The 72,089-nt window shown below is 36.9% G+C and overlaps 6 protein-coding genes and 2 pseudogenes across 6 annotated transcripts; 6 read left to right on the top strand and 2 right to left on the bottom strand.

Annotated features, from left to right (window-relative positions):
* Positions 1 to 6,416: 6,416 nt before the first annotated feature.
* LOC112865493 (olfactory receptor 5J3-like) lies at positions 6,417 to 7,367 on the top strand. The gene has a single exon (XM_025928594.2). The coding sequence runs from the start codon at positions 6,429 to 6,431 to the stop codon at positions 7,365 to 7,367; it is 939 nt and encodes a 312-aa protein (XP_025784379.1). The 5' UTR covers positions 6,417 to 6,428.
* A 7,198-nt stretch (positions 7,368 to 14,565) lies between these two features.
* LOC112866171 (olfactory receptor 5J3-like) lies at positions 14,566 to 15,504 on the top strand. The gene has a single exon (XM_025929220.2). The coding sequence runs from the start codon at positions 14,566 to 14,568 to the stop codon at positions 15,502 to 15,504; it is 939 nt and encodes a 312-aa protein (XP_025785005.2).
* Positions 15,505 to 22,085: 6,581 nt separating this feature from the next.
* LOC147576477 (large ribosomal subunit protein uL23 pseudogene) lies at positions 22,086 to 23,184 on the top strand (annotated as a pseudogene).
* A 6,091-nt stretch (positions 23,185 to 29,275) lies between these two features.
* OR8I2 (olfactory receptor family 8 subfamily I member 2) lies at positions 29,276 to 30,208 on the top strand. The gene has a single exon (XM_025928185.1). The coding sequence runs from the start codon at positions 29,276 to 29,278 to the stop codon at positions 30,206 to 30,208; it is 933 nt and encodes a 310-aa protein (XP_025783970.1).
* Positions 30,209 to 45,285: 15,077 nt separating this feature from the next.
* On the top strand, positions 45,286 to 46,233 carry LOC112865142 (olfactory receptor 8H1-like). Its single transcript, XM_025928184.1, has one exon. It carries the CDS (start codon positions 45,286 to 45,288, stop codon positions 46,231 to 46,233), a length of 948 nt encoding a protein of 315 aa, XP_025783969.1.
* An 8,723-nt stretch (positions 46,234 to 54,956) lies between these two features.
* LOC112864909 (olfactory receptor 5T2-like) lies at positions 54,957 to 55,889 on the bottom strand. The gene has a single exon (XM_025927918.2). The coding sequence runs from the start codon at positions 55,887 to 55,889 to the stop codon at positions 54,957 to 54,959; it is 933 nt and encodes a 310-aa protein (XP_025783703.2).
* Positions 55,890 to 64,666: 8,777 nt separating this feature from the next.
* On the bottom strand, positions 64,667 to 64,897 carry LOC112864911 (small nuclear ribonucleoprotein G pseudogene; annotated as a pseudogene).
* A 1,207-nt stretch (positions 64,898 to 66,104) lies between these two features.
* Positions 66,105 to 67,112, top strand: LOC112865141 (olfactory receptor 5T1-like). Its single transcript, XM_086676391.1, has one exon. The coding sequence runs from the start codon at positions 66,120 to 66,122 to the stop codon at positions 67,110 to 67,112; it is 993 nt and encodes a 330-aa protein (XP_086532517.1). The 5' UTR covers positions 66,105 to 66,119.
* Positions 67,113 to 72,089: the final 4,977 nt, after the last annotated feature.

Here is a 72,089-nt window from a genome sequence, read left to right as displayed (position 1 = left end):
ATGATCTCAAAGTTCTTGTGTTCAAGCCCCTTGGGCTCTGGGCTGACAGCTCAGAGCCTGGAGCCTGCTTTGGACTCTGTGTCTCCCTCTCTCTACCCCTCCCCCGCTTGCACTCTGTCTCTCAGAAATAAACAAACATTAAAAAAATGAAAAAAACAAAATAGAATAACACAAAATAAATGAACAATACAAAGAAAATGCTAAAGGCAGGCAAATTAGAAAAGAATAAGTACAATTTTCATTATTCTTGGATGAAATTTTCATGTATGTAAAAACTTTCATGTGCCAAGTCTTACAAAATCAATATACAAAACTCAACTGTTTTCTGTGTATTACTAGCAAACTGCTCAAATAATTAATAAAATATCTCTATTAACGATAGTACAAAATGCATAAAACATTTTGGAATAAATTCAACAACAAAAAATCAACTTGATGGTAAAGACACGAAAACTGTAAAACATTGCTGAGAGGAACGGGACATTTAAATAAATAGATATTCCCTGTGAATGAAGTGAAAGACTTCACTCTTAGATACTTATGGAGGAGAACTGAGTAATCATGTCCTTTCAAAACTTTTACTCTAGTATTTATAACGGGTTTATTCGAAGTAGCCAAAAATTGCAAACAACCCAGAAGTGCATTAAGGGGTGAGTGGATAAACAAAGTGTGTATATGCATACAATGGAATGTTACCAAACAACAACAACAACAACAACAACAACAACAACAACAGCTAATGATTGCTGTCACATGTTTCTGAAAACAGTATTCTGATTGAAAAAAAATCCAGACCAAAAAAACCTGTATTAACCCAACTTTATGAAACTCCGAAAAAGCATATCTCATAAATATATATGGCTGATCAGCAGCTCTTTGGAGCTGGGTTTCAGAAACAGGGGTTTCTTGGAGAGAGAACAAGATACTTTGAGGGTTACAGAAATGTTCTATGTTTTGATTGTGGTAGTAATTGGCCTGGAGTATGCGTTTGTCAAAACTCATTAAATTATACACTTATATCAGCACTGCTTCTGGTATCAGAATTATTCCTCCGTAACTTTTCTTGAAGAAAGTTATTTTCTATAACGTTTCAATATGTTGTATTAATTAATATAACTTCTTTTAACTTTTTTAATGTTTATGTATATTTGAGAAAGAGAGAGAAACTGAGTTTGAGAGGGAGACACAGCATCTAAACAGGCTCTGGACTCTGAGCTGTCAGCACAGAGCCCGACGTGGGGCTCGAACCCACAAGCCATGAGATCATGACCTGAGCCAAAATCCGATGCTTAATGGACCGAGCTGCCCAGACGCCCCTAATAAATATACTTCTGAATTATGTTTTTCACAAAAAAACTTCTTTCATGATCAAAAACCAATAAATATATGCTAAATTCATTTTAAATACTGCTGCTAAATTTTTCTATATGCCAAATTGAACTGCAGCCCTATAAATGGGTTTGATGTCAATACTTTTAAAATGTCAGTACGTTTAAATAAATAAAAGCATTTAAGTCAATATTTTTTAAAATGTCAGTTTTTATTGTTAATCCATTAGCTCTTAGTTTGGCTATTCATTTAAGGATCTGATAATCGGTATGAGGCCATTTCTAAGAAATAGGTGCATTTATGTATGTATGTATTTATTTATTTATTTAAATGTTTACCTGTTTATTTTGAGAGACAGAGAGCATGGGCAGAGGAAGGACAGAGAAAGACACAGAATCTGAAGCAGGCTCCAGGCTCTGAGCTGTCAACACAGAGTCTGATGCAGGACTGGAACCCACGAACCACAAGATGATGACCTGAGTCATAGTAAGACCCTTAATTGAGTGAGCCACTCAGGCACCCCAAGAAATAGGTGCTTTTAAAGATAGCATTACCCTGGGTGCCTGCCTGACTCCGCAGTACAACATTTGAGTCTTGATCTTGGGGTCCTGAGTTAGGACCCATATTGGGTGTAGAGATTACTAAAAAAAAAAAAAAAAATAGTATTGCATATAATCTCAAGAGGTTTGTAGATCTACAGAAGATAGAGGACCTGATAGCGACTTTCTAAATGCAGGGTTTTTCCCCCAACTGAGTGCCTGTGTCAAGGAACAAAAGACAAACTAGAAGTTGCAGCATACACTACGTGTGTTTATTTGGGGATTTAGGGATTGCAGTGCAAGAGAGACAGATTGAACCCAAATCACAAGCATGCTGAGGGGAAACAGAGGGAGTTAGAGTTTTTAAAGAGGAGAGAGAGAATTTGCATAAGTAATTTTGAAGGACATGTGATCGGTGCTGCTGTAGCTACAGTTAGCTAACCTATATTTGATTGGTGGGTAGGGCTAATGTCAGGCAGAAAGGCCATTTGTGCCCATTTTAACACAGAACGCATGCGTTGGCTTCTAGCCCCACCTCCTCAATGTCCTCCCAGCTCCATTTTAAACAACCCTCTGAAAAATACTTATTCAGTTTTATTCTCTCCCTTGTCACCTGCAAATACAGAAATCTATCAAGTTTTTATTTTTTCCCACATACTTTTTGTCCTTAATCTACCATTTGCTAGGAGAAAAGATGATATTAGTCTGAGAAGCTTTCTTCATACTTCTAGATGGATCAGTTGGCTCAGCCTCCTGCTCTTGATTTCAGCTCAGGTCATGATCTCACCAGTCATCCTAGGATTGAGCCCTGCATTGGGCTGTGTGCTTGAGATTCTCACTCTTTCTTCCCCTCCCCCATTTGTGTGCACATTCTGTCTCTCTCTCTCTCTCTCTCTCTCAAAATAAATAAATAAACTTACCTGAAAAAGTCTCCTTATAGGTCTGATATATATTTGTTATATTATTCTTCATATATGGACTGGCAGTAAATTATATGCTTGGAAAAAACCAGAATGCACCAGGTACTTAGAATGTTCTAGGCCTTCTGAAATAATGAGTCCTCTTCTGGCCTAATTCAAATTTAGAATATCACTAATCCCCACTTGTACCAACAGCTCCATTAGCTGTCAATGAAGGAATTTAGGAAATGTACATTTAGGAAAGAAAAGTTAAATTGCTTTTAGAATCAACAACAAAGGACAATTCTTATTTACAGGATTATAAGTAAACAATTTGCGGTTCAATAAATCAAGTTTACAATTCCACACTGTGCGGAAATAGTGTGAAATATTACCACCAGAAATCTTCATTATTCATTTAAAGATGGAGGCCAAATGCCAAAAGTTTCTATCGGTAGACACATGATAGAATGGAGAAGCAACCATTCAAGCTTAGGTGGTTGGGTTCATTTCATGGAATCCTGTGAAGTAGTAATTTCAATTTCCTTTGATGTTATCCATAAATTCCAAGAAAACAAAGAAATACATTTTTTTCTTAAACCACATGTTATTCTACTACCTTAAAACCCATCGATGTTGTGTTTTAGTTTCACTTTTGTGTGTGGGGGGGGGATGTGTGTGTGCGCGTGCACGTATATGCTCACGGTAGGCCCAACTAATGTATTCTTCTGAAAAGCTTCTCTTGGTAAAGTACCGAGCAGGCATTACTATCTATTCTATGGCATTGTTTTTCAGAGTTTATATATTCTTTTTTTTTTTTTAATACCTGTCCCATATTTCCTTTTATTCACTGTAATATTCAGGTAATTAAATGTCTTCAGGGAGCCATTAAGTTCTTGAGAGTTTCCTTAATCCCTTAAGAGGAACTTTTAATCATGTATTTCTTAAATCCTTTTGATCAGACGATTAACTCCAGAGACTCTATTCCCATTTGAACTGAAGTAAACATATAACTGAATTTGCATCTAAGCCTGTCTTCGGACAGGATGGTTTTCTTTCTGACCATCTCGCGCTTGCTCTCACATCATGGAGCCTCTGCGTATGGTTCTCATATATTAGAGGATAAGTTTGAATCTCAATCCTGCTACCTCTAACTACTACCATTTACCAAATTTTTGTATTACTGTAAGTATAAGACAAATGAAACATTTTGTGTGATTGATGGGTTGCTTTGGGGGAAATATAGAGAAATAATCCATTAGAATGAGTGATTATAAGATTCCTAAATAAGTTAAAGTGTTGAATAGTTTTTCTTTAAAAGTGTTTTATTTATTTTTGAGAGAGAGAGAGTGAGAGACAGAGCCTAAGCAGGGGAGAGGCAGAGAGAGGAGGAGACACAGAATCCGAAGCAGGCTCCAGGCTCAGAGCTGTTAGCACAGAGCCCCATGTGGGGCTTGAACTCAGGAACAGTGAGATCATGACCTGAGCCAAAATCAAACACTTAACTGCCTGAGCCATCCAGGTGCTCCTTTTTTTTCTTACACTAGTACGTTAAACTCACTTATTTGATTATCTCATATACATACATTTTGCAAATCAGTTAAAATTACAAACAACAAGATGAAGGCACAAAAGAGGTTCCAATTTGAATCTTATAAACACAGTGTGGGAGAAATTTATAATTTGGCCATTTGTTCACACCCCTTATCTCACACTTCATTCTCTTTTTCCACGTTAGCATAAAAATCACTAGGCAACATCTACTGAAACAATGAAAAACAATGTTTTCAATGTGTATTTATTTTTGAGAGAGTGAGCACCAATGGGGGAGCGGCAGAGGGAGAGGAACATAGGATCCAAAGCCTGGTGAAGGGCTCGAATGCAAAACCTGGAGATAACGACCTCCGCTGAAGTCAGTAGCTCAACCAACTGAGCCACCCAGGTGCCTCCCCAAATCAGCATTTTACAGTGTGAAATACTCTTCTCTAAAGGATGAATTGCAATCTGTCATAGCCGCGTATAAACATAGGGATTACTCACCTATCATTGCAGATATTCTACATCTTACACAGTTGCCTCGTTTCCTACTATTTTAGTAATTTTGCAATGTTTTTTTTTTCTGAGTTTGACATCCTGTACCCAAGAAATAGTCTCTCAGTGAAAGGATGATGAAGCCATCAAGAGTGTCTCCCTTTATCCTATAGAAGTAAAACTGTATTATTGTGAACTGTTTAAAATATTTAGTTTTATATTCTATATAGATGTGGAAAGATAGCTGTATTTTTTCAAACAAAATGTAGTAATAATCAACAACTGTCCATTAAGTGGAAAAGACTTTGCATACCTCAGGAAACATGCTGCCACATCCAAAAAATACTGTAAAAAAGTATCTGTATGTTTTATAGTTTTGCTTTACTTTATAGGCTTACTTAGCTCTTTCTCAAAAAGGTATAAAAATTCTGTTTCTTGAATCTTTTGAGTAAGGTATTTCTTTTTTTTTATTTTTATAAAGTTTATTTATTTTTGAGAGAGATGGAGACAGGTGAGAGGGGAGAGGGGCAGAGAGAGACGGAAAGAGAGAATACCAAGCAGGCTCCACGCTGTCAGGATAGAGCCTGATGTGGGGCTCGGACTCACGAAACCATGAGATCATGATCTGAGCCAAAACCAAGAGTCAGATGCTCAACTGACTGAACCACCCATATGCCCTGTAAGATATTTCTATTTGATATCAAAAGCTAAGTATAAGTTGATGATAAGTTACTGTTCATCAGGTTTTGCATTCCAGCTCAGAGTATCCATCTCTCGTTTCCAGTGGACATTTTTCTAAGAAGCCAATGACTTTGGCTATTTTACAAGGATGACCACAAGTTTTTTGGATGTTAGGGCTTTATCATTCATCACATCCAGCATACAAAAAATGTGGAGCATGAACTACATGTGAAGGCTTAAATGGATTTCTTAGTTCAAATGGTATAGTACAGTTAATTCTTATATCTTGTTGTATTTGGCATTATCTACCATTAAACCCAAAGCGAGAAGTTTATTTTTTTTTAATTTTTTAAAGCTCTATTTATTTATTTTGAGAGAGACAGTGCAAGTCAAGGAGGGGCAGAGAGAGAGAGGGAGACAAAGAATCCCAAGCAGGCTCTACACTGTCAGCATGGAGCCTGACCTGGGGCTCAGACTCATGAAACCATGAGATCATGACCCGAGGTGAAACTGAGAATTGGTTGCTTTATCAACTGAGCCACTCAGGAGCCCCCCAAAGTGAGAAGGTTAAAAGAACTTCAATGAGACCACAGATTAAAGTTCTAACCTTATTTAGTATGCTTTATTAACTGGACTTTGCTTTGCATATTTTAGAATAAAATTCGCTTTAGTTTTTTTTTTTTTTTTCTTCACATAGAAACATAAACACTTGAATGCGTCCTGAAACTAAGACCCTAATGTTTTCTTTTCTCGCTCATGGAATTTCCTTAAAAAATAGACTAATAAACAGTCTTTGAAGGGATTAGAGACCTTCTAGTTAAAACAACCAGAAAAGAAAAATCAACAGCTCAAGTTGCCAGATAGGGATTCCAAATAGGCTTGATGGTGTGGCATGATTATTCTCAATTTATTCCAGTCTTATCATTAACAGGTGCCAAGAAACACACGCATGGCTGATGATAATTTGACATTGGTTACAGAGTTTATCCTTTTGGGACTGACAGACCGTCCTGAACTGAAAGCGGTCCTCTTTGCACCGTTCCTTCTGATCTACACCATATCGTTGGTGGGGAATCTAGGAATGCTCTTTCTAATCCAAATAACTCCCAAACTCCACACACCCATGTATCATTTCCTTAGCTGCCTGTCATTTGTTGATGCCTGTTATTCGTCCGTCTTTGCACCAAAAATGCTGCTCAACTTCTTTGTTGAACGGGAGACAATCTCATTCTCTGCATGCATCGTGCAATATTTTTTCTTTGTGTCACTCCTTACCACTGAGGGCTTCTTGCTGGCGGCAATGGCTTATGACCGCTACGTGGCCATCGTGAACCCTTTACTTTATACAGTGGCGATGACTAAAATAGTTTGCGTTGTCCTGGTCATTGGGTCATGTGTAGGAGGCTTAATCAACTCGTTGACACACACAATTGGCTTGGTGAAATTGTCTTTCTGTGGGCCAAACATCATCAGTCACTTCTTCTGTGACCTTCCCCCACTGTTGAAGCTGTCGTGTTCTGACACGTCCCTGAATGAACTGTTGCTTTTAATCTTTTCTGGAATTATTGCCATCGTCACTTTCTTGACTGTGATGATCTCCTACATCTTCATTGTTGCCACCATCCTGAGGATCCGCTCAGCAGCAGGAAGACAAAAAGCCTTCTCTACCTGTGCTTCACATCTAACGGCTGTGACTTTACTCTATGGCTCTGTAAGCTTTAGTTACATTCAACCAAGTTCCCAATATTCCTTAGAACAAGAGAAGGTGGTGTCTGTGCTTTATACCTTGGTGATTCCTATGTTAAACCCAATGATTTACAGCCTGAGGAATAAGGATATAAAGGATGCTGTGAAAAAGGCTATAGAAATGAAATACTTCCCTTGTTAATTTCACAACCTCTGCATCCCAAAATAGCATACAAAGAGGCACTCTGGATAAGAATGTTTATACAAATTTGTTAAAGTTTTGAGCCCACAGGAATCCTAGACTTTATTTAATGGGAACCTATGATTTATAGCAGAAGAAAAATGTCTAGAAGAATGTAACATGTTATAAGAGATATGTCTGGCTATTCTGTAAACAAACCTAAAAACCATAGTAAGATCTAGGCTTTTTATTAGCGGACAATTGAAGACACTTTCATTCCTGCATATGGGTAGAAGTGAGTACATACAAATAGATATACAGACACATAAACACACACACACAAATAGATAAATACAAACATAAGATTAATAAGTCATAAAATATATCTTAACTCCATCTTTCTATTAAGCACAGAAATAAGAAATAACTTTCAAAGCAAAAAGTATTGGTACTTGAATTATCCACAAACCTGGCATGTGCATTTTATTTTCTCTCTTTTTTTTTTAATGTTTATTTATTTTTGAGTGACAGAGAGAGAAAGAGAGACAGAGCATGAGCAAGGAAAGGGCAGAGAGAGAGGGAGACACAGAATCTGAAGCAAGCTCCAGGCTCGGAGCTGTCTCACAGAGCCTGATGGGGGATTTGAACTCATGGACTGTGAGATCATGACCTGAGCCCGAAGTTGGATGCTTAACCGACTGAGCCACCCAGGAGCCCCCTGGCATGTGCATTTTCTAAAATTAGCTTGGATTATGTATAGATTTATATATAGATCCAAATTATGTTTGGATTTTCAAAACAAATGTAGATACTCAAAAATAGTAAGAAAGAAAACTTGGGGAGACCTGTGGCTCAGTCAGTTAAGCACCTGACTCGATTTTGGCTCAGGTCATGATCTCACAGGTTTGTGAGATCGACCCCCGAGTCAGGCTCCTTGCTGACAGTGCAGTGCCTGCTTGGGATTCTCTTTCTGCCCCTTCCCACTTGATCTCTCTTTTTTTTCTCTCTCTCTCCAAATAAATAAACATTAAAAAAAAGAGAGAGAGAATTTGAGTTCTAGATTGCCTGTGCAATTTCACTTGTAGTCGTTACTATGAACTATTTCCCTATCCCCAGCCTTGGTTTCCATTACTACATATGAATCTGAACAGGAAAAAAATGCCACTGTTTTACTACTGCTCATTGTGGAAGGGTCACTAATACTCACAGAAAACTTACTCTGAAAGATTTTACTTCCTGTTTGGAAAGAAGGTTTCCAAGATAACTAGGGAGTCATTAAAAAATCAGACTCATTTCCCTTTTTCCGTTAAGGATTTTCCAAAATCTTCTTTAGATATTAAACAAGAAATTCCCTGAAGGTATTGTATGCAGGGGAACACCTGTGCTGTGTATTCCAGGTAGAGAAAATACGTGAAGCCAATTGTTTTCCCTTTGATTCAAATTATTTGTATAAGTGCATAATGATGAAATCAGGCCCATAGATACTGATTGTTGCATAGTGACCTCTTCCCCTAAAATGCTATAAAGTCTTCTATCTGGAAACAAAACAGTATTCTAGAAAATATCTTCATTTACAAATAAACTTATATTTAATTTTTTGAGATTCTTTTAAATACTTAAATAACAAGAGGCATCTAGGCTAATCAGCAAATTAAGACAGTTGAATCCTCTGTAGGTATGAATTCATGGTTTTACATGGAAAGCTAGATTAAGCTTTTATTTTTTTCCTCTCAATGACAGCAAAACTCATGAGTGAATGGCTCCAATGTTTGTGAAGTTATCAGATTGAAATGTGTAAAAAAGAAAGATAGCAAATTGACATCCTCATTGTATTAGACATCCATGCAAAGAAATTCAGGGGAAAGGTTGCTTTTCAGAATGAAATAATAGCACCACCACCAACAAAATAAGAACATCATATAACATTGGTAGAGCCCTTTATGATTTTCCAAAATCATTGAATATATTACTTGAAATTGAGGCCCGTAATGCTACATATATGTGACATTTATACGTAAGAGGCATTCATATAAATGAAGGACAAGTTTTAGTTTTCAGAAAAAATAAAAACAATTAATAATGCTAGGTAAATCTGATTTTATATCATGCTTCACAATTTTTTCAAAAGCATTCAATATCTTATACACTAGAGTATCAAACACAAGGAATGATATACAGGCGAGATATTTAAAACTCAGAAAGACAAAACTAATCTGTTAAATACTCTCCTCATAAAATAAGGGGCTGGCCAGAATGCAGATAACAGTATACTATGTGGGTATGTGTGGGAGAGGAGTCATTCTATAGAAAAAAATCTAGGATATTTGTTTATGTTTAATATTGACCTTCAACAAAAGGTTACTGTATTATATACAGTAACTATATTATACTATAAAGTCACTGGATACTTAAATAAGGGGGGGGGAAAGTCCATTTTCTAAGTTGTGAAGCAAATGAAGGGTGTGTGACAGATTTGTTGAACGAAGATTGGAAAACGAGTAATATATTCTAGATAATGGGTAATATACCTTATATAATGAGTAATATACTGTCTATATATACCTGAGTGATCTCTATATATGTGTGTATCAATAGATGCAACTCAGGGGGCGCCTGGGTGGCGCAGTCGGTTGAGCGTCCGACTTCAGCCGGGTCACGATCTCGCGGTCCGGGAGTTCGAGCCCCGCGTCGGGCTCTGGGCTGATGGCTCAGAGCCTGGAGCCTGTTTCCGATTCTGTGTCTCCCTCTCTCTCTGCCCCTCCCCCGTTCATGCTCTGTCTCTCTCTGTCCCAAAAATAAATAAACGTTGAAAAAAAAAATTAAAAAAAAAAAATAAATGCAACTCAGTTAAACAGATTCCAAATGTCCTTAAATGGTTGATATAGTTAGTCAATAAGAAATAAATGAGGACGTCGTGAGTGAAATATCTGATGCTATGCCATCAATTTTCCTGTAAAATATCAGGACAAATTTGGGAATGGGCACTTTCAGTTCCAGTCCCTTTACCCCACCTATAAAACTGGTTATTGCTCAACATCAACACTTGGAGAAATCAGAACTTAGCAGATGTCTATCAAACATAACTTTCCTCTCAGTTCACAGAGATTCTCTACTAAATATGTATTATTATTATTATTATTATTATTATTATTATTTAATTTCATGTGTGTAGGTTTGGAGTGTGCAGCTTGGAAATTGGCCTAACTCATCAAGGAAATAAGTTACTGACACCGTTTGGATCAGTCATGGGTACAGTTGCACCATGGTCAGGTTTCTTATTTGTTAAGAGACCCATAAGCCAGTGTGATGAATTTATGGTTTCCAAAATCTGAAATTTGTCTTGTGCTGTGAACACAATAATTGATCCCAGCTTTGATGACAATTTTCATTTGTCTTTGGTCAAATGTGGCCTGTGAACAAATTGCAACTCCCAGAATTAAGGATACCTAAGGCTCATATTGTCATCCCGATGAAACCCTAATCTGATATAGAATACCCTATAAAAATGGTCCAATGGCTATCATCTTTCTCCTATAAACTAGCTTATTCAATTTTACCAATTAAATATAACCTTTTTTTTTTTTCAGTTTGAGCAAGACCTTTCTTTGTAGAGCCAATATCAACAAGTCTTCAATACATCTTATGAAGTCTTAAAATTCATAAATTCTCACTCTTTATTCTTAGCTGGCTCAGATGTTCAGTTTTTGCTAGAATACTGTCCTGAGTCTAATTTTTCTCGCACTGGAAATTTCCTATATTTTCCACTATTCTTCATGCAATATGGTTTCCAATTCCATCATTTTTATGTTCATTCCTTAGTCTGTCAATATTGAAAGTCTGCCTAGAATAAATACTAAAAGCAGCACAAAGTTTTACTTTGGGCAATCACTGTATTAAGGTACTGTTCAACCATTTCCTAAAGTGTAAATTTAGACAATTCCTTTAAATATGCTGGGCCACGTATAATGTAATTCATATGGATCAGAATATTCAATTAAATAAAATTACATAATGGTTAGAGATAATAGTTGTGAAGTGCCTGGAACATATTGGGATTTAATACATAAAAAGCATTCCAACGAGGCTCCTACTTAATATTTAGTTGCCAAAGAAAAAGAAATACGCTTGTTAGTAAAATTAATTATAATATTCCCTGTGTGTCAGTCTGTTTTAACTATGTAGTCTGTTGGTCTCATTTTAAAATTCCTGCAAATTTTCACCACCTTGTTCTTATATAGCTGTGTTTATTGGTTTGGATGCATTTGACCTGTATCAGTGACTTATTCATTCTTATTTGCCCCCTTTCCCTTTTTTATCATATGTAAATGCCTACCATTTCACTGTGATTTACTACCTTTTATATTTTTCATTCTATCCTCCAAATAGCAGCCTGCCTAGAATTTCTAGAAATTACATTTATGTTCAACCAGTACAGTGACAAAAATGTTAAACTTGAGATAAATTCCCTCCTAACTAAAGTGTAATCTGGTGTATGAACACACACACACACACACACACACACACACACACACACACACATGCACACACCCCTGAATTCTATCTAGTGATTGCTGATTGCTTATGCTTCTCTTGAGTTACCTTACATTGAAATATAGGATATTTTCCATAACTGCTACCAAATATAATGTATGTATATAGAAGCATATGGTCATCAACAAATGGAACTTAGCACTCTTTAAAAAACGATATACATAAAATATTCATAACTATATTATGCAAATTATAATAACAAACACCGATGGAGTTCATTTTTAATAATGAGGCTCATATAGGTAAGACACACATTTATGTGATGACTTTCTCTAAAACTGAGAAAGGGCAAATACATGAATTGCTACAATTTGGAAAGATAGTGCTGGGACCTTGGCTTCCCCTGGTCTCTCTTTGCTCTTTTAATGAAACGTAGTATCACAGAATCATTGGGGATTCCATTCTCCAAAGACCCTGAGCCAAATATAAATCCAAGTCAGGAAACTAAAAGAAAGGGCTAAGCTTCCTCTCAACACCAGGTAGGTGTTACATTTCTGTGTTTTAACAAAGGAATTATAAATGCCTCTCTGGTTTTCAAAAACAGCAACTCTTGATACATGCTATGAATGCAAGACAAAGAAAAATCACATGCTTCAAATCCCTTCCAATTATTGAGATAAGGGAGATAAAATGAGACCATCGCCACATCAAATGGCTCTCTTAAGTAATTAGTGGGTTAATTCCCTATTTCCTCAGGTAGCTGTGTAGCTATGTGAATTACATATAGCTATGTAAATTACAAAAGGGAATTTAAAGACATTCTTTAAAATTTAAGTTTGATTATTACAAGCTGTTGAATTGTGTTAGATCTGAGGAAGAGAGTGGTGACTTTTGGCCCTTTAACCAGAGCTAATTTTTAGATTCAATGCTTTATAGCATTAGAAAAGTGGTGTGAAAGGCAGTCCAGATGAAAATTACTGCTAATTAAATGAAAATCAAAGAAACAAACATGAAATCAGCGAGATAAGAAGAAACTCATCATCATATTAACAAATTGGTTCGATTAAAAGCAAAGTCAATGGAAGGAAAGCTATTTAAACAAAATGAAACAAACAACAAAAAAGCAAAGATCCAAAAAATTACTTTCTTCAAAAGCCGTTTGTCCAGTGTGTCAATAGTCCAGTTTCTGTTCTAGCTATTTGTTTCACTTTGACTCTACAGCAAACATTTAGGGAGTGTGCCAGTTTTAACATATTTTCTTATTTAATTATTTCAACTACCTCCTGAGGAAGGTTCACAGAAACCAGTAGTAAAGCTAGAAACTAAGGCTGAGAAGTGAAATCACAGGTTTTGTGGCAAAAAAGAACTAGTCGTTTTTTTTTCACGTCTGGCATTTCAGTAAAGTAGACATGATCAAAGCAATCTTGTCCCAAGGTTTGCAACATTTGAATTGTTACTAAATAACTTTACGTCACACTGGGAAAAGGGTAGAGATCCAAACCTATGTCTTTCTCACTTTTTATTCAACACCAGGGAAATATTCTCAAAGCCTGGATTGTGGAATACCATATCCATTACTGTTCAGTGAAAATAAATTCAGCTGTCAAATTAACGTGAAGCATGCTTTATATTTACTTCTCCCCAAACTCCCCAGATATAATAGTGGACTATATATTCCTATAAATTCTGCAGTAAAGAAAACTTCCCTTTAAAAAGATTTAATTAAATATGTCCCTAATATATCTGCTATTATAATCTTATTTTTCATGTATTCTGGTGTATATGATGAAGCCCAAGATAAAATTAATTTAATAATCTTTTTCTCAATAAAAACCTATGACCTAATGAACCAAAAACATGTTCATGGTCCTTGAAATTAGACTTGTAATCTGTTGACTGCAGGGATCAAAACATATTGAAAAGTTTCTTGATTCAATCTTATGAAAAAAATCTGATATGGACTAATCCAAGCCATTGGGTAATAAATGCTCTAGGAAATCAGAAAATAGAATGGTAAGTTATTTGTTGGAACAGCAAAGAATGACTTCCTGCAACAAGGGAGTTTTAACAAAAAGTAATGTTATGATAGAAGATGTTTGATTTTTTTTAATTCTCTATGCTAGACATCCCTAATTTCTCATTTTCCATTTTTATGGACCGTCTATAAATTTAATCATATATATATATATATATAATAGTATATGCATATTATTGTGAAACATGTGTCATGTATTGCTTGTCTAAGTTAAAAAGACATCATAGACAATAATTTTGTTAGATGTCTCAGAAATTGATCTGTTAATATTGAGGGGTTTTTTGTTTTGTTTTGTTTTGTTTGTTTGTTTTTTTTAAGGGATGTTTTTCTTACAATACGGGGTCCTTGCCTTATGTTCTAGAATCTGGAATATATTGTTATCCAGGGTCCATGTCTTAAACTTTCTGTTAAACCAACATTCCCATGAGGCTTTGCAAGGGGGCTTAATTTCTCCAGGGTTCTTATGATGCATAATGCCAGTTTACATCAAAGTCCCTGATGGGACTTCGATTCAACCCAAGTCTCTTATCAGGCTGACTTTTCACAGTTGTGAGAACTGAATTTCCTGTGGACTGTGATTGTTAACTAAGACCATTCAGTTTTCTAAAGATGCTAGTAGATTGAATGCATATATTCGGGTTGTTATCATTGCCCTCTTGTTCCCTCCAGGGCCCCCACTGGGGAGACACACAGATGGCCAACAGAAATGTCAGTGTGGTAACTGAATTCATCCTCCTTGGGCTGACCGATAACCCTGAACTGAATACTGTCCTTTTTGTGCTGTTTCTCTCCATTTATTTTGTCACCGTGGTGGGCAATGTTTGGATTATAGCAATAATCTGGGCTAGTTCACAGCTCCATTCCCCCAAATACTTTTTCCTTTGCCAGCTGGCTTTCTTGGATTTCTGCTATTCGTCAGTCTTTATTCCTAAAATGTTGGTGAATTACCTAGCAGGACAGAAAGTCATCTCCTATCACGGTTGCCTCCTTCAGTATTCCTTTGTCAGCATGATCCTGACCACTGAATGTTTCCTGCTGGCGGCCATGGCCTATGACCGCTATGTCGCCATTTGCCTCCCGCTTCACTACAAAGGCCTCATGACCCCCACGTTCTGCACCCACTTGGTGGCTGCTTGCTACCTGCTAGGTTCTGCCAGCTCACTCACCCACCTGAGAGGCTTGCTCAGCCTGTCTTTCTGTGGGCCCAACATCATCAACCATTACTTCTGTGACATCCCACTGCTCTTTCAACTGTCCTGTTCGGACACCCAACACAACAAGATTTTACTTACCGTCCTCTCTGGAATGACATCGGTGACCACCTTCCTGATGGTGGTTGGTTCCTATGTGGGAATCCTGCTCACTGTCCTGAAGTCACCCTCCACAAGGAGCAGATATAAAGCGTTCTCCACGTGTGTATCTCACCTAACAGTAGTGACTCTCTTCTACGGAACAGTGATATTTACTTATCTGGGAAGCAGTTCCAGCTACGCACCAGATAGAGCCAAAATCCTGTCCATGTTTTACACCCTTTTGCTGCCAATCCTAAATTTCCTGATATACAGTGTGAGAAACACAGAGGCCAACGAAGCAATGAAAAGAATTATTGTGAGAAAAATATTTGCTCTCTGACTATGAATTTTTAAGAAGTGACATTTAAGGAATGTTTATTGATTCTATAGGCAGGTGCATTGTTTAATACCTGTGAGACTTGTTGGAGGAAACAAAATGGTGTTTTCAAAGTAAATATTCATTATTGGCTTTTGGAAACACACAGACATATATTATATATGTATTATGTATTATGCACATATGAACATATACATATGCAATACATTCTGTCTGGTAAGGAAGACATTTCCTCTGTCCTCTTAGGTTTACTGTTTGAGGACCTGTGAACTAAACTGACAGGCAACAGACTATCAGGTGAATAGATAAAGTTTCCTCGTATGTATATAAGATGCACACACAAAAAAGTGCCTTGCTCAGTAATTAGAGGTGGGGTTTATATACTTAATTTAGCAGAGGAAACACTTCTATGGGAAGAATAAAATGGCTTTTGAGGGAAAAAATGAGAGATAAATTTTGTGATATTGTTTATCAAGGGGCAAGTGGTCTCCTCTGTCTTCTTTCTTGTCAGAACCCCCCCCCCCCCGGGAGAGAGCAGTTATAGGCAGCCTCACTCTCAAAATTCCTGCCTTAAATCAGATAAGGGAAGTTCTGCAAGAGCCTCTTTGTGCATCTATTGAATCCTAAATGTCTCCAGTTTAAAATAAGTTTATGTCACTATTTAATTTGGATCCCTTACATTCACAAATTATTTTTTAAAATTTTAATGTATTTTTTAAATTTATTATTGAGAGAGAAAGAGAGAGCATGAGCAGGGAGGGGCAGAGAGAGACAGAGACACAGAATCCAAAGCAGGGTCCAGGCTCCCAGCTGTCAGAGCAGAGCCAGACGCGGGGCTCTAACTCACCAGCTATAAGATCATGACCTGAGCCAAAGTTGGGCACTTAACCGACTGAGCCACCCAGACGCCCCTCCCAAATTATTATTTTGAATCTCTACTAACTCACTAAAATCCATTGCAAAGAATGCCGGAGACTTCCTTATTCTTTACGACTCTAGAGGAGCTGCCCTGTTTTACAGATGAGACGACAAAGGACCAATGGAGTTGAAAGCTCACCCAAGCTCAGACAAGATGAACATTTGAGACATAGAATCCAAGCACACAGGCATACATGGTGCCAGGGTGGCTTAGTCCATTGAAAGTCCCACTCTTGATTTCACCACAGCTCCTGGGAGTCAACCCTGTGTCGGGCCTCCATGCTGAGTGTGGAGCCTGCTTAGGATTCTCTCTCTCCCTCAGACCCTCTCCTCCTCTCTTCTCTCTCTCTCTTTCTCCCTAATTAAAAAAAAAAAAAATCAAGCATACATATATCCATATACTTGTACACAGGCCTTCTCCCATTTTACATAAACAAATAGAAGTTCCTATACGCATTTTGTACGCCATTTTTGCCTAGAACCATTACAATTTAAATATTTACCTTAAAAAATAATTCCACAGCTGGGGCTCCTGGCCCAGTCGGTTAGGTGTCCGACTTCAGCTCAGGTCATGATCTCACAGTCTGTGAGTTTGAGCCCTGCATCAGGCTCTGTGCTGACACCTCAGAGCCTGGAGCCTGCTTCAGATTCTGGGTCTCCCTCTCTCTGCCCCTCCCCCGCTTATGCCTCTGTCTCTCTCTCTCTCAAAAGTAAATAAACGTTAAAATGACAAAAAAAATAATAATTCCACAGACTTCTTTTTTATGGCAATTCCATTTCTCCCAGTTGTTTAAAAGAAGTACCAAAATGGCAATGCAAAGGGATTCTGTCATATCAGAGTACATTGGATTCACTTAAAATCAGCCCTTAGGAAACTTCCACAAAAGAGTACAGCCACTTGAAAATGCTGATAGTTTTTTAAACAAAATGACTGTTGGTATTATATGTGTTCCTCATTGCATATAGTGTTTATTGTTCTGCTTACTCAGACATGGATCAGAAACTGTCCGGTATCATTGTTAAAACCACAATTGCTAAGAAAGCAAGCATAACTTTGGTTAACGGCACTTTCGCAGTATGTAGCTAACAATGGTTTTGAGTTTATGAGAATGTTTATCAAATGGAATGATATTTAGCTCATGCCAGTAAATTTTTCCTGCTAAAACCTATTAACTTATGGAGTTTTTTTTTTCTTATTTCTGAATAGTCAAATTTAGGTAAATATGTAATATAATGTGTTAAAGCAAATTTTATTTTACTGCTTCTATATGGCCCATATTTCTTTCCAGAATAATCCCACTGTCATATATTTTAACATAATAGCTATTCATTTTCCAAAATATAACTAATCACTGTTGTTGTTATAAATAAACTTCCAATAAGGATGCCTGAGTGGCTCAGTTGGATAAGTGTCAGACTCTTGACTTTGGCTCAGGTCATGATCTCGCGGTTCCTGAGCTGGGACCCTGCACTGGGCTCTGCACTGTCAGTGCCTGGGATTCTCCCTCTCTCACTCTCTCTCTGCCCCTCCCCTGTTCACTCTCTCTCTCAAAAATAAATAAATAAACCTTAAAAAATCAAACTTCCAATTGTAAAACTATTACCAAGGAAGGAAGATTTTAGGCAATGGCAAGCAGTTTTCTGGATATCCCATAATCACAGACTAAAATTTCATTCAATGTTGGCCCTACTAAATATCCATCTCCCGGTGTCATATGCTTAAAGTTTATATGTTTTACAAAGAAATTGAGATCATAATGAAAAAGTTTGTGTATAAATCTTTATTTTCGTAATTGGATTCGTCTCAATAAATTACTTTGGAAAATTCATTGAAAAAAATTTATTTTGATACTATCCTAAATGACTTTCCAAGAGACTTGTATGCAACCTAATTCCTTCATCAATACAATTATATTTATTTAAAATTTGAGTTATTATAGCTTTATAGAAATAAACAATAAATGCTCTGCATAATAAAATCTCATAAATAGGAAGTCAAAACCAATAATCTGAAAATTAATGAAGATACAATGAGTGATCGTGCTTTTCTTTCCTCAAATTATCGATTGATTTCATGAGAAGCAATATGAGGACATTAAGTTTCCTCTGTTCTTTTTACTAAAAAAAGGGACTTGAAAATATGGTCATTGAACCAAAGTCAATAAACAGGAACATATTAAATCAAATGGAAGGGATAGGATAAAGGATATTGGTATTCTGAAATATTATACAGTTGCAGAGAGAGGGACTGTTTAAGAATACCATTGAAACCACAAAGAACCCAGATGTATTTAAATATTTCTTACAAAAGTTATAAATTGGTAGAGTGAATTTTCCTAATAGTTTAAGGCTGATATATAAAAGAACAACAAAAATTAACTTCTCATATCCAGTGAGACCTTAGTTATCTACAAAGATAGTTCCTCGAACAATCAGTAAACTACCTTAAGCAAAGTTCACCCTGAAGTTTGCCTCATCTACTTCTGCACTTTGCGATGATCTTGTTTCTGGCAATATATTTATGCTTTTTAAAATTAAGCCAGTAATTTAGTATACTTTTATGCATGTGATTGAATATAGTTTATTTCTGTAGATGTATAACCAGTCTGAAGATATGTGTTTGATTTTGTTGTTATTAAAAGCCTCTGTTAATAGCCAAATTATGGAAAAAGCCTAGATGTCCATCAACTGATGAATGGATAAAGAAATTGTGGTTTATATACACAATGGAGTTCTACGTGGCAATGAGAAAGAATGAAATATGGCCCTTTGTAGCAACGTGGATGGAACTGGAGAGTGTTATGCTAAGTGAAATAAGTCATACAGAGAAAGACAGATACCATATGTTTTCACTCTTAGGTGGATCCTGAGAAACTTAACAGAAACCCATGGGGGAGGGGAAGGAAAAAAAAAAAGGAGGTTAGAGTGGGAGACAGCCAAAGCATAAGAGACTCTTAAAAACTGTGAACAAACTGAGGGTTGATGGCGGGAGGGTGGGTGATGGGTATTGAGGAGGGCACCTTTTGGGATGAGCACTGGGTGTTGTATGGAAACCAATTTGACAATAAACTTCATATATTGAAAAAAATAAAATAAAATTTAAAAAATAAAAAAAGCCTCTGTTAGTGCAATGCTGATAATAATATGTAACTATATCTATATCTAATCTATATCTATCTATCTATCTATCTATCTATATATATAAATATGTCTACAAATCTGTTTCCCTGCCTATATAGAGATAGATACACTGTATGGTAAAATTAAGGTATTAAAGTGTTAAGTTCTACTTTAATACACAGTGGTCAAACAATCCTAAATTAATATATGTAGGTGTGACTATCACATATTTCAATGTTCCAATTTGTTTAAGTGCTTTTGTAGGGGAAAGCATATCATCCTGATGAATTAAAAATTAAAAGAGGACACCCTTTATAATTGCCTCATTATTCATTATTGGAGAAATGTCATAAAAAGAAGAGATTAGGTATGTTTTACAGGGTTTGAAGGAATACAATTATAAGAATTTAAAAAAAAAAACATTTGAACTAAATGCATTTGAAAATCAAAGAAATGTATCTTTAATGCTACCCTGACTTCTTAGAAGCTGTGTGGAAATACATTTCAACTCAACATAATGAGGCTTTGCAATATATGATATCCTGAGATCAGACGAGATGCAAGAGAGTAAAGATTGCTTAGAAGATTCAAGCCAAAGAGGACAACAATTTGGTGAGAATTTGTAGGGAGCATTTTAAGGTCCAGATTAATGGTATGTGTATTGGCCTCCAAGTGTCATTTTGAACAATGAGGAATTCTGCTGATGGATATTAAATAGTTTATAACTTATGAATTTCAAAGAGCTGAAAATGGTCTTTTCTTTGGTGCCATGTTCTTTCACAATCATAGAAATTTCTAATTGAATCGGCCATTGTAATCTGTTCTGGTGAAAAAGCCAAGTACTGAAGAGAAGAAAATGCAACTATATACTATAAATGCATTTGGGCTCATTACTTATTGTGTAATTAGTGACTGTCTGAATTTCAGTTCTGTTCTCTCATATTGGATTAAGTATTGTTGACTCTGGTTCCCAAATACCCTTAAAACAAGTTTTCTCTTCTTCATTAATCATCAGCACTGCTGTCTCAGTTCAGGCCCTATGTTCTCGAATCCTAACTATTGAAATAGCCTTCTGACTTCTTCCATTGCCACTTTACCTTCAGTGTGTTTCTATTCTTATCTCAGAAACACACGTTGGTCATAATTCTTTCCTTAATGTCACATATGTTCTCTTATCTTAGTAGGAAGTCCAAATTCCCTGAACTGTTTATACTTCTCTTTAATCATTCTCAAGGGCCAAGAGCAAGAATTCTCATCTTTCCCAAGATTTTTCTTCTTGATAATATCCTTGAGAAAATTAGATTATTTCCTCCATTGTTCTATCATTGTGCACTGTATTGTAACAGTGGATTGTGAACTTTTGTTTTCACTTCTGATTCCTCTTCTGAACTGTTTAATCCTGTGAGGAAAAGACTGCATCTTATTCAAGGACTTTTGGGATAGTTTCAGGATTTCTGGCATAGTGATTATCACATAGTAGGTACACAATACTGACTCGTTTAATAAATCAGGGTGTTAATTATTTCAGAGTGTTTTTCTTTTTTACCTGTGTGGTAATGGCATGTTTGATATTGAGGAGTAAATAAAGATAAGTTTTAAATTAGAAGTTTTTCCATCTAGTATACTTTTTTAAAAAAAATTAGCTATTTATAGGAGTCAGATTCTCAACATGTAAAGTGGTGAGCATATAAATAGTAAGCAAAAATATAAGGAAGTTTTCTTGATGCATAGTAATTAAATAAATACCTAATAAAATAACTTCTGATTTATCAAGCTATTGAGCTTTATTATATATGGAGCTTGAGGAGATGTAAACGATTAATGGAGGCAAGGTTATTATGACACTGATGATCAGGGACAAAGCTCATGGAAATTAAAATTTTCCAGACCACTCTAGAACGCCTCCCAGTGATAGGTCACAGAAAGTAGTAATGCTTCAGGTTATTTAACTGAAGGAAACAAATTAATGTGCATTCTGAATTATTATTTTTTTTTTAAAAAGAGATATCGTGATGAATGTAAATGTCCAATGGTGAAAGAAACTGCTTAATAGACATGGGTGTATAGATATAATAGTTTATTGCAAATTTCATTTATATTAAAGACATGAAACAAATGTCAATTGAATACCTAGTCTATCTTCAATATTATAACATATGTATTATAACATAACATCTTGCACTATATATATATATATATGATATTTAGTTTTATTTTCAAAAACCATGAGGAAGGTACTACCATTGTACTATTGTCCCTTTGCAGATGATGGATGCTGAGGATTAAAGACATTACAAAATTTTCACATGGTCATAAAGGCAGTAAATGGTATTTCAAGACACAAACTCAGAATTATGACTCCCAAATCTAAACGTTTTCAACTATAGCACCGTCTTCTTTTGAAAAGTTATAATTACAAAGACTTGGACGTTTAAAAGCATTGAAAATATGTGTGACATATTCTCAAGGGAAAAACATGCGTACACACACAAAAATAGAATCTGTGGTCCAGATTCAGGTTTCCAAATACCATCGTCCCGTAAAAGATGGCAAGGATCCTTGGAGAAGTAGTTTCTAGAGCCGAGTCTGGGAAAATAGAAGATGAGCCTGGAATATACTGTGCTGCCAGATTTAAGAGGTGAAAAAATAAACACAAAACAAAACAAAACAAAACAAAAAGACAAGAGCATGACCAAAGACCAAAGAGCGAAGTGCGCAGAAACTAATTCAGTAATGGTTCCATTAGCAGAGCTACTTGAGCAATAAAAGAAATGATGGTGGTGTTGGATAACCCAAAGGAAAATAATTCCGAGTACATATTCATACAACTATCTAACCAAATAAATACATAAAGAAGAAAGAACAACTCTTCCTTACAGAATCATTTCAGTTAAAATATCCGGGCACCTGGGTGGCTCAGTGTGTTGAGAGCCAACTTCATCTGAGGTCATGATCTCATGGTTTGGGGGTTCGAGCCCTGAGTTGGGCTCTGTGCTGACAGCTTAGAGCCTGGTACCTGCTTTGGATTCTGTGTCTCCCTCTCTCTCTCTCTCTCTGCCCTCCCCTGCTTGCATTCTGCCTCTCTCTCAGAAATAAATAAACATTAAGAAAAATTATATATATATATATATATATATATATATATATATATATATATATATGTTTGAAGGCCCTTTCATGCAGATGGCTGAAGCTGAAGAAGGAAGCTCATCCCCCTCAAGAAGCCACAGCCAAAGCAAAGGCTTTGAAGGCCAAGAAAGCGGTACTGAAAAGTGTCCACAGTCACACAAAAAAGAAGATCTGCAGGTCAGGTACCTTTCCAGGATCCAAGGCACTGAAGACAGCCCAGTTATTCTCTAAAAATCACCCCCAGGAGAAACAAGCTTGACCACTAGGCCATCATTAAGTTCCCCCTGACTATAGATGGAGTCAGCCGTGAAGAAAATAGAAGACAACACACCTGTGCTCATTGTGGATGCCAAGGCCAACAAGCACCAGGTCCAACAGGCTTTGAAGAAGTTTTACCACATTGACATGGCCAAGGTCAACATCCTGATTAGGCTGGATGGAAAGAAGAAAGCGTGTGTTCCACTGGCTCCCAAGTATGACACTTTGGATGTTGACAACAAAATTGGTTTTATCTAAATTGAGTCCAGTAGGCTAAATCTAAATCTAAATTTTTTCACCAAAATAAATAAAATAAAGTAAAATAATAAAATAACAGAACATAAAAAAATAAAAATAAAAAACTGAAATAAAATTAAATAGTTGAAAGAAGGGGAACATGGAAATTAGCCACAAAAACACCACAGTAATAATAGGTAGAGGCAACATATTGATGGGTGCCGAAAAGAATAAATGGAATATTTGCATACCCTAAATTATCTTCCCCAAGTATACATAAACTACAAAGAAAAATCCTAAATTTATAGTGAAAAAGGCAGGCAGACACTATGTTAAGTAAATGATCGAGTTTAAATCACTGGTAATATCACTCAGCGACATCACGTATCCTTGGAGAAGATGAAAAGGCATGCATATCATCTCTCTGGCACTTTTCCCCATAATCAATTACCTCAATTTCATCATGAGAAAAATATCATGTAAACTTACATGCAGGGATATTGTACAAAATACTTGATGAGTAATCTTGACAAATATCACAGTCGTGAAAGAAAAGGAAAGAAAATGGGACAGTCACAGATCTCAGGAGATGAGACAGAGGTAACAGTAATGGATGGCAGCATGATGGTCTAGATTGCACCATAGTGACCCAGAGCCCTTATGCCAGTTATGTACTGGCAACCAGTATACTTACACCTCTAGGCTCACCAAAGATCAGACTACCAAAGAGATGAGCCAAATTTTGAATCTCAAAAGAGGCAGTTAACTCTAAGTAATGGAAAAGCAACAGCAGTATCATTCTTATCTTTGCAATCATACACAAAGCGTACATCCCAGAGTCCACTTGGGATTCTCTTTCCTCCTCTCTCTGCCCCTCCTCTTCTCATGGTCTATCTCTCTCTCTCTCTCAAAAAATAAGTGAATAAACTTTTCATTTACACCTCAGAGACCTTGTGCATTCAGTTCCAGACCACTGCAATAAAGTGGGTCAAATGAATTTTTTGGTTTCCCAGTGCCTATGAAAGTTATGTTTGCATTATGCTGTAGTCTATTAAGAATAAAACGTGCTTTACTGCTAAAAATGTTAACCATCATCTGAGCTTTCAGTGAGTCGTAATTTTTTTGGAGGGTCTTGTCTCAGTATTGATGGCTGCTGACTGACCAGATGGTTGCTGAAGGTTGGATGGCTGAGGCAATTTCTTAAAATGAGACGACATGAAGTTTGTTACATCAATTGATTCTTCCTTTAACAAACAATTTCTGCGTAGCGTGTGATTCTTTTTAATATCATTTTACCTACGGTAGGACTTCCTTAAAATTGGAGTCATTTCTCCCAAAGCCTCCCGCCGCTTTATCCACTAAGCATATGTGATAGTTTAGGTCTTTTTTCGTTTCAACAATCTTGATGGCTTTTTCACTAGGAGTAGATCCCATCTCAAGAAAACATTTTCGGGGCGCCTGGGTGGCGCAGTCGGTTAAGCGTCCAACTTCAGCCAGGTCACGATCTCGCGGTCCGCGAGTTCGAGCCCCGCGTCGGGCTCTGGGCTGATGGCTCAGAGCCTGGAGCCTGTTTCCGATTCTGTGTCTCCCTCTCTCTCTGCCCCTACCCCGTTCATGCTCTGTCTCTCTCTGTCCCAAAAATAAATAAACGTTGAAAAAAAAAAAAATTAAAAAAAAAAAAAAAAAGAAAACATTTTCTTTGCTCATTTTATAAGAAGCAAGTACTCATGCATTAAAGCTTTATTATGAGATTACGGCCATTCAAACATAATAATGAGGAAAAGTTTGAAATATTGCAAAAATTACCAAAATGTGACAAAGAGACACAAAGTGAATAAAAGATATTTGAAAAACGACACCTACAGTCTTGCTCACAATGAGTCTCCACAAACTTTCAATCTGCAGGCAACCCCCCCACCAAAAAAAACCCCAAAACAAAAAAAAAAAAACAAATGCAATATGGTGACGCGTGGTAAAGTGCAAGAAAACAAGTCCTGTCCGTATCTGTCATTTAATAGCTTCTTAATAGATGGGTGTCGAAAAAATAGGAGAATGGATAGAAATTTGAGATTTCAGGTATACGATCCGAGACTTTCAACGTTTTATTTTTTTCAAGATACATAACAGGGCAAATAAAAAATGTTGTTCTGTTCCTTTTGTATAAATATCTGAGTCTACTGATCATCTGTAAGTGATAGCACATATATAGTAGATTTTTTTCCTTCTTAAAAATCTCTAGTGTGAAACGTAGGATTAGAGAGGCATTTATCCCCTTTCCAATGCAGAATCTATCTTGTTTAATCATTGTAATACTAACTCCCTTTATTTTTTAGTGTATTTTTTTAACCTTATTCATTTATTTTTTGAGAGAGAGAGATAGACCATGAGAAGAGGAGGGGCAGAGAGAGGAGGAAAGAGAATCCCAAGTGGAGTCTGCAACCCACTCACCATGAGCTCATGACCTGAGCCGAAATCAAGAATCAGATGCTCAACGGACAGCCACCCAGGTGCCCTCTAACCCCCTTTTAGAGATAAGCCAAAAAGAGATGACAATTCCAGTAGAAAAATAATTTAGACGAGTCTGTGAGGTCCTTCAAACCTGATGTTTGTCAATCATCATCGGACCTGACGCATTTTGAAAAATTTACCTTTGTGGGTCTGATCCTACTAACCCAGAAATGTTTTAGGGGTGTGGCCTAGGAAATGGCTTTAAAACAGTAAACAAACAACAAATGGAATAATGATGTGAATTGAGTTCCTATCAGCCATTCCTGAAACTGGGAGTAGAGTTTGAGTTTTTACTTCAGGTTTCTTGTCTATTTTCCTAGATGGCATTTTCCTTCTTAGTGATTCCATGTGTGCATCATTGAGCACAGTCAGCAAAAAATCAGAGTACCTGCATTAAAAATAAATACATAGTGGCGCCTGGGTGGTTCAGTCCGTTAGGCGCTGACTTCAGCTCTGGTCACGATCTTGCAGTCCATGAGTTCCAGCCCTGAGAGGGGCTCTGTGCTGACAGCTCAGAGACTAGAGCCTGCTTTGGGTTCTGTGTCTCCCTCTCTCTCTCCCCTCCCCTGCTTGTGCTCTGTCTCTGTCTCTGAAAAAATGAATACACCTTAAAAAACATACATAGATGATTTGTTGACATCACGGTAATGTAATTTCAATGTATAATAACACCATTTAATCAGTAGATAGGTTTTCACTTTTCCTTGCTGGGAGGGTTGTCTGAGAAGCCCAGGCGGAGGCAACAGTGATCTGATATTCTCTAACATCATGTATCTCATATATTTTCATGGTGGTCAGTGTTTTAGAAAATCTTCATATATTTACATATTTATTATATATACATTATATTATAGTTGTATTACATATACATATATATTGCACTGTTATAATATCATATATGTGACATGATATATAACATATGATTATATATTATATTTTACCACATCATATGAAATATATATTATATATCATATAATCATATAACATCATATATCATGATACCATACTATATATTCCATATGAATATATTATTATATATAAAATATTTTTTCAATATATTTTTTAACAATTTTTTAATGTTTATTTATTTATTTTTTGAGAAAGAGAGACAGAGTGTGAGTGGGGAGGGACAGAGAGAGAGAGGGAGACAGAATCCAAAGCAGGCTCCAGGTTCTGAGCTATCAGCATAGAGCCCAAGGTGGGGCTCGAACTCACGAACCATGAGATCATAACCTGAGCTGAAGTCAGCTGCTTAACCAACTGAGCCACCCAGGTACCCCTCAATATATTTTATATGAGTAGATAAAATATATGATTAGAACATATTTTATAATAGATTTTATATAGAAAATATATGAATAGAATATATTTTTCCTATATTCTGTATGTATATATTATTATATATGATTTATATTCTATAACATGTATTGTGTATATATTATATATTATGTACATATTATATATATGCTAATAATATAAAAAATGACTTTCAAAACTATATCAATTATATTTTTCAGTATATCCATTGCCATTTAAAGTGAAATACACAAAAGGAAGGGGTATGTATTTCTGAACATTTCCATTGGAAATGTATCCCAGGCAAATTAAGAATAAGCCTTTGGGTACAATTAAAATGCAAATCTCAAGAGATCAAAGATGCTAATTGATCAATTCCTTTATGATATGAGTTTGAGATTTGGGAAGAGATGTTGCTATAAGAAGAGTGTTAACACACTACATTTCCAAAGACAATTCTTTGTCCTGGGACTGCATTAGAAATACATGAAGAACAACACGAATACTGAATGTGAATCTAGCTTTGAGCTAAAGCAGTAGATATTAATTCTCAACAAGGCACATGAAAATAAATAGTTATTGTAGTTAACTTGGGTGTCATTTCCATTCTATCAATGAAAGATAATAGACACATTACCCAGAACTCTCCTCAACACCAGCAATTTTTTTCATCAACTTCATAATATTAATAGAGTTCCATTATATAGGAAATAGAGCTCTGTGCTAAACCACAGCAACAGATGAAAGCTGTCGCATTAACAATTCATGAGATCCAGAACTGCAAATAAGGGAAATATATGTCAAAAACTAATGGTGAATTTGGTGAATATTGAATGATGTCTTCTCTTCCTGTCATCTGATAATAAACCTCAAAATCACAGGAAGACGACCGAAAGAGGCTTCGTTTGGATGACTAAATCTCAGGTTAAGTCTAATCTTATCTTCTTTCTGAAAATGTGTGCACGTGTTTTTCACACTGAAAACCTTTCTCTTCCTCTTTTTACATGACTGCATCTTTCAGTAAACCTTAAGAAAAGTGCCTCCAGGGGTGCCTGGGTGACTCTGGCAGTTGAGCTTCTGACTTGATTTCATCTCAGGTCATGATCTCAGTTTGTGGGGTTGAGCCCTGCGTCGGGCTCAGCAATGGCAGTGCAGAGCATGTTTGAGATTCTTTCTCCCTCTGCCCCTCCATCCTGCTTTCTCGATTTCTCTCTCTCAAAATAAATAAATAAACAAGAAGAAAACTAAAGTGCCTCTAATGAAAGGCAAGAAGAAATGCCTTCATTGATTAAATGCTTGTTAAATGGATTGGTGATGAATAGGCACCCTCGAGAGGGTGGGAGACACTAAATGATCAAGTCTCCTTAATACAACATCAAGTCCCTTTGGATCACTCGGGTGGAGTGTTAAACATCTGAAACAAACTTGCATTAACCATCATATTTATGTCACCTGAATTAGGCAAATAACTTCTCTAATTTCTAGTAAGATCACCTTGTGTTTTAATACTTGGCTGTAAATCACATTTATTTTACTATTTTTAGCCTTTCTATTTTTGACTTGGAAACTACTGTTTTTGGCAATGAATTGTCTGTTGCCTGATGTCACAGATAACCATGTGCTTTATTTAGGAGCAAACATGTTTGCTGAGCGCATGCACAAAACAATTTGGCTATGTTATAGATTAACTCTCATGTTTGGTCTTTCTTTACTCACCAATAGAAAGGGTATGTGACAAAAAAGGTATAAAGAATTTTATCATTAACGTATAAAGTAAGCAGGATTTTTCATATATATATATATACATGAATATATATGTGTGTGTGTGTATATATATCTATATATCTGTGTGTATATATATGTGTGTTTTCTTTAAAAAATTTAGCAAAGCTTTATTGACTACAAGAAACGATTAGATGTGCTCATATAAGATCTTGTTAAGCTCCTAAAATGACCCTTTAAAGTATCTGTTAGGTGTTGACAAATTAAAACTGCCACACAAAGGTATCACTGAATTCACAAATTATAGAACTTTCTTTCCTAAATAGCCTTTATATTCTCTAAGAGCATCATATAATTGATTCCAGTAGGTAAGTTGCAAAAGGTATGATTTGGGGCCCAACGGTAGACTGGAGTAGATGGTAGTATATTCCAGGAAGAATCTCTTCCAAAATCATTCTGCCATCTTTGACCCTCTCATTATTGGAGTCTAGGTCAACTCTGGGTACTAAGTCTTTAAGCTTGAATTCTTTTCTGACTTTTGTTTCTGCTTTTCAGCAGGTAAGGTAAAAAGCCTGAGTTGATAAAAATGACTGGGAACAATTTCACTGAGATCACTCTCTTCATCCTCTCTGGATTTGCAAATCACCCGGAACTACAAGTCAGTCTTTTCTTAATGTTCCTCTTTATTTATCTGTTCACTGTTCTGGGGAACCTTGGGCTGATCATGTTAATCAGAATTGACTCTCATCTTCGCACACCTATGTACTTTTTTCTTAGCAACTTAGCATTTATTGACATATTTTATTCTTCCACTGTAACACCCAAGGCGCTGGTAAATTTCCAATCCAAACAGAAAACCATCTCTTTTGTTGCCTGCTTTGTTCAGATGTACTTTTTTGTGGGTTTGGTGTGTAGTGAGTGTTTTCTTTTGGGATCAATGGCCTATGACCGCTACGTAGCAATCTGCAATCCCTTATTGTACTCAGTGGTTATGTCCCGGAAAGTGTGCAACGGGCTGGGAGTCATGCCATATGCAATAGGCTTCACGAATTCTCTGATATCCGTCTGTGTGATAAGCAGCTTGGCATTCTGTGATTCCAGCATCAATCATTTCTTCTGTGATACCACAGCTCTTTTGGCCCTGTCTTGTGCGGATGCGTTCAGCACAGAAATGGTGATCTTTGTCTTAGCTGGGACCACCCTTCTTAGCTCTCTGCTCATCATCACAGTCACTTACGTTGCCATCATCTCGGCCATTCTCAAGATCCAGTCTGCAGCAGGCAGACAGAAGGCCTTTTCCACCTGTGCTTCCCACCTCATGGGCGTCACTATCTTCTATGGGTCCCTGATTTTCACGTATTTGCAGCCTGATAACACATCATCCCTGACCCAGGCACAGGTGGCGTCCGTATTCTATACCATCGTCATTCCGATGCTGAATCCACTGATCTATAGTCTGAGGAACAGAGATGTGAAAAATGCTCTCCTGAGAGTCATGCATAGAAAACTTTTTTCATGACAAATTTGTGCATGTTACAATTAAAACTCACCTGGGTGGTTTCAGGCATTCAATTACCGCAACAATCAGGAAAATTGGAAAATGAACCCAAAAGGCTTACGCAAACTAAATCATAACTTAGAGTCTTGAAATTTGGGAGGTGAAATATTATTTTATTTGTTTATGCAGAGTACTAAATCAGCGCACGAGGAGTTCGTTTCAGCATATAGATTATATATACTGTCTACACAGTGAGTTGCAAATACAATGTCAACGGACACTGGGTAATATAGGCAATCTCTTGATCATGTGAATTCATTTTGCCACATCGTTAAACGTGAGCTTTGATGGCATAGAAAAGTGATGTCTATGTGGCGGAGTATGGTCTTAAACTCAAACACAGCAGAGTTTTATTTCGAAAAAACCATAATGTGCCTCCCAAACTTCAAACATTTGGTAAACATTTAAATGCCTGTGTGTGTCGATAAATAAAGCAGCAGCTGTAGCACAATTCCTGAGTCATTTGGAAGTATATTACAACGATGCTTGTTTTTCCAAATCAGGCAGACATGCTTGGTGAAGTCTATGGTATTAAAAGGAGAAACTGGGCTTTTATTTTGTTTTTCCTTGAAAAGGGACTCCGTTTAATGGACTCCCTCAGGCACTGTTACAAACGACCACTGGAAAGAACGTGTCCTTCAGTACTGCCTTTGTTGTGCATAAGTCACTGAGCAGTAGTCAAAGTTGCTGGCAACCACTTTTTTTTTTTTTTTTTTAAATTTTTTTTTTTTTCAACGTTTATTTATTTTTGGGACAGAGAGAGACAGAGCATGAACGGGGGAGGGGCAGAGAGAGAGGGAGACACAGAATCGGAAACAGGCTCCAGGCTCTGAGCCATCAGCCCAGAGCCCGACGCGGGGCTCGAACTCACGGACCGCGAGATCGTGACCTGGCTGAAGTCGGACGCTTAACCGACTGCGCCACCCAGGCGCCCCGCTGGCAACCACTTTTAAAAAATACGTTGAAGGATGCCTGGGTTGCTCAATCCGTTGAGCGTCCAACGTCAGCTCAGATCATGATCTCAAGGTTCGTGAGTTCGAGCCCTGCATTGGGCTCACTCCTGTCAGTGTGGAGACCACCTCAGATCCTCTGTCTCCCTGCCCCCCCCACCCCGCTCTCTCTCTCTTCCCCTCATCCACTCATGCTCTCTCTCTCTCTCTCTCTCAAAAATAAATAAACACTAAAAAATTAAAATATACATTGAGGGATGTCTCAGTGGCTTAGTCGGTTAAGCATCTGACTTCAGTTCAAAGTCGTGATCTCAGGGTTCCTGGGTCCCAGGCCCACATTGGGCTTTGCCCTGAGAGTGCAGAACCTACTTGAGATTCTCTCTGCCCCTCCCCCACCGTGCTTTTTCTCTCTCTCTCTCTGAAAACAAATAATAAACTTAAAAGAAATAAAAACATAAAAAAATAAAATATATGCCCAAAGGGACTGAAGATAAATTTGATGAAGCTGTTTTACAAGAACATGTGTGTGATTAATAACATTTATTTCTGGCCAACAAGAATGTAAGCTCTTTCAGAGCAGAGTTTACTTATTCATATCTGTGCTCTCCACATTTAGGAAACGTATCATATGCACAACATGTGAGTAAATACTTTCTTTGCTTTCTGTGTCCTGTACAGTGATGGATGCATAGAGGGGGTAGATTCTGCTTTTCTCCTGTTTGTGTCTTTCTTTGGTAGAAGTCAGATGGTCACGTGCATATTGATATTCAACATTAGTAGAAAATTCCATTTCAAGAATTCTTTCAAAAATCATGGCTTATTTATAAATTAAAACTGGCATAATGACTAGCAGATATACTTCTTTTCAAAGGGCTTTTTTTCCTTCAACAGTTAGGATGTGTAAATAAATACACTCTGAATTATACTTGGTATAAATAATTTTAAATAATTGGCGTACGTTGGAGGGGGTTCTCATAGGTCATACATCACAAACAAAGTAAATGAAGAATCCCAGTTTTCAGTCTTGGGAGAGGCTGAAGGGATCTGTATGTGCCCATATATGTATTTGCTTTGCAATTTTTAATTTTCTTCTCTGATCTATATTACTGGGCTCTGACTCTTGCAACCTTCATTTTATAAAGCAACATCTTACGTTATAAACTATGGTAAGTGACACCTTATGAGACATACTATGCTTTATTTTTTATTTTTTTAATATGAATTTTGTTGTCAAATTGGTTTCCATACAACACCCGGTGCTCATCCCAACAGGTGCCCCCCTTACTATGCTTTAATTTATGGGCCTTTTGAGGCTACTGTTTCTCTAGCTCATCATTCATTCTCTTTCATTAAGCCTATGTGAGTTTTTTCTTCCTTCTGAGCACAGCGTCTGACTCAGATTGATTGCTCTGAAGGTTTTTCACCAGCAGCTTTGAAAACTATTCAACTGATTATATTTCCTTTTTCCTCCCCTCTTTCCACCAAGGATTTTCATTCATGCATTCTAAGTACACTGTTCAATTTTTTTTATAATTGTGTGGCTTTCGCACGTGACTTATATTTACCCTGGATCTAATTGTATGTATTATTTTTATTTTCTTGCATTGCAAGTATATTCTGCTGTAAGTAATTTCAAGATTTAACATTTATTTAGCATTAATAAAACTATGTATTTACTTCCTCTCTTATATTAATATTTTTTGCTGTACTTGGTCTAGGAGCAAAAACATAACACACTTTTCTTTTTTTTTTTTTTTCTTTTTTTTTTTTTTATTTATATATGAAATTTATTGTCAAATTGGTTTCCATACAACACCCAGTGCTCATCCCAAAAGGTGCCCTCCTCAATACCCATCACCCACCCTCTCCTCCCTCCCACCCCCCATCAACCCTTAGTTTGTTCTCAGTTCTCAACAGTCTCTTATGCTTTGGCTCTCTCCCACTCTAACCTCTTTTTTTTTTTTTTTTTCCTTCCCCTCCCCCATGGGTTCCTGTTAAGTCTCTCAGGATCCACATAAGAGCGAAACCATATGGTATCTGTCTTTCTCTGTATGGCTTATTTCACTTAGCATCACACTCTCCAGTTCCATCCACGTTGCTACAAAAGGCCATATTTCATTTTTTCTCATTGCCACGTAGTATTCCATAGTGTATATAAACCACAATTTCTTTATCCATTCATCAGTTGATGGACATTTAGGCTCTTTCCATAATTTGGCTATTGTTGAGAGTGCTGCTATGAACATTGGGGTACAAGTGCCCCTATGCATCAGTACTCCTGTGTCCCTTGGATAAATTCCTAGCAGTGCTATTGCTGGGTCATAGGGTAGGTCTATTTTTAATTTTCTGAGGAACCTCCACACTGCTTTCCAGAGCGGCTGCACCAATTTGCATTCCCACCAACAGTGCAAGAGGGTTCCTGTTTCTCCACATCCTCTCCAGCATCTATAGTCTCTTGATTTGTTCATTTTGGCCACTCTGACTGGCGTGAGGTGATACCTGAGTGTGGTTTTGATTTGTATTTCCCTGATAAGGAGCGACGCTGAACATCTTTTCATGTGCCTGTTGGCCATCCGGATGTCTTCTTTAGAGAAGTGTCTATTCATGTTTTCGGCCCATTTCTTCACTGGGTTATTTGCTTTTCGGGTGTGGAGTTTGGTGAGCTCTTTATAGATTTTGGATACTAGCCCTTTGTCCGATATGTCATTTGCAAATATCTTTTCCCATTCCGTTGGTTGCCTTTTAGTTTTGTTGGTTGTTTCCTTTGCTGTGCAGAAGCTTTTTATCTTCATAAGGTCCCAGTAATTCACTTTTGCTTTTAATTCCCTTGCCTTTGGGGATGTGTCGAGGAAGAGATTGCTACGGCTGAGGTCAGAGAGGTCTTTTCCTGCTTTCTCCTCTAAGGTTTTGATGGTTTCCTGTCTCACATTCAGGTCCTTTATCCATTTTGAGTTTATTTTTGTGAATGGTGTGAGAAAGTGGTCTAGTTTCAACCTTCTGCATGTTGCTGTCCAGTTCTCCCAGCACCATTTGTTAAAGAGACTGTCTTTTTTCCATTGGATGTTCTTTCCTGCTTTGTCAAAGATGAGTTGGCCATACGTTTGTGGGTCTAGTTCTGGGGTTTCTATTCTATTCCATTGGTCTATGTGTCTGTTTTTGTGCCAATACCATGCTGTCTTGATGATGACAGCTTTGTAGTAGAGGCTAAAGTCTGGGATTGTGATGCCTCCTGCTTTGGTCTTCTTCTTCAAAATTACTTTGGCTATTCGGGGCCTTTTGTGGTTCCATATGAATTTTAGGATTGCTTGTTCTAGTTTCGAGAAGAATGCTGGTGCAATTTTGATTGGGATTGCATTGAATGTGTAGATAGCTTTGGGTAGTATTGACATTTTGACAATATTTATTCTTCCAATCCATGAGCAGGGAATGTCTTTCCATTTCTTTAAATCTTCTTCAATTACCTTCATAAGCTTTCTATAGTTTTCAGCATACAGATCCTTTACATCTTTGGTTAGATTTATTCCTAGGTATTTGATGCTTCTTGGTGCAATTGTGAATGGGATCAGTTTCTTTATTTGTCTTTCTGTTGCTTCATTGTTAGTGTATAAGAATGCAACTGATTTCTGTACATTGATTTTGTATCCTGCAACTTTGCTGAATTCTTGTATCAGTTCTAGCAGACTTTTGGTGGAGTCTATCGGATTTTCCATGTATAATATCATGTCATCTGCAAAAAGCGAAAGCTTGACTTCATCTTTGCCAATTTTGATGCCTTTGATTTCCTTTTGTTGTCTGATTGCTGATGCTAGAACTTCCAGCACTATGTGAAACAACAGCGGTGAGAGTGGGCATCCCTGTCGTGTTCCTGATCTCAGGGAAAAAGCTCTCAGTTTTTCCCCGTTGAGGATGATGTTAGCTGTGGGCTTTTCATAAATGGCTTTTATGATCTTTAAGTATGTTCCTTCTATCCCGACTTTCTCAAGGGTTTTTATTAAGAAAGGGTGCTGGATTTTGTCAAAGGCCTTTTCTGCATCGATTGACAGGATCATATGGTTTTTCTCTTTTTTTTTTGTTAATGTGATGTATCACATTGATTGATTTGCGAATGTTGAACCAGCCCTGCATCCCAGGAATGAATCCCACTTGATCATGGTGAATAATTCTTTTTATATGCCGTTGAATTCGATTTGCTAGTATCTTATTGAGAATTTTTGCATCCATATTCATCAGGGATATTGGCCTGTAGTTCTCTTTTTTTACTGGGTCTCTGTCTGGTTTAGGAATCAAAGTAATACTGGCTTCATAGAATGAGTCTGGAAGTTTTCCTTCCCTTTCTATTTCTTGGAATAGCTTGAGAAGGATAGGTATTATCTCTGCTTTAAACGTCTGGTAGAACTCCCCTGGGAAGCCATCTGGTCCTGGACTCTTATTTGTTGGGAGATTTTTGATAACCGATTCAATTTCTTCGCTGGTGATGGGTCTGTTCAAGCTTTCTATTTCCTCCTGATTGAGTTTTGGAAGAGTGTGGGTGTTCAGGAATTTGTCCATTTCTTCCAGGTTGTCCAATTTGTTGTCATATAATTTTTCATAGTATTCCCTGATAATTGTTTGTATCTCTGAGGGATTGGTTGTAATCATTCCATTTTCATTCATGATTTTATCTATTTGGGTCATCTCCCTTTTCTTTTTGAGAAGCCTGGCTAGAGGTTTGTCAATTTTGTTTATTTTTTCAAAAAACCAACTCTTGGTTTCGTTGATCTGCTCTACAGTTTTTTTAGATTCTATATTGTTTATTTCTGCTCTGATCTTTATTATTTCTCTTCTTCTGCTGGGTTTAGGCTGCCTTTGCTGTTCTGCTTCTATTTCCTTTAGGTGTGCTGTTAGATTTTGTATTTGGGATTTTTCTTGTTTCTTGAGATAGGCCTGGATTGCAATGTATTTTCCTCTCAGGACTGCCTTCGCTGCGTCCCAAAGCGTTTGGATTGTTGTATTTTCATTTTCGTTTGTTTCCATATATTTTTTAATTTCTTCTCTAATTGCCTGGTTGACCCACTCATTCGTTAGTAGGGTGTTCTTTAACCTCCATGCTTTTGGAGGTTTTCCAGACTTTTTTCTGTGGTTGATTTCAAGCTTCATAGCATTGTGGTCTGAAAGTATGCATGGTATGATTTCAATTCTTGTAAACTTATGAAGGGCTGTTTTGTGACCCAGTATATGATCTATCTTGGAGAATGTTCCATGTGCACTCGAGAAGAAAGTATATTCTGTTGCTTTGGGATGCAGAGTTCTAAATATATCTGTCAAGTCCATCTGATCCAATGTCTCATTCAGGGCCCTTGTTTCTTTATTGACCGTGTGTCTAGATGATCTATCCATTTCTGTAAGTGGGGTGTTAAAGTCCCCTGCAATTACCACATTCTTATCAATAAGGTTGCTTATGTTTATGAGTAATTGTTTTATATATTTGGGCGCTCCGGTATTCGGCGCATAGACATTTATAATTGTTAGCTCTTCCTGATGGATAGACCCTGTCACTATTATATAATGTCCTTCTTCATCTCTTGTTACAGCCTTTAATTTAAAGTCTAGTTTGTCTGATATAAGTATGGCTACTCCAGCTTTCTTTTGGCTTCCAGTCGCATGATAAATAGTTCTCCATCCCCTCACTCTCAATCTAAAGGTGTCCTCGGGTCTAAAATGAGTCTCTTGTAGACAGCAAATAGATGGGTCTTGTTTTTTTATCCATTCTGATACCCTATGTCTTTTGGTTGGCGCATTTAATCCATTTACATTCAGTGTTATTATAGAAAGGTATGGGTTTAGAGTCATTGTGATGTCTGTATGTTTTATGCTTGTAGTGATGTCTCTGGTACTTTGTCTCACAGGGTCCCCCTTAGGATCTCTTGTAGGGCTGGTTTAGTGGTGACAAATTCCTTCAGTTTTTGTTTGTTTGGGAAGACCTTTATCTCTCCTTCTATTCTAAATGACAGACTTGCTGGATAAAGGATTCTCGGCTGCATATTTTTTCTGTCTAGCACACTGAAAATCTCGTGCCAATTCTTTCTGGCCTGCCAAGTTTCAAAAGAGAGATCAGTCACGAGTCTTATAGGTCTCCCTTTATATGTGAGGGCACGTTTAGCCCTTGCTGCTTTCAGAATTTTCTCTTTATCCTTGTATTTTGCCAGTTTCACTATGATATGTCGTGCAGAAGATCGATTCAAGTTACGTCTGAAGGGAGTTCTCTGTGCCTCTTGGATTTCAATGCCTTTTTCCTTCCCCACTTCAGGGAAGTTCTCAGCTATTATTTCTTCAAGTACCCCTTCAGCACCTTTCCCTCTCTCTTCCTCCTCTGGGATACCAATGATGCGTATATTATTTCTTTTTAGTGTATCACTTAATTCTCTAATTTTCCCCTCATACTCCTGGATTTTTTTATCTCTCTTTTTCTCAGCTTCCTCTTTTTCCATAACTTTATCTTCTAGTTCACCTATTCTCTCCTCTGCCTCTTCAATCCGAGCCGTGGTGGTTTCCATTTTGTTATGCATTTCGTTTAAAGCGTTTTTCAGCTCCTCGTGACTGTTCCTTAGTCCCTTGATCTCTGTAGCAAGAGATTCTCTGCTGTCAGCTATACTGTTTTCAAGCCCAGCGATTAATTTGATGACTATTATTCTAAATTCACTTTCTGTTATATTATTTAAATCCTTTTTGATCAGCTCATTAGCTGTTGTTATTTCCTGGAGATTCTTCTGAGGGGAATTCTTCCGCTTGGTCATTTTGGATAGTCCCTGGCGTGGTGAGGACCTGCAGGGCACTTCCCCTGTGCTGTGGTGTATAACTGGAGTTGGTGGGCGGAGCCGCAGTCAGACCTGATGTCTGCCCCCAGCCCACCGCTGGGGCCACAGTCAGACTGGTGCGTGCCTTCTCTTCCCCTCTCCTAGGGGCGGGATTCACTGTGGGGTGGGGTGGCCTGTCTGGGCTACTTGCACACTGCCAGGCTTGTGATGCTGGGGATCTGGCGTCTTAGCTGGGGTGGGTAGGCAAGGTGCACAGGGGCAGGAGGGGCAGGCTTAGCTTGCTTCTCCTTAGGTGATCCACTTCAGGAGGGGCCCTGTGGCAGCAGGAGGGAGTCAGATCTGCTGCCGGAGGTTTGGCTCCGCAGAAGCGCAGAGTTGGGTGTTTGCATGCAGAGCGAGCAAGTTCCTGGCAGGAACTGGTTCTCTTTGGGATTTTGGCTGGGCGATGGGCGGGGGAGATGGCGCTGGCGAGCGCCTTTGTTCCCCACTAAACTGAGCTCTGTCGTCCGGGGGCTCAGCAGCTCTCCTTCCCTTTGTCCTCCAGCCTTCCCGCTTTCTGAGCAGAGCTGTTAACTTATGACCTCCCAGACGCTAAGTCGCGCTTGCTGTCGGAACACAGTCCGTCAGGCCCCTCCGCTTTTTGCAAGCCAGACTCGGGGGCTCTGCTTGGCCGGCGAGCCACCCCTCCGCCCCGGCTCCCTCCCGCCAGTCCGTGGAGTGTGCACCGCCTCGCCGCCCTTCCTACCCTCTTCCGTGGGCCTCTCGTCTGCGCTTGGCTCCAGCGATTCCGTTCTGCTAATCCTCTGGTGGTTTTCTGGGTTATTTAGGCAGGTGTCGGTGGAATCTAAGTGATCAGCAGGATGCGCGGTGAGCCCAGCGTCCTCCTACGCCGCCATCTTCCCTCTCAAGCCATAACACACTTTTCTTGCCCAGCATAAGAAGTAGTAGTATATTTTATTTGCCCACACTTATGCCCAAATGTCCATCTTTGTTTTTCAATATGTTTTTCAGATTTGTTGCTGGTATACTTTCCCTTATACTAGTCTATCTTCTAGCTGCTCTTTCTGTACCTTCTCTTTGGACCCTGTAATACAAATCTTTCCATAATAGGTCATGCATGCCTTTGTCGTTTCTTCAGTCCTTTTTTTCTGCCAGGCTCTCCCAAAACTTTTGCCCTTGACCACTCCAGATAATTCACTCCCTCATATCTGGGACCATGTCCCAGAACTTATCAGGGCATATTTAATTTGCCAGATATCTTCTTTTAAAAAATATGCTAAAAAACTATTCAATTTAAAATATATGATGCACTGGGCTTCAATATGAAAACGCAGAGTGTTTTTGTTTTTCCGATCTGTTAAACTTACGGTGCCCTTATAATATTCCTGTTGACCATTTGTGTTCCTTGAGCTTGCCTTCTGTGTCACAACCTTTAACATACCTTTATATCAAGATAAAAAATCATCAGATTATTCTTCTTAACTTGTTTTATTTTAATAAGTATTGCAGGAACTCCTGAAGAAACAATTTACTCAATAAAAATAAAACATATAGAATGAAATTGACTTTTTGATATCAGGTAGTGTTAGACTCACACTTGTGCTCATACACAAAGATCAGAGGCTTATTCCAAAATAAATTTCAGAGGCACCTGCATGGTTCAGTTGGTTAAGCTTGATTTCGGCGCAGGCCATGATCTCAGGATTGTGAGATTGAGCCCTGTGTTAGGCTCTGCACTGAATGTGGAGCTTGCTTAAGATTCTCTCCCTTCCTCTCCCTACTCCCCTCTCCCTTGCTCAAGCTCTCTCTCTCTCTCTAAAATAATTTTAAAAAAAAATTAGAAATACATTTCAGAATATTGTTTGATAATGGGAGAAATAAGTGTAGAATAATTTAGGACTTTGCACTGGATAACTGTCTTTCAAAGTATGGGGCAGAGAATGGGTAGATCAAACTATCTAAAAATAACTAAAAGGCAACAAGTAAAAAAGAAAAAATCATTTCAGGAAAGGAAACTAAAAATATAGGTGTTATGAGAAAATATAAGTTATTTTGCATTTATTCAGTGTAATACATTCCTCTAAAAGGACGAAAATTGTAAAAGTGAGTCAAAACACAAACTCTCTGGTGTTTATAGCAGCTTTATCGACAATTGTCAAATTATGGAAAGAGCCCAAATGTTCATCAACTGAGGAATGGATAAAGAAGATGTGGTGTATACATATGTATATACACACGTATACACACACACACACACACACACACACTAGATTATTCAGCCATAAGAAAGAATGAAATATTTGTATTATTATTTTTTAATGTTTTTATTTTTGAGAGAGATAGTGTGAGTGGGGATGAGAGACAGGGAGACACAGAATCTGAAGCAGGCTCCAGGCTCTGAGCTGTCAGCACAGAGCCCGATGCAGGGTTTAGACTCACAAACTGTGAGATCATGACCTGAGTCAAAGTTGGTCGCTTAACCCACACAGCCAATTAGGCGCCCCAAGAAAGAATGAAATCTTAACATTTGCAACAACGTGGATGGAGCTAGAGGGTATTAGACTAAGTGAAATAAGTTAGTCAGAGAAAGACAAATAGTATATGATTCCAATCATGTAGAATTTAAGAAATGAAACAAATGAACACAGGGATAAAAAATAAAGAGAAGGAGAGAGAGAGAGAGAGAGGCAAACCAAGAAACAGACTCTTAACTATAGATAACAAACTGATGGTTACTGGAGGGGAGTTGGGTGGGGGGTTGAGGAAATAGTTGTTGGGCATTAAGGGGGGCACTTGTTGTAATGAGAATTGGGAGTTGTATGTAAGTGATGAATCACTAAATTCTACACAAGAAACCAATAGCACACTGTGTGTCAACTACCTGGAATTTAAATAAAAATTTGGAGGAAAAAAAACACACAATACAAACTCCAGTATATCTTTACACAATTTTTGCCAAAATTAAGTGAGGTAAAACATTAGGAATGTAACCAAACCAAAGGAGAGTTTCTCCAACTCATGCACAGCAAGCCAATAAAAATGGACACCGAGGCTTTGCCTGGAGAAAGAGGCTATTTATTGGTGTAGCACCACCCAGAAGAACAGGGAGCTAATGCTCTAAAGTCTTGAGCTCGCTGATACCTTGAAAGTGAGGATGTTTAAGGGTAAAATTTGTGGCAGTGGTCCCTGGGAAGGTGGATGCATTGACTGGAGGCCCATGCGGTCATGCTAGCATGCTCTGAGACTTGGGATATGAAAATATATCTTTACTCCTTATGTTGGAGAGCTCATTAGGCATGTCTCATGATTATATCCCTAGGGTGATTCTGGTTAAGTACTTGTCCTACATATAGGCTCCTTTGAATGATAAGCAAGCGTCTTTACCCGTTGAGCTCAGTGTCCCTTGACTGGCCCCATACCTGGAGCTGATAGAACCTCTGGTGTTCATCCTTCCATCTGAACTGACAAGATGGACGCTGGCTTCAGGAAGAAGGAAATCATTGTATAGAACATTATTTCTACTATTCCATTGGCCTGCCCCTCACTTCCTCCAGATATTTTTGTGTGTCTCCACATCTTTCAGTGTGACCCTATCACTAAAGGTTTCTCTGAGAATAAAGGTTATTTGAAGATAGTAAGTCCAACTGTCTCCACGCTCTCTTCACTTTGCTCTCCCTCACCGCCTTTGTCACCATTGACATCCAGGTACTTCACTGTTATTTCTCTGGTCACCTCTGCTCCCACAGTAGAATGATACTTACTACACAGTATTTGCTATTCCTCCAACTGCATGGTCCATCAACTGATGTTTCCAATGGTCTGAAACACTTTGTCAGTACCTACATGACTAACTCTTCCTTCCTTCAAATCTTTGCTCAAATGCCAATGTTTCATTGAAGTCTACCTTGACCACTCTATGTCTGATTGCTTCCTCTTGCCCCTACTCCATCACTTAAGCTGGTTTACATTTTATTTTTTTACGGCACTTCTCACCTCCTAACATGTTGTATCACTGATTTTCATATTTTTGTTTGTTTACCCCTGCTGAGAATTTACAATCTATAAATACTATAGTTGGTAAGCCAGACTTCCATATCAACATATAAGCCTTTCTTTCTTGGCATATATGAGCTGCTTATACTAATTGATTGCAATTAATCCATAAATATCAATAAATTTACACAATTTCACTTAAAAGAGGTCACATTTTCTGCATGCATGCAACACAATTTAAAATTAATATTTGAGGGTTACCTGGGTGGCTCAGTCAGTTGAGCATCCAAACCTCGGCTCAGGTCATGATCTCACAGCTAGTGAGGTTGAGCCCTGCGTCAGGCTCTGTGCTGACCGCTCGGAGCCTGGAGCCTGCTTCAGATTCTGTGCCTCCCTCTCTCTCTGCCCCAACCCACTCACATTCTGTCTCTGTCTCTCTCAAAAATATATAAACATTAAAAAAATAAAATTAAATTAATATTAAAAAAAGAAAAAAATGTGTCATTTAGCTTGCAAATTAAAAACACAGACTTTTTAAAATATTGAATTATTATTAGTCAAGTAAGAAATAAAAAAAAATATAACTTTACCTTATCTAATAATAGGCCACAACTGGAATAATTAATATCACTATATATAAGTTAAAAGTGAAGTAACACTCAGACTAATAATGCAAATATTAATTTCCTGTATTATTAAACAGATAGCAAAATGTGAATAAAACAAGAAGTCATTACTTGGTGCAGAAGTAAAAACGAACAAAAAATTAATTGAACCTGAAGGGAAGTGGAATTTGCCACTCCCAAAATATGTCTCTTTGGCGTAAGCGTTTTTCTTGTGTTGGTGATTTTTAAGAAATAGTAGACACAACAGAAGCTCTGAAAACCAAGTAGAACTCACTGTTTTGTAAAAGACATTTACATTTATAAGGAAAATCTCCATTGATGTAAATGTCTCCCTCTTTGTACCAGGAAGAAGAGAACTAAATCTCTAGAAACTACCAAGAATGGAGAAGGCATGAATTTAAATCTGAATAACGAGCATGCCCTTTTTTTCTGTGATTTTCCTAGTAACTTCCTGCAACTGGCTTCCATCTTTTGTATTTAACAGGAGATAGTGTTTAAGGTGGTGACTTGGGCCACTTGGGGAGTTAGTTTTCTTGGTCATCTTGTCACCTGAAACTAGGTTCACCTCTTGGTGGGTGTGGAGCCAAAAGATACAACCATGTCAAGGAGTAGAAAGGAAGGATTTTACTTGCAACAAGTAAAATAGAACACTGGGGATATTTCCCTAAACAGTGTCTCCTCAGACAACAAAATTGGGGAAGTTTTAAGCTAAGGGTGCATGCATATTCATGAAGGGGCTGACACAATGGGGGATTCAGCATAGAATTGGGGCAAAAGTCACCTTAAGGTGATAGAGTCTGTCATAGTTGACCAAAGTTGAGTGGGTGGGCAAGAGTCAGTTTCATCAATGCCCTGGCTCCAACTGGTCCAGTGTTTGAGGGCTCAAAGAGACTTAAATCCTCCAAAAATAACTCAAAAATATGTTTGGGGTAAGATGTGCTGGTCAGGCATAGAACACAAGATGGCCAGGACCTAAAATGATTTTTCTTATGTTAAGAAAGCTCTCTCTTTTTCTGGGGCCCCCTAACTCTTTCTGGTTACAATCTCCCATGTATACAATAAATATACAAGTTATTACACTTCTGTTTGTTTTTCTTTTGTTAATATGTCTTTTATTATGAGAGGAGGGGGTGTCTCAGCCAAGAATCTAGAAAGGTAGAGGAGAAATTATTTTTCCTTGCCCATAAGCCTTATAAAATAGGAGAAATAAAATGGTAAAACTTTGATATAAATTGATGTATTTGAACACAAGAAAAAAATAGAAATAACTTCTTCACAATCCCAGTCAAAAATTTAGAGCATCCCAAAAGAAAATCACACCATCAGACTCTTCATTGTGTGACTTCTAAGGAAAAAGACAACTGTTTTCTCAAACCTATCATAGCTACATTTAGTCCTTGAACTTTTGTCCTTGGAGACATGCCAAGCAATCTTCCTTAGAAATTGGTCCACAGGGATGACCAAATGTTGCATTATCTTCAGTCCCCAGTACATGAGGTGTCCTAGAATTATCAGGATGACAGGTAAGACATATTCTGCTCTGCTTATGTTCAGAATAGATTCCTGATATTCTTTTTAGAAATAATTTTCCTGTTTGAGCAGGACCTGAACAAAATTTCCAGGTTGATTATTTTTTATTTCAGAGTGAATGCACTAAAATTTAAAGAGAACTTAAAGAAAACAAATATTATATTACAGAAATGTTCAGCTCAAATGTTTTTCATATTTGATTTGTGAGCAGAACTTGAGGTTGACAACCTTCTAGGTGGATCGTGTTGGAAGAAAGGTTTTTTCCCCTCCAACTTTCGTTCACAGTAAGTATTATTCTCTCAAAATTAGAGGTCTTAATTTAGTTGGGATCAAATATAATGGGGACATTATCAGAACAGTATGCATACACATGTCATTTAGACTTTCCCCAAATAATGTCAGGATTTGTGGAATCAGAAATATAGAGTTAGTGGAATCAGGGTCTATGAGTAATGAATATATTTTCAAACTTTTATTTTAAATGTTCAGATTAGGAAAACACACCTTTTGGAAACAAACTAATATGGGGTCTACAATTTTAATACACTTAAATAAAGTCCTCTAAGTTTGAAATTTGTCATTTGTATTAAATAATATTGAAAAAAAAGGACACTGAATGATGCGTTAAAATTGTTTTTATATCATCATTTATGATTTATCTAACTTTTTTTCAGGTTTTCTGAAATTAATTATAAACAAGAATATAGTAGTATGAGCATGCTCTCTGGGGTCAATCTAACTTGTAGAATCACAGAGCAGCATTTAATAGCTCTGACTCTGAATAAGTTTCTTGAACTTTTTCTCATATAAAAATGTGGCTAAGAGTAGTAGCACCTGGGGTACAATATGTCACATGGACTAAATACATTAAGAAGCATTTAGAACAGACTGGGCTCATTTTAATTATTCAACATGTTAGCTTTCATTGTCTTGTATTCAAAGGTGAATTTATTTCCATTTTTATATTTGGCAATCAAATTAAGATTTTTTTCAGTCATATTTTATAAATCACTCATTACCATCAATTTCTAGAAACACCCCACTAATGTAAATACGCCATGTCATTCACATAAACACACTTTTTGAAGTCATTCCTGTTAAGGGTCAACTTTGATTTTTTTCACAGTTCAAAGCAGTTGAAAGCTATGGGTAGAAAGAATAACACACATGTGCCTGACTTCATCCTTATGGGGCTGACAGATTCTGAAGAGATCCAGCTGGTCCTTTTCATGCTGTTTCTCCTGATATACCTGGTTACTGTGCTGGGAAATGCGGGGATGATACTGATCATCCGCCTGGATCTCCAGCTTCACACCCCCATGTATTTTTTCCTCCGTCACCTGTCATTTCTTGACCTCAGTTACTCAACTGTCATCACACCTAAAACCTTACAGAACTTACTGACTTCCACCAAGTATATTTCATACACGAGCTGCTTCACCCAGATGTCCTTTTTTGTCTTCTTGGGTGCCACTGAATGTTTCCTTCTCTCCTCAATGGCCTATGATCGCTATGTCGCTATCTGCAATCCTCTGCACTACCCAGTGGTTATGTCCGCAAGGTTCTGCTTTCACCTCATCTTTGGGTCCTATGTGATTGGCTTTGTGGACTCCTTTGTCAATGGGCTTTGCATGAGCAGGTTGCATTTCTGCGACTCCAATGTAATCCATCATTTTTTCTGTGACACAACCCCAGTTTTAGCCTTGTCTTGCACTGACACACATGACATTGAAATCATGATATTTATTGTCGCTGGCTCGACTCTAATGGTGTCTCTTATCACAATATCTGTGTCCTATGTGTCCATTCTGTCTACTATCCTGAAAATTACTTCCACTTCAGGAAAGAAAAAAGCCTTCTCTACTTGTGCCTCTCATCTCCTGGGAGTCGCCATCTTTTATGGCACTATGATTTTTACTTATTTAAAGCCAAGTAAGTCTTATTCCTTGGGAAAGGATCAAGTGGCTTCTGTTTTTTATACTATTGTGATCCCCATGCTGAATCCACTCATTTATAGTCTCAGGAACAAAGAAGTGAAAAATGCTCTCCTTAGAGTCATGCGGAAGGGCGAGGGCTCTGGGCAATTGAAATAGGTGATGCTCAACTTTTCAGTTCATTGCTCTTCTTCTTCCATATAGTGTATTTCTTTTGTCTCTCTCCAAAAACTCCTTTAATTTGTTTGTATTTCCATTGAACCATTCTTTACTTGACCAAATATGATCTCGGACATTTCCAGGAAGATGTCTTTAGAAATTCCATGTTGTAATTGAAAACCATGAAATATGTTTTAAATCTATGGTCTAACTGCATGGTTTTTTTTCAGTGTTGAATGTTTTTATTTATTTTTATTTATTGTCAGTTAACAAACATACAGTGTAGTCTTGGCTTCAGGAGTAGATTCCCAGGATTCATCACTTACATACAACACCTAGTGCTTATCAGAACAAGTGCCCTTCTCAATGCCCATCATCCATTTTTCCCACCCCCCACTGCCATCAATACTCAGTTTATTCTCTGTATTTAAAAGTCTCTTAAGGTTTGTCTCTCTCTCTGTTTGTATCTTATTTTTCCTTCCCTTTCCCTGTGGTCTTCTGTTAAGTTTCTCAAGTTCCACATATAAGTCATATCATATGATATCTGTCTTTCTCTGATTGACTTATTTCACTTGGCATAATAACTTCCAGTTCCATCCACGTTGTTGCAAATGGCAAGATTTTATTCTTTTTCATCACCAAGTAGCATTCCATTGTGTATATATACCACATCTTCTTTATCCTTTCATCAGTTGATGGACATGTGGACTTTTTCCATAATTTGGCTATTGTTGATACTGCTTCTATAAACATTATGGTAAATGCATGTGTTTTAAAGGCAACTGATGTGCAAAATGAGACAATATAGTTGTCATCTTTTAAACTCTATCAAACAAATTCCCATGAATAGAGTTCTTCAGAGATCTTTATTATGGAAAAGAACTCCATTTTTGGCACAATACCAGTTTCAGAAATCATTTTGTTTATTATATAGAGAAAAAATTAGCAGAGTGATTATGAGAACTTGCTGTGAAACCAAGCATTCAAGTATTTGGATTCTACGCTACCCTTTTAGCTGTATAACCCTCAATGGATCACTGAAAATCTAAGCCTCAGTTTTCTCAACTGTACAAGGTAAACAATAATTCCAGGGCTATCTAGTTAATTATAAAGATTAGATCAGATAATAGATGTGAAGCATTCAAGGCAGTCCTAATAAATGTGGGCCATTATCATTAGAAGGCTTACATTCCTGCAATATTTTCAATGCACAATGGCTTTTTCTTAAAGAATATTCACTCGTGTTTTATAAATTACTTTTTGCCAACTTAACTGACAAACAACTAAGGAAAAGCTCAGCATTTCACAGTTTTGGATTTAAAATGGTTTATGTTAACATTGGAGAATGCTTGGAAACCACGGAAAAGAGGAAGGAAATAGAAATGCCTTAACAGTCTTTAACAGTTTTGTGTGTGTTCTTCTGGATCTATAGTTATGTATGCATGTGCGTATATTACATACATAAGCAAAATTTCTGTCATTTTCCATGTGTTTTTCTACACTTTCTGTATACACTTGAAAGTTTAACTTTTGATAATTCCTTTGTCATTGAAATCTGAGATGAACGTGTTCTGAATATTTGGGAAAAAATTAAGAGTCTCATGTTGCAGTGCTTTGGATCGGAAATGTAAATGTATCAACTTAAAAATCTGTATGCAGTGACATCTCTTTGGTGGCTACCTGCTAAACATTTAAAAACCTTACCTTTCTGTGACATTTAATAAGCTTCAGTAGATAGCTGCTTTGTTGAAGCTTTGTGTGTTTTCTCAAAACTCATTGCTTTTCTCCTAAATTTATAGATTTGCTATGGTCACTAAAAATAAATGTTGAATTAAGTGTTCGACTCATTTGTTTTAATTTTTTAACAGAGACAAGCTGTAAAGCCAAGAAATGACAATGAATTCAGAATTTGTGGCAGCCCGTAAACTGTAGTCATACTGCTGAAATTTCCTTTATTTTTACATTTTCTCTTTCCATAATCTGAATTACAATTTTAGTTTTCTCTGCTATGTAAATGTTAAGAATGTATTTTTCCACTTTCCAAGTATTTGTTTCTTTTGTTTAAACTTTTGTAACTAGATAGTTTTCATTCAAGCAATAATTTTATAAAATTTTCATTTTTTGAAATGTATCACATTTTTTGTATAACTATAGTTCATTATTTTTCCTACATGCTTTTTTAAGTGTTCAAAATAAAGTGCAAAAGTTTAAACTTTCTTTTAGAAGTTAAAAGTTTAAAAATTTTTCACTAATTCAGAGCGCCCGGTGGCTCAGTCGGTTGAACGTCTGACTTCAGCTCAGGTCATGATCTTACGGCTTGTGAGTCCCAGTACCGTGTCCCTCTCTGTTAACAACCGGAGCCTGCTTCGGATTCTGTGTCTCCCTCTCTCTCTGCCCCTCCCCTGCTCGTACTCCATCTCTCTCTCAAAAATAAACATTAAAAAAAATTTAAAAAATTGTTTTCACTAATTCAAAAGTACTGAAAAACCTATTCAAACCTTCTAAATATGCGTTATTTTCCTCCACTTAATTTATTTTACAAGTTTCCTGCTCATATATAATGCCATTTAAAATTATTATGACTTAGTTTTTGCTTTGATATCCATGTGGTCTAGACTCTTTCTTTAGAGCTATTGTTACCTGTTTTTGTTTGCAATTGGTAACGAGTGTATGATAAACACTTGTTGATAACAAGTGTATGATAAATACTATATTATTGTTGAATAATATACTTTTTGGCTGCTCTTTCATCTTTTACATGCACTATGTCATTTAATACATTTACCGGTCTTTTCATTTTTCTGATCTTTTTTATAAACTATCTTTTCACCTTGTTTTCATTTAGGTCTACTTCTGTGATTAGGAAATGCACTCTGCTGGCTTGAATTGGCAAAGATGGCCAATAGATTCTGTGACTGTGTAGACAGCACTTAGGTTGAACACATGCTAATTAAATTAAATTAAATTTATAATTAAAATAGGACTACTGTAATTTTTTATAATATAATTTGGAAAGCATTATGTATTACATACATGTAACTATAATCTATGCACAATATGAAAGATTTAGACTGTTTGTGTTTGCCCTATAAAATTCCCTATTATGTAAGTGCATATCATATTTTATGTAAAATGTGGTCTAGACATAATTTAAGACATATTATTTTTGCTTATGGTGCCATGCCAAAATGCTATTTAATACAAATAGGTTAAAGAAATAAGAGTAGAATAGAGTATGTCAAAAATATGAGGGGTGTGTGAGTGGCTCAGTTGATTAAGCGACTGACCCTCGATCTCAGCTCAGGTCATGATCTCATGGGTTTGTGAATTCAAGCCCTGAATTGGGCCACACGCTGTCAGTGTGAAACCTGCTTGAGATTCTCTCTCTCTCTCTGTCTCTCTGTCTCTCTCTGTCTCTCTCCATCCCTCCCCCCACCCCGTCTCTCTCTGCCTCTCTCTCTCTCTCTCTCTCTCTCTCTCTCTCTCGGAATAAACTTAAAAATACATTAGAAAAAAAGAGCATGTCAAAAACATGAAAAGCTGTGCCTGCTTCCAGGTAATTGATAGTGTTGGTAATAGCATATTTTGTTGAGCACTTATCATGTGCCAGACAATATTCAAAGGATATAACATATCCTCACAAGATAACTTTTAGGTAGGTACTAGCAATATCCAAATGTTAATCTCACATAACAGAAAGCAATCCTTCTATCCCTTCAGGTGGAGATGTAAGAATAATCCTATAATTTTCTTTGTAGAAAATCACACCTAGTTCAGCTGCATACTATGTTGACTCTAGATACAGAATATATCTAGAGTCTATCTCTCAGCACATTCTCTGTCACCACATTGGCCCAAGGGACCTGGTCTCAGAATTATTGCTGCAGCCTTTCACTTTGGCCTTACCCATCATGAGTCTGATCTTGCTGTAAAAGCCAGGGTGATACTCTAAACCAGTAAATTGGATCATACCCACTTTCACAAATCCTACCAGACTTCTCATCCCACTAAGAATAAAAACCAAAACTTTTGCAAGCACCTATTGGTCCCAAATGATCTTGTGCCCACTCCTTACATATAATAACTCATTCCTTAGCATTCTGTCCATCATGCTTACTTGTTTCAATAACATGCCTTCCTAACTCTGCCTGTACACATTAGTCTTCATACTGCCTAGAATTTTCTCTTTTCTCCTCTTCACCCTGACACTTCCGACAACTGCATGACTTGGTCCTTACTCTGTTCTGAAGAATATCCCTTACCACCCGATTTAAAATTGTACCCGTTCCTAGCCCTCTTTCACGCTCCATTTGTTTCCCATAATGTTTTCTCTCCAACTAACATTTATGTATTTAGCTCATGCCTTTTCTTTCTTGTATCCCTCCTCTTCTGCCCTTGCATCCTGTAAGCTCTATGAGCGCAGGATTTTTACTTGTTTGTTCAATGTCATACCCCCATCACCTAGGGAACGGCCTCAACAGCTGTATCTGAAGGCTGCATTTTGCAGCTAATAAACCTAGAGCACAAAGAGATTAACTGGTTCATAACTACTCCGTGTTAAAGAACAAGCTCACGTTGGAGCTCAGAGACTTTTCTCAGAGGTGAAAAAATAGAATTCATTGTTGTATTAAAGCAAGCGTTAAATAATATAACAGGAGCCGTTAAAAGGTGTATATTGTAGGCACTCTAGAAATGCTGATGGAAGGCAGCGTGATTTTGACGATACTAGCTAAATTTTCTCAAACGGGTACAGTCCTACTTACAAAAAGAGAGATTCTGGAAAAGAAAGAAAAATTTATCAGATGATGGTATGGTTCTGGAGAGAGAACCTGTAATAGTCAGGGCACAGGCTATGGTAGTGTAATGAAGGGATTCAGAAATCAAGGGTCCCAACAAAGACAAAAACAAGTACCCTCAGTTATAACATTGCAGAGTTTAGCTGGCTAAGGTTTGTGGATGGCTCTTTTTCACCAGGTCATCCTGGGACCTGGGTTTCTTCTATGTTGTTGAATTGGTGTCGCCCAGATCTGTCCTCCTGTGCATCAGGGAAGAGGGTTCACCCAGCACTCTGCACATTGTGGTCTGGGAGAAAGGGGCAATTTTCACAATGGGAAAGCAATTCCCCTATTTTTGTTCATACAGACTTTTAAGGAGTTATTCAATTCATTTAATACATATAGGACTGTTCAGGTCACCCATTTCTTCCGAAGTGACTATCTTTATGCAACTGCACGTTTCATTTAATTTTCAAAATTATTAACAGAGTTGTTTATACTATTCTATCATTACCCTTTTACTATTTCTGGGGACAAAGTGGCACCCCTTCTTTCCCTCCTGATGTGGGTAATATGTATCTTCTGTCTTTACAATGGTGACCACAGGAATTATAATATGCATGTTTAGTATAGTACAGTTTACCTAAAATAATATAAAATACAACTTTTAATGTCAGAAACCCAAAGCAGTAAAGACCCAATTCTTCTCTCTTTTTCTTTCTTTTGTTGTCACAAATTTTACTTTTATGCCTGGTTTAAGCCAATAACGCATCAGCATAGTTTTACCTCATTTATTCTTTAAAGCACTTAGAATTAAGTGTCCAATATGTGTTAAATTTATCTTCATTGTAACATTTTTGGTATTACTCATATCCTTGTGTAGACACAAATTTTCTTCTGTTATCATGCTTCCATTGTCCGGAAAAGTGTTGAAACATGTTTCCTGGCTATAAATTATTTCAGTGTGTGTATATTTATTTCCAGAAAGATTCTGTTTTGTTTTTTATATTTTAAATATTTTTAAAATATTTCCATGCGTATTACATTCTGATTGACAGTGATTATCTTTCACTACTTTATTTATTTATTTTTTTTTTTAAAATTTTTTTAACGTTTATTTATTTTTGAGACAGAGAGAAACACAGCATGAACGGGGGAGGGGCAGAGAGAGAGGGAGACACAGAATCGGAAGCAGGCTCCAGGCTCTGAGCCATCAGCCCAGAGCCCGACGCGGGGCTCGAACTCACGGACCGTGAGATCGTGACCTGGCTGAAGTCGGACGCTCAACCGACTGCGCCACCCAGGCGCCCCATATCTTTCACTACTTTAAATGTTTCTTCATTATATCTGGTATGAATCATTTCTGATGGCATCTTCTATAATTCATATAATTTTTACTGTGTATGTGACATGCATTTTCCTCTGAATGCTGTCATAATTATCTATTTATCTTCATTATTAATCAGTGGGACTAATGAGTCTAGGTGTGTTTTGTTTGTTGATCGGTTTGCTGTTTGTATTTTTCCTGTCTAGGGTCCACTGACCTTGGACCCATGGTTCGATGTTCCCTTAATTTTAGAAAAGTCATGGCCATTATCTTTTTAAATATTTCTTCTGATTAATTCCTTCCCTATTTTGTTCTGGATATTAGACTCTTTGATATTGTGCCATGATTATTAGATACTTTTATTCTCACTTTTTCTATAGCTTTCATTCTGTTGGCTTAATTCCTGTAGTTTATCTTCCAGTTTTCTTCCTGTTTCTCAACCTCTTTGATATACTGAGGAACCTGTTGAAGGAATTATTTGTCTCTGGTACTGTGAGTGTGTAGGTGTGTGTTTATTTCTAGAGTTTCACTGGACACTTCTTCATGGTTTCCATCCATCTGATGAAATGCATACTCACTTATCTAATGTTACTGTCTCTACTACATCTTTCGACCTAGTAATTTCAATGTTTAGTCAAGACCCCCAGCAACACCTGCTTTTAAAAAGTTGATTTGTTACGATTCTTATGACCTATTCTTACTATTTTTGGCTGGAGGCTGCAGAGAAAACTCCAGTGAAGCCAAAACTTCTCTTTCTAGGCTCCTCTGCTTTTCCCAATCGCCCAAACCTGGCTTTCATGTACACATATACATACATATATTTAAAAAAATAACATTTTTATTTATTTTTGAGAGACAGAGAGAGACAGAGCATGAGTGGAGGGGGAACAGAGAGAGAGGGAGACACAGAATCCAAAGCAGGCTCCAGACTCCGAGCTGTCAGCACAGAGCCCGACGCGGGGCTCGAACTCACAAACTGTGAGATCATGACCTGAGCCAAAGTCAGACGCTTAACTGACTGAGCCACCTAGGCCCCCTAGGCCCACCTAGGCCCCTAATTTAGTTACTTTCTTCCTACCTTCTTGCCTGGCGGTTATATCTTTCTCCCACCTTTTACAAAGGTGAAACAGTTCATGTGTCTCATCTCCTCCTGGAGGAACTTGTCTCCCCTTTCAATTCAGATTACTTGGATGTTTGCAAATTCTGCTTTCTGATAGACTCATGAAAAGTTATAATTGTGTAGATTGGCTGGATTTTTAAAAACATTATTTGCAGCTTTCTAAACCCAAGTGGAAGTGGAAATTTATTTATTTATTTATTTATTTATTTATTTATTTAAAATTTTTAATTCCAGTGTAGTTACGATACAGTGTTATGTTAGTTTCAGGTATAGGGTATAACGATTCAACAATTCCATTTAGTACTCAGCGTTCATCAAGATAAGTGTTCTCTTAATCCCCTTCACCTATTTATACACCCTTTTAAGTCCCATCCAGTGGGGTAATTTCAAATATCTCCTTTCTAGATAATGCCACATGTATAGTGCAATATTTACCTGGCATTCCAGTTCTGCACCTTGAATATATAATGAAATTTCAGAATCAGCATAGATATAACTGACAACACTGATCTCCTTTCTTCCTTTCTTCCTCCCTCTCTCCCCTCTCTTTTTCTTGACTTTTTATTCTGTCTTCATCTTATTAATCATCCATGCTCAAAAGCTGAACATTCTACATGTTTCAATAAATGGAATAAATTTTGAAATCTAGTGGAAACCATTTTAAATGTATTCCTTTTTATTTCTGCCAATGACTTAAAGAAGATTTTTACTACTTCCCAAATTACGGGCTGGAAGCCAGATAATGCAGTTGGCAAAGTGAAAAACTTAGTGTATTCTTCCATTCCATGTCACAATGTGCTTAAAAGCAGGGACAGACATCCAACATACTTTTCAGTTTTGCTTAATGGAAAAAGTGTCCTTGGGGCACCTGGGTGGCTCAGTCAGTTAAGAGACTTCAGCTTAGGTCATGATCTCACAGTTCCTGGGTTTGAGCCCCACGTCGGGCCCTGTGCTGACAGCTCAGAGCCTGGAGCCTGCTTCGGATTCTGTGTCTCCCTCTCTCTCTCTCTGCCCCTCCTCAGCTCAAGCTCTGTCTCTCTCTCTCAAAAAAAAAAAAAAAAAAAAAAGATAACAAACAAATAAGCGTTAAAAATGGTAAAAATATCCTTTTTTATGAACTAATTTCTTTTGAAATTGCTTTTCATTGCCTCTTTCAATGTTTGATCCTGGAACTGTAAGGTGATAGGTACAGGAAGCAAAATTGTAGGGGGGGGGGGTCACTAAGGATAGTAGTGAGTGGTACCACTCCATTTCAACCTTTGGATTCCTGGACCTGTGAATCCTGGCTCTGGGAGACCTGGTACCATATACTAGATGATAAATGAGAGCATATATAGCCTTTATTTATGATCTTTATTGAAAATGTCCAAGAAGAGAAAGACACTAAAAACAAACAAAATATTTTTTATTGTTAACTTCTTCAACTGGAGACAATATACGTCATTCTTAATTTTTTAAATTTAATGTGAAATTTAATGTAAATTTAATATGAACAATACAATTAATCGATAAACCAATTTTTTTGAAACACTCTTTTCATTGCTTCTTTTACATCTTTGTTCCTTAAACTGTAGATGATGGGATTCAGCATGGGAATCACAATCGTGTAAAATGTTGAGACTATCATGTCATGGTCCAGAGCATAGCTGGAACTTGGTCTCACGTACGTGAAGAGGATGGTTCCATGATATATTGACACTCCAGTTAGATGAGAGCCACATGTAGAAAAGACTTTCCGCCTCCCTGCAGCAGAATGAATCTTCAGAATGGCCAACAGAATGAAACCATAGGAGATCAGAACTATCAGGATAGTGACGATCTCAATGGAGCCCACAAGGTAGGAGAGCAGGAGCTGGTTTGTGTGAGTGTCAGAACAAGAAATGGCGAGGAGAGGAGGGATGTCACAAAAGACATGTCTAATTTCATTGGATGCGCAGAAGGACAGGCTGAATGTGGCCACTGTGTGTATGGAAGCATGCAAAATGCCACCCACGTAGGAAGCAACGATGAGTGGCACATAGACTCTGGGTGACATGCTCACTGAGTACAGGAGAGGGTTGTAGATGGCGACATAGCGGTCATATGCCATTGCGGCCAAGAGAAAGCATTCTGTGGTCCCAAAGGTAACAGCCAGAAACATCTGTGTTGCACATCCAAGGAATGAAATGATTTTATTCTTTGACATGAAATGTACTAACATATTTGGAGTAATAACTGAGGAAAAACAAGCATCCACAGATGATAACACGCTTAGAAAATAGTACATGGGATTGTGGAGCCGGGAATCCCCAATGACCAATGAAACTAAAACCAAATTCCCCATCATAGTAAAGAAGTAGATTGCTAGAAACAGGAAGAATAAGATTGTCTGCAGCTCAAGCTTATCTGTGAAGCCCTTCAGTACAAATATGGTGACTTCCGTGTGATTCTTCATGTCGAAACCTCATGGAACAAACTTGAAGTATTAATACAATTGTAATTCACATTAATATGATAAAAGTGGCCATTCGTATGACTCATGGAAAGTAAACTCTGTCCTCATATTTATTTCTTGGCAATGAATAATATCCCAGTAGTTGATGAGGAGACAGTGACACGATGGTGGATCAAAGGTTGAATGCACTCACTGTAGAATTAAATGGAAGATTGGAGATTTTACTCACTGGCTCAACTTAGGTCATTTCTAAAACTGAGGCCAAATGGGTGATTTACAACTGATTTCTATTAGCTGTTTTCCTATTAAAGCACAGTGCACTGCTATGTATGTTTTTCTTATAACATAAAAACGGAAGATAGTATATCAATGAACACAACATTGGAATTCACATCAGAATTCTAAACGTTTCAGCAAGTGTGTAAAATTATTTGCTATAATCTACTCACCTATAGCGTTATGACATTAATATTTATCTCAAAACATTGGAACAAATATTGAAGAAAGTGTGTTAATTACATTAAATATTTCAAATTAATTTAAAATAGAGAATATACTAAATTAGGTTAGTTTGACAGATTAACAGTCAATTGGATAGTAATATTTTAGATGTTTAAATCTAAAAGCTTTCTAACTCCATTAAGTTATTTTGAACAGAACAAACCAAGACTGTTTTTCAAGAATATGGACCATGATTGGATATAAAATTCTATGACAACATATGTTTCATTCAATGTGTTTTTGAAATACATATTATTCTTTGGAAGATAAATATTTGGTCATTTGTGTGGGTTTTGGAGTTCTACATTATTGATAATGTATGTTCTTCTATTCTTTCAGAATTTTATGTTGAAAATGAAAGAATTATAATAAAAAATAGGAAATCTGTTTTTTTTTTTCTTTCAGTATATTACACTTGATTATATAATGTTGATTTGGGATTCAGTGAATGAATAACTAGGTAATTATTATATAAAAGTAACAAATACATTCAGAAAATCAGTAATTAAAAATGTAACAAAAAATCTTTGCACTTAGACATTACACTTAATATTTAAAAGAAGAAATAGGGGGCGCCTGGGTGGCGCAGTCGGTTAAGCGTCCGACTTCAGCCAGGTCACGATCTCGCGCTCCGTGAGTTCGAGCCCCACATCGGGCTCTGGGCTGATGGCTCAGAGCCTGGAGCCTGTTTCTGATTCTGTGTCTCCCTCTCTCTCTGCCCCTCGCCCGTTCATGCTCTGTCTCTCTCTGTCCCAAAAATAAATAAACATTGAAAAAAAAAATTAAAAAAAAAAATAAAAGAAGAAATAGTAGCAATAAATGAAAGCTAGAAGATGTAGAAAAAAACTTTTGAGACATAGTGTCATGGTTAATCAAACTAGGAGTCAAAGTATGAGCTGAACCTGAGTTCAAAGTTCCATTCTTTGCCCATAATATAACAATAGTTGGAGGATAGGTTTTATTCAAATTATTACACTTAAAATTTTTTTTAGATATTCACCCATATGACATGTGAATCAGTCCTGAGGGCACATAATCTGTGGCAGACAATATTCGGTTAATTATTTAAATTCATAATGCAAGTCGAGCCCTAGTTTCAATACATTGACATGGGTACCATCAGTAAGAGAGAGAGCCATTTGATTACAAATCGTGATAGAAAAAGAGGAAAGTGAATCTCAGCAACCTTCTAGGAACAGTAAAGTCAGTATCACTTAGAATTGTCAATATCAGCAGAAAACATTTTCATAGATTATTGGAAAGATTAAATGCAGAGAAAACCAGAAAAACTCATCTGAGACATCAAAAAAAAAAAAAAAAGCAAATTTAAGGTGAATCCTATGTATTGGAAATAAAAGTTACAACAAAACAAATTAAGACGCTCAAACCACTTATCCTAATTAACTGAATATTTTTGAGCTTCTTTAACATAATGAAATGCTTTTAAATATATCATTTCATTAAAAAAACAAAAAACAAAACAAAAAAAAAAAAAAAAAAAAAAAAACAACCTTGGCTCACTAGGGTGGCTCAGTCGGTTAAGCGTCTAACTTTGGCTTAGGTTATGATCTTACAGTTCATGGGTTCCAGCCCCGTGTCAAGCTCTGTGCTGACAGCTTGGAGACTGGAACCTGCTTTGGATTGTGTGTCTCCCTCTCTCTCTGCCCCTCCCCTGCTGGCATTCTCTCTATCTCTCAAATATAAATGAACATTTAAAAAAGAAGTAGGAGGATGGCTCCCCTCCCCGCAAAAAACAAAAACAAAAAAACCAAAAAACACCTTAATGAATTGACTGTGAAAACCTGAACACGTTTTTTCTTATGTTCAAAAAACGGAAGAGTGCCTGGGGGGGTCAGCCCATTGAGCTTCCAACTTTGACTCAAATCATGATGTCATGATTCCTAAGTTGGAACCCTCATCAGGCTCTCTGCTGTCATTGCAGAGCCTGCATCAGATCCTCTGTCCTCCTCTCTCTGCCCCTCCGTGCTCACGCTGTCTCCCTCTCTCTCAAAAACAAATAAACAATTAAAAAATTTTAAAAAGGAAAAAAACGCCATGGGGAAAAATATCATGAATATTTACCAAAGGGAGGTTCAGATAAGAGTTTATATAGATGAGGTAAAAACAGAAAAGAAAAAAAACAACAGACTTTCATAAATATGATGAAACCAATCTATGTTTTAATGCAGCAAAGAGTCACATGAAAAAGCTCAACCCCAATACAACTCGCGGCATCAGGTCAATGATATACTGGGTACAGGGACAATTACATAGATTTGGAATTTGGAGGTATGTTTTCTTCATTCAGCTCCATTAGTAAAAGTCATGTGTGATACCAGGCTTTCTCTCCAAAGCAACCCTTCTTCTTTTTTTTTCTTTAAGTTATTTTATTTCATTTTCAGTATAGTTATATTGTGTTATGTTAGTTTCACGTGTAAGATACAGTGATTCAACTCCTCTTTTAAAGAGCAGTAAATCTAAGTGACAAAGTGGATACAATAATGTACCACCAGGCAGAATAACTAAGCATGTAAAACAATAAATATTTCAAGCCATTTTCTTTAAATACGTCCATTTTTAATAATTTTAAGGTTTTCATATAATTAAATTTGCCATCAATATACTATTTTTTTTTAAATAGTAAATATATGAGCACAACACCAATGTTACAGCTACATCATTGAAAACCAACGGACCAGAGCCTTGAACTAGATGTTTCATTCTTTAGCTACATGTAACACATTTTTTTCTGATTGCTAATATGTAGTTAAACATTTTTCCAGTAGATTAAATCCAGTGATTTATATTATGATTCTGTTTTTCCCTCTGCACACAATTTATGTCTAGATTAGAGACTAGTTTTGTGAATTGCATGATCCATTAATAACAACAACAAAAACAAAAAATAAAAATGCACACACGGATCCCCATAATCCTATGTGTCACATTAGAGTGGGCTTAATTTTCTTTTTGGGGGGGGGTAAATAAGATAATAAAAAATTACAATATTTAACACTTCATTTAAATATTATATAAAACTATCTTTCTGTTAGGTGAGTATAACTAAATCAATATTAGTACATATATCAGACCCAGACTTACGAAGAGAGACTGTATTCTTAAATAATTTAATAATGTATGATCAACATTTATAATTAATTTAAAGTCACTTCCAAAAATATAACTTTCATAGAAGGCAGAATACTCCAAATATTTTGGGCTCACTACTGAAGCTCTAAATTCACAAAGGAGTAGAGAACAGAGAACTAACATTTATTGAGCTGTAGGAATGGACTTTTGCATACATTACTTTATTTCCCTTTTGTAATAACTCTCACAGATAACAAGTGCCACAGCCAAGATTCAGTCTCAAGTGTCCTTCAGAGAGCACCCACTTTTCACCTTTTTTCATTGCTTCTTATTATGCCATAGCTTCATTCTGCAATTGACTTCCCTCCCCAGGACCTCCATTGGAATAAAACAAAATGTGTTTTTTTTAAATGTATTTAAATATTTTTAAGTCATCAAGACAAGAGAAACACTAGGAAATAAGTCGTCATCTGAAGTGGCCAGCAAAATAAAATGAAAGGAATTATTATTTGCCTTATTATATTAAAATATAATATAAAATATAATATAAAATATTATTTGCCTTATTATATTAAAATATAAGTGCCCAGAGAGTTGAATGAGTTAAATGTTTCCTTGCCCTTGATTGAAACATTTTATCTTGTTTCACTTTGAACTGGTCTGCCTTCTGACATCAAGAAAATGAAAATATAGATGTATTTGGAGACTTCTAATTGCTTTTACAAATTCAAATTCATTATTTTCCATTTCTTTTGTTTTATTCCAGGAAGTGTTGTTACCCAATTTTTGACAGATTTGCATAAGTCCAGTTTGTGAAGAATGTGTTCTATTCACCTGTACAATAGGCAACAAGTAAAAGCTTTAATATTAGGGATTTCATCACATATTTGACCTTGATGTTTTAGGTTTCATTTCCTAAATATTCTGCAAATTATCTGAAAACTTCTCTTACCTACAGAACAGCAAAGGCAGGCTTAGGTACCTTATGAATGTAGTTCATTTAGATTGCTTATATCCACTTACTCAGCTGTTGATAAAACTCAGAGGAGATGCCCTAATGGGAATATGGTCCAATTATCTTCTGGTTCAAAATAGCAATACAAGGATTTACTCAATAATAAAGAAGTAAGTAGTCTGGAATAATTTACTGTATGTTAATATTATAGAAAATAAGTAGTTGTTTGATCCCTGGTTTAAAATAATGCCCTAAAGATATATACAGACACTAGATAAAAAGTCTTTAGAACTGAGACATGCTCTTAATATAATAGCTCTGACACTGGGTTAGAACTAACTTCTCTGAGAATCAATTCCCTCATCTGGGCAATATAAGCCATTTTTTTTAATTGTGACAGGTCAGTAAACATGGTAAACTAAAATGGTGTAAAACTACAATATATCTCCTGCAGAATCTAGCAGATGGATTTATAGTCAATGAAAGGTATTACACTTTTACTCTGTACAAATCATAGAGTACATGGGTTTGATGAATACATTTAGAAGTGTGCTGTCTAAGCTTGCTGGAAGATTGATCATTATTCAAGGTAATAAGAAAAATCCAAAAACTCCCATAGAAATGTGGAGGAGACATTAAAAGTTTAAAGCTCTGTGGGACTTGGTAAATCATGTAATTTTGTGACTACTAAATGTTAACGTAGTGTTTATTCAAATTAAATAAAAATATCTATTGATTGGTTGACAAACAGATGTTTATCACGTATACACGTGCAGTTCACTCATACACACACATACCCCTGGGACCAAAATAGAGACATTTAACATTTTTATTTTTTTTATTTTTCTTTAATTTTTTTAGGTGTCCCCCACTCTTACACAGGCTTAATCATGTTACAAAGGGTCCATAAAAAACTGGAATAGATCTCAGAAGTATGCCGTACATACTTGCTTTAGAAAAGACAGGGCTTCACTTAGAAGAAAAGCTGAGAATCATGTCAATTGAGTAAGGCAAATACACTAGGAAAGTAGGTTTCAACAAGGGAGGGGTCTTCTGGAAAATGCAGGACTTATAAAGGATTGCTAGAGCAATACACAAGTCTAAAGTGTAGAGTAATCCTTTACAAGGCAACATCTGCTGTGGCACTTAAAGTAGCTGTACAATAATATTTTAAGACCTTCATAAAAACATGAGTCATCTTTGAACACAAAGCTGGAAAAGCTACTTGATATATCTCCAACTTCACACGCGCCTCCTGATAGTCAAAATGCCCATCCTATTGACACATTGAATGAATCAAAGGATTATTATTGAACTCTTTATAATTACATTTAAATTGCAAAAGGGTAAAAATAACCAAATAATGTTCAAAAGTTACCAAAATCAGAACATCAACCCAGGCCATAAGGAATCAAATGAACCACATCAAATACATCTTAATATAAAACAAACAAACAAAATTAAATGACTGATGACTCAAAAATATCAAAGGTATCAGAAATGAGAATACAAGATATCAGAAGGATGAGGACATATGCTACAAAGAACTCAGAATAACAAACCAGAAAATGGAAATAAGGCAAAAATTCAGTAATCAAGAGTAATTTAATACATAGAGTGGGTGGTCACTACTGAAAGCATAATTAAGGAAAGAGAAGAGAAAGAGAGATGAAGAAAAATCAGTTTCAAGTAAATAATTAAGAGAATTAAGAATTTGATAGAAACTGACAGATCTAACAGTACTAAGATATAATTTAAAAAACAATAGAAATGTGACTCATACAAATATAAAATTGACATACAAAAATTTATAACTATCTCAATGAGTATATCAATAAAATGAGAGATATAGAATTTTTAAGAAATAAGGGTTTATGACATTTATTTGGAAAAGTTACAATAAAATATTTAGTTTCCTTTTTAATTTTATTGAAAAAATGTACACATAGAAAAGTACATACATCTCAAGTGTATAGCTTGATGAATTTTTAAATTGAACATACCCTTATAAACAAGCCCAAGAAAAAGAACATTTCCAGAACCCAGGGAACCTCCTGTATTCTTCCAGTCGCTCTCTCCCATGTAAAGATAGCCATAGTATGAAACAGAGACTAATTTATGTAATAGCTAGTTTTTTTCAAGGACAGAGTTATTGCATTTTAATAAAATACAGAAAATCTACCATTTATATGTGCCAGTTACATGAATTTGAATAGACACACACAACTGTGTAACAATAACCACATTATGGGCAATAGAAATATTCTATATTGTAGAATTGTGAAATTCCTTTGTTAATTTCTACAAAAATGCTTTTCTTGGTTTTAACTCGGGTTGCATTGAATATATAGATAATTTGCAATTACATTTAATTAATAGATCAGTATCTTCTTTATCCCTTTCTTTCTTTCATTCTTTTGTTCTTAAATTCAAATTCCATGACCGACATTCCCTATCTATTAATTTAGTCTCCCCAGGTGTTGAGCTCAGGCACCTATGTATTTTAAACACATTTTTGAATAATTTATTTAAGTACATAGCCATGAACTAGTTTATAGATGAGTATACAAGATTTCCAAGACAAGACCCTTACCGACACAAAAAGTTTGACCTTTATCTCTGCCAGATCTCTCATATTTTGTTTATTACATAGAATATTAAATTTATCTATAAGTGTTCCATCTCTGCTTTCAATACTTCCTGTTTATGTATTCATATATTTTCTCCCTATTAAACTCTCAGTGAGCTTCAAGTATTTTTCATGCCACTTTAAAAGTTAAGTAAATATAGTAATCTTTATTAAATGATTATGAAGTTTGTCATACCTTATTTTGAGACAAGTAAACAGGTTATGTTCTCAGGAAGAAAGAACTGGGTTTTAGAGAATTTAAGTGATAAACCCAATGGCGTATATTTATTTAGTATCTGAGCCAGGATTGTGTCCTGTAGCATTAGATTGTTTTCCAGCCCTATGTATTGCTCTGCCCTGAGGGTTATTTTATACCAGAGTCCAAAGTGTATTCATGTGATCATTTTTATCATGTAGCTCATGGTTCCAGAGCCACTCATTTACTATGAAAGAAACACATTAAATTATCTGACTTTTCCGTCCCAGAAGATAATTACCTCATTTTCTCCTTGGAGCATCCCTGTGGACATCAAGAAGAGCTTGAAAGTCTGCTATAAAACTCCAAATGATCAGTGATCATAGGGTATGTTAACTGAATGAGCAGTTCATTTCCACAGGTAAGAGGAAAGTGTTTCTTATTACTTACAGAATTCTTCAGAAGTCATAACCTTGAATCTCAAACTAGATTCCACATTATAATATTTAAATCTGAGATGGAAATTTCTAGTTAACTGAGAATTAAATTAAAATTGAACAAGGAAATTCCAGGGAACATTACAAGGATAATAGGGAAGACTCCTTGCATGTTTAGGTCAACAGATTTGGAAATTAGACATTTTATTTCACTTTCTTGATGGAATGTAACAGCTGGAATAAAGGTAGTTGAAATAAAGGGATGTATTACAAATTTAGGAAAATTATTAAATAGAGAGCAAATTAACTATAAACCAATCATCAGATACATGCCAGTTGAGGATCATAATTTGTTTTTCTAATGCAAACACATAAATGAATTCTAAATTTGTTTTACTGGTTAGCTGCTTGCTGAAGAAGCCACTTCAGTTTTCTTTTCTTTTTTTTTAAGTCATGGTCTGCTTAAACTTGATGGCTTTATAAAAGAATTCAAACACACGAGGATGTTATTTTGTATTGTTTCCAGAAGACAACCTTTCCAGAATTATGGCATATCAAAATGAATTGCAACATAGTCAACTGCCCATAGCTTTTTTTTTTTTTTAATTTTTTTTCAACGTTTTTTATTTATTTTTGGGACAGAGAGAGACAAAGCATGAATGGGGGAGGGGCAGAGAGAGAGGGAGACACAGAATCGGAAACAGGCTCCAGGCTCTGAGCCATCAGCCCAGAGCCTGACGCGGGGCTCGAACTCCCGGACTGCGAGATCGTGACCTGGCTGAAGTCGGACGCTTAACCGACTGCGCCACTCAGGTGCCCCAATTTTTTAATCATTACAAAAGTTTATTTAACAAAATATTCAATATGAAAATGCACATAACCTGATTTTTATATTGTAGTAAGACAGGTGCTATGGAGAGGGGACATGTGGAAGCCATTTTGATTTCTTCTGATGAACACACACGTTGTTTATATTCGTTCCAAAGCTTCTGACATGATGATGCTATTTCCTCGTATACCACCATTCCAATACTGTTCTTTTGCCCACTAGTTGCCATTTGCACACTTCCATCTATCACAAAATTCATAAAGGGATTGAACCCCTGCAATGGTCCTTGGACGTGTCTGCCATTTGATTTCAATGATAGTTTCTTGTCCATAATTTTTTTTTTTCAACTCGGGAGGGTGAGCTTTGCTCATGGTGTCTACTCGACCACCTCAAAGATGCCTCCAAATGGAATTCATGGTGTTCTTCATGCTCCCGCTAGACACAGCTGCAAGTGTGGGACAGAGAAACCTGGTCTTCAATCCTGTCTTTGCTTCTAACTATGGGTATGACCACGGCCCGGTTATAGGTCAGGCTGTGTCTCAGTTTTCTCATCTATAAAAGGATGCTAAATTACTAAGTTTGCAGGTTGCTATGCAGATGACATAAGATAATGTACACACAATTTTTAACCCTCAGTAGCCACTTAATATCATGGGATTGCAGCTATCATTGCTGTCCTTCTCAAGCTTAGCATTTATGACATTGTTCTCATAGATGTGCCCTGTGTATGTTTTCTAACTGTATTACAGGTGAAGAATTGAAAAAATTAGTCCTCCAGATTGGTCTATTTTGTTAAAATTGAGAGTTTGTATTTTTGTCTATCTCCTAAGATGAAATGAGCTAGATAAGGAAAAAAATTATTATGGACAAAATCATCAGGGGGATGTAAGTAGACATGCTATCATTTTTCTGACATGACCAAAGTACAATGCAATGATAGCAATGAATTTCCAAGATGCCTGACACCATAGACTATTGTGATGGTCAGAGAGGGCTGCCCTGTATGACAAGGGCTAATATCTAAATCTAACATCCTATATTGTACTCATTTGTGAATATTTTGAATTTAAATAATTTTCACACTGTATTTCTCATTTAAATGCATCCCAGGGATACACATGTAGTTGGTCCCATTTTAACAACTGGACGCACACACACATGCACACACACACACACACACACACACACAAGGAATTTCACACACATTTTACAAAATCTAGGACTAGTAACAGGTATGTAATTTTTATTATAATATTTTCAGGTTTTTAAATTTCTATATTCATTCATATTTGAAGATTTTCAGATGATGCAATATGAAGCAAGGTGGGAGAAAATTTAACAGAAAACCACTGGAAATTAACCCAATAATTGGCATAATTTGTTTAACATGAAAAATTTAACCAACAACTTAATAAAATAATTTCTTTATTTACGCAGGATAATGTATCCTCTGGGACACAACTTCTTCATCACTGCCTTTTCCTTCACTGACAAGGATTTCAACGTGTCCTTCTAAGAAACAAACATGAGAATACATAAAGTGGATTCTATTTTCAAAAATATCGCCTTTAAAGCCTGCAAATAAACACTAAAATGCCAGGGTTGACATTAGATTTAGATTTATACACAATTAAGTTGAAAAATGTAACTGAGTTCACTACGTTTATATTGACGGGTTTCACAGATGATTTTGAGGTGCAAATCTTCCTCTTTTTACTATTTCTAGCAATCTACCTTTTTACTCTGGTAGGAAATTTGGGACTAGTTATATTAGTCATTGGGGATTCTCGGCTACACAACCCCATGTACTACTTTCTGAGCGTATTGTCTTTCCTGGATGCCTGTTATTCTTCAGTTGTCACCCCAAAAATGTTGGTCAATTTCCTCGCAGAGAATAAAGCCATTTCCTATGTTGGATGTGCAGCACAGATGCTTCTCTTTGTTACTTTTGGGACCACAGAATGCTTTCTCTTGGCTGCAATGGCATATGACCGCTATGTCGCCATCTACAACCCTCTCCTGTACTCAGTGAGCATGTCACCCAGAGTCTATGTGCCACTCATCGTTGCTTCCTACGTGGGTGGCATTTTGCATGCTTCCATACACACAGTGGCCACATTCAGCCTGTCCTTCTGCGCATCCAATGAAATTAGACATGTCTTTTGTGACATCCCTCCTCTCCTCGCCATTTCTTGTTCTGACACTCACACAAACCAGCTCCTGCTCTCCTACCTTGTGGGCTCCATTGAGATCGTCACTATCCTGATAGTTCTGATCTCCTATGGTTTCATTCTGTTGGCCATTCTGAAGATTCATTCTGCTGCAGGGAGGCGGAAAGTCTTTTCTACATGTGGCTCTCACCTAACTGGAGTGTCAATATATCATGGAACCATCCTCTTCACGTACGTGAGACCAAGTTCCAGCTATGCTCTGGACCATGACATGATAGTCTCAACATTTTACACGATTGTGATTCCCATGCTGAATCCCATCATCTACAGTTTAAGGAACAAAGATGTAAAAGAAGCGATGAAAAAACTGTTTGGTAAAAATTGGTATATCAATAAAGTCTACTTCTCACATTAACCATTAAATTGAGAAAAATTATGAATGCTATTGATCATCTCAATATTAAAATAGAAATGTTTTGCTTTAGTTTGTGTCTTTGTCTTCTTGCTATATATTTTTATTAAAGATTGTGGTCACATCTCACCTGTACATTTTTCACATATGTAGAAAATCTTTGTCATTCCTTTGCTTCTTCCTTAATTCATCCGGAAATACACACAGGCGCACACATACATTTATACACACATGTGTAAATACATAGGCATCTGTGCTGAGGCTGATTGTATTAACTTGCTCAGGCTACCATAACAAAGTGCCACAGACTGGTGGCTTTCACAGCAGCAACCTATTTCTCACCGTTACAGAATCTGTAAGTCTGAAGGTGAAACGGAGTGAATTTCTTCCTAGTCCTCTCTCCTTCACTTGTAGATGGTGGTCTTCTCTTTCTGTCTCCACATGGTCATTCCTCTCTGTGTTTCTGTGTTCTGATCTCTTTTTATGATACCAGTGATCTTGGATTAGCGTCCACTCTAACGACCTCATTTTAAGTTAATTATCTCCTCAAAGGCTTTATTGTCAAATATAGTCATATTCTGAGGTATGGGGAGTTAGATTTTCAACATATGAATATCGGTGTGTGTGTGTATATATATGTATATGTATATACACCAATACATATACACATGTATATATACCAATACACATACACATGTATATATACAAATATATATACACATATATATATGTGGGTGTGCATGCATGTACATGTGCACACATGCATATATTCATTACATATAGATATATTTGCATATAGACACATACATATATTTATTATTTGTAAGCATATATATAAATACAGAGTCACATATATATGTGATCTTTACTTTAAAATGTATAGTATTACCTTTCATCCTCATATGAGTCAAACTGGGTAGTCTCCCATAGTTGCAATTATACATAACTTGAAGATCATATCTGTATAGCTTGAGCAAATACCACATCACTGGGAAAAAAAAAAAAAAACAAGCTCACCTAATCCCAGTCCACTTCCATTGAGTCACTGGTATCTGACTCCTGATAAAATAACTCCGCTCCATCCTTAAATCCATGCACTGACAGCAGGGACCATAGATAATATATTTAAATCCCTGGTGTCGCTGCTTGTGAGAGTACGTCTCTCCTCTTTTCATTATTTCATTCAGAGCATGGACATTAAATCCATTTTTCTGCCTCATAGAATACAGAGACCAGACGTTAGCACCGATCAAGATTATACTTAAACTCGGGGCGCCTGGGTGGCGCAGTCGGTTGGGCGTCCGACTTCAGCCAGGTCACGATCTCGCGGTCTGTGAGTTCGAGCCCCGCATCAGGCTCTGGAGCCTGTTTCCGATTCTGTGTCTCCCTCTCTCTCTGCCCCTCCCCCGTTCATGCTCTGTGTCTCTCTCTGTCCCAAAAATAAATAAACGTTGAAAAAAAAATTAAAAAAAAAAAAAAAAAAGATTATACTTAAACTCAAGAACAACAAAAAACAAGCACAACAAAAAACAAGCACAATTCAGAGAGTGAGTTATAGCTGGCTGGTGGAAGCTGAGCTAAGCTGCAGCCCAACTTTATGGGCTTTCCTACTAACCTGGTATAGACTCAGCTTTGGCTCTCTTTTCTTCTGACCACTACCACTTTATTATGGTCTTACAGACGCCACTACTCCTTGGTGCCCAGACCCAAGAACGAAGGCATAGGGGTGCCTGGTGGCTCAGTTGGTTAAGCCACCGACTTCAGCTCAGGTCACGATCTCATGGTCTGTGAGTTTGAGTACCCCATCGGACTCTGTGCTGACAGCTTAGAGCTGCTTCAGATTCTGTGTCTCCCTCTCTCTCTCTGTCCCTCCCCAGCTAGTGATCGATCTCTCTCTCTCTTTCTATCAAAACTAAGAAGCATTAATTTTTTTTTTAAAGAACCATCCCAACTATACTCATGTTTAGCCCTGTTTCCAACAGACCTCATTTTAATTGCAAGGACATGTGTCCTTCAAAGTTAATTAATTGTAAGTGGTTGTGTTTTTCAATCCTTCCTTCCTTTTTTTTTTAAGTTTTATTTTTACTTATTTTGAAAGAGAGAGAGAGTGAGCAAGCAAGGGAGGGCAGAGAGAGAGAGAGACGAAATCCCAAGCAGGGCCCACGCATCAGTGCTGAGTTCCACACAGGGCCCTAACCTACAAACCGCGAGATTGCAACCTGAGCTGAGACCAAGAGTCAGATGCTTAACTGACTGAGCCCCCCTGGTGCCCCTCCATCCTTCCCTCTTACATTTCATTATCATCATCATCACCATCATCACTATTATTTTTTTATTTATTTTGAGAGAGGGAGAGAGAGAGACTGGGGAGGGGCAGAGAGGGAGACAGAAAATCCCAAAGCAGGCTCCACAATGTCAGTGCAGAGCCACAAGTAGGGCTTGAACTCACAAACCATGAGATCGTTACCTGAGCCAAAATCAAGAGTCAGACACTTAACTGAGCCAATCCAGAGCCCTTATTATTATTATTATTATTATTATTATTTTAAGTGTTGAATCCCTTTGGTTCCAATAAGATGATCTCCTTAGAACACAGAGTACTACTTAAGGCTATTTCCCTAAAGAGGGATCATTAAATATAAATAACACCTTAACTGTATAAATACAGATAATCTTTTACCACAATATATATGCCCCAACAATTTTTCTGCATTTTTTTCCTTCTGTTTGCAAGGTTTTCTGGGCTGTCATTCACATAACTCCTGTTTTTAAATGCCTATTCTTAGTGAGGAGTTCATTGACTACATTCTGATAATTAGAATTTACTTCCTTTGAATATCCTCATATTCTTTTCCTTCTTAAATACACTCCTTTCACTTATCACAATTTCATATAACATGCATTTAATTTATATTTGATTTATTGTCTGATCTATTTTCCAGACATATGTGTCTGGAATTTTATCTCACACATATTGTGGCTCAATCAACATTCCCTAAATGAACAAATTGTGTATATAAGAAATTGTCAAAAACATTTTATTTAACTCAATGAAGGGATGCATGTGAAAAAGGAATGTTATTAGGTACTGTCTTAGATTTTCTAATTTACATTTTTCCTTTAAAATCTATCCTCTCTCTCTTGATCACTTTGCTATTTCTTTCTAGCTTTATCATTTGGGTACAAATTTTCCAGTGAATATTATGTCAGTGGAATCACTCATATTTCAGCACTTCATGTTTTCATAATCAGTATTTCTGATTTTTTCCCATTTCTTTTGACTTAAGGATAGTTTAGTAACATACAAAAATGCTTAAATGAACACACTGAGAGGTTTTGTTTTTTTTTTTTTTTTTTTACATTTGTCCTTCATTTATAAATAGAATGAGATTTTGAGAAACTTTTTTATTCAGGTCTTAGTCATCACTAATGTATGGAAGTTTTCATAAATGCTGCACTACACTTGTAAAGACAATTATCACAAAGATTTTCTACATACTTACCTACAAAAATAACCTTATTGAAGGTTTAAAGTCTTTATGTACGTTTTAAAAAAAATTTGAATGTTTGTTTATTTTCGAGAGAGAGAGAAACCGAGCATGAGCGGGGAGGGGCAGAGAGAGAGGGAAACACAGAATCTGAAGCAGGCTCCAAGCTCTGAGCTGTCATCACAGAGCCTGACCTGGGGTTCAAACTTGCAAAATGTGAGATCATGACCTGAGCCAAAGTCTGATGCTTAGTGGACTAAGCCACCCAGGTGCCCCTAAGTCTTTATGGCTTAATTAAAGTTTTCTTACTTGAAAACATTTAATACAGGCATATAAAGTTTTCCTAAAGTTAGCAGGCTTCGTTCCATTTCTCTCATTGCATCTCCTGTATGAGAAGTTTCCTGTTTGGGATAGATATTGCTACATAACCATTTGCATAGACAGCATTCACTCTGGAGAGGTAGAGTCCAAGTGGAGGCATCCACCTGCAAGGACAGAGGGATGTGGTTACCCCCTAGGACGGTGGACTCAAAGCAGCAATCAGAATAGTCTTGCCCATTTATAAGCAAGGCAATGGCAAGTTGATCATGGTATTTCTAGAAGTGAAACAGATGAAAAACACTAAATTCTGACTTGATCTGTATAAGCAGGTTAAGTAAAAAAAAGTCTAACTTGAATCATAAAAACTGTCATTGTGGGAGCTCAGCAATCAGTTTGTGAACTGAGGAAGATTTTAGCCCTAGAACCTCTTTAGTGAAGGGAGGTCAGGTACCCTTGAGGGATGAACCTTGCATATTACCAAAAAATTTAAACTATCAATCTTTCTCCAAGCCTTTGCCAAAGGGACTTTGGACATTTACCAGGGTAACTGTGCATTAGTGAAAAAGAAATAACCAGGTCTTTGGGAACTACTGGATACTAGTTCTGGACTGATTATGATAATTCCAGAAGACCCAAAATATCACTGTGTGTTTGTGTTTTTGTGATCCAAGAGTCAAGGGAGGGGCTTGTGGAAGTCAGGTGATCAATGGAGTTTTACTTCTGGCCGATGTTGCAGTGAGGACAGTGTGTCCCTGGCCCATCCTCTGGAACTTGTCCAGTTCCAGAATGTGTAATTGGAATAAAACTGAGCCCCTGGAAGAATCCCCACATTGGTTTCCTGACATGTGAGTTAGGGTTATCATGATGGAAAAAGCCAAGTGGGAGCAACTCTAACTGTCTCAACCAAGAAACCATACGATTGCTATATAGCAATCTACAACCCTCTCTTGTACTCAGTGAGCATGTCACCCAGAGTCTATGTAACACACTCAGTGTTTCTTCCTATGTGGTGGCATTTTGCATGCTTTTGTACACACAGTGATGACATTCAGCCTGTCTTTCCATGCATCCAATGAAATTATACATGTCTTTTGTGGCATCCCTCCACTACTTGCCTTTTTTTAAATTATTTTTTAGATGTTTTTAATGTTTATTTTCAAGAGAGAAAGAG

Source organism: Puma concolor, chromosome D1, assembly GCF_028749965.1.
Source record: "Puma concolor isolate L17-30 chromosome D1, mPumCon1.1.hap2, whole genome shotgun sequence".
NCBI classification, from domain to species: domain Eukaryota; kingdom Metazoa; phylum Chordata; class Mammalia; order Carnivora; family Felidae; genus Puma; species Puma concolor.
The sequence above is the reverse complement of the archived record's forward strand: the minus strand, read 5'-3'. Positions and strand labels throughout refer to the sequence as shown.

Bases quoted from the DNA above. Each gene is read 5' to 3' on its own strand.
- LOC112865493 (XM_025928594.2), top strand. From the start codon at position 6,429: ATGGCTGATGATAATTTGACATTGGTTACAGAGTTTATCCTTTTGGGA.
- LOC112864909 (XM_025927918.2), bottom strand. From the start codon at position 55,889: ATGAAGAATCACACGGAAGTCACCATATTTGTACTGAAGGGCTTCACA.
- LOC112865141 (XM_086676391.1), top strand. From the start codon at position 66,120: ATGCCAGGGTTGACATTAGATTTAGATTTATACACAATTAAGTTGAAA.
- OR8I2 (XM_025928185.1), top strand. From the start codon at position 29,276: ATGACTGGGAACAATTTCACTGAGATCACTCTCTTCATCCTCTCTGGA.
- LOC112865142 (XM_025928184.1), top strand. From the start codon at position 45,286: ATGGGTAGAAAGAATAACACACATGTGCCTGACTTCATCCTTATGGGG.
- LOC112866171 (XM_025929220.2), top strand. From the start codon at position 14,566: ATGGCCAACAGAAATGTCAGTGTGGTAACTGAATTCATCCTCCTTGGG.